Below are 72,089 nucleotides of genomic sequence, written 5' to 3'. Positions count from 1 at the left end.
GAACATAAAACTTTCCGCTTTTATCTCATTTAATTTTTATATTATATTTCATGTTCTGTTATTAATACAACGGTGACATTTATTTGAATTTTCCCCTTAAGGTCTTATTTAAAATTTCTTATTAATATAATGGTGATCTGTTCTCTATAAAGTTTCTCGTGATTCTTCAGTCTTAACTCTTCAAGAATTGTTTACATATTCATTATATTTGAGATTAGTTGGGGTAAGAGAAGTCTAGCCATGCTTAGAAATACTTCTAAAATTTTCCCCTTGAGATGGTCTCCATAAACTTTGATTATTGATTCCTGAGTTTAGCTCTTTGGACTTCTTCTCTCTATTTTATTTTGTATTTTCCTGACGTTTTTGTGTTCATATATAGGAGTTATTTTCGGAGGTTGGTGACCTGAAAAGATATGGGATCCATTATGATAGAAGCGGGAGATCGAAGGTATCTAATCGAGTTTGGCATTAGCTGGTCCTTCCGATGAAATTCTTTGTATCCTGCTGTAGTTTAGAACCAAAAACTCTTTTTCTTAGGGAACGGCAGAAGTTGTCTTCTCGAGGCGAACAGATGCTATGGCTGCGGTCAAGAGATACAACAATGTTCAGCTTGATGGGAAGCCGATTAAAATCGAAATTGTGGGAACAAACATTGCTACTCCTACTGCACCTTCAGCAGCTAATGGCACCTTTGGAAGTTCAAATGGAGCCCCTAGAGGGTATGTTCTGTAATATATTGGGTTGATCCTTGTGCTTTTTCTGCTCAAAAGTTTAGATTCTATTATTCGTTACAATATCTTTTGAGATGTAATATTGCACCTAAAAGTTAGGCTGCTGAAATTATCAAACACTGCTTTAAGTCTCCATATGAAATTTCAATTGGATCAATTCATGGTAGAAACTTCCCTTTGTTTTAGCCAGAAACAGAAATTTCTCCTTAATTATCAATTTATTTGAAGTTCTTAGGTTTGGTTTTCAAGTATAACCGGAGTAAATGACCAAATTTTGTTGCTTTGAGGGTCTTTTTTAAGGATTCATATACCACTCACTATGACTTATGTTCTGGTGAGCTTCTTGCCCGAAATATGTACACTGAGATATTAGCAGTCACATCAAATTACCTTGTATATCTCTGATGTGTGTTTAATGGTGATTGTTACTTCTAGTTTGCTCTTGCAATGGTACTGTTCTTTAAATAATGTAGATGTATCATATCACGTTGCCACTTGCACTGGGTGTTTCTTTGTATAATGAATGCTTCTAATTAAAGGGTTGTGCAATTATATTTATTTTTTAAGTGCCTCCTAACTTCCCTTACAGAAGAAATTGGTACCACACCAACCTTTTAATTAGTGACCTCTGAAATATTTGTGAAATATCGTTTGTTTCTCTTATTAATAAATCACCCTACAAACTAATCCAATTATGTTATGGTTTGAAGTGGCCAAGGCAGGGGTGGAGGATTTGGTAGGCAACGTGGTGGTGCTGGAGGTCGTGGCTTTGGAAGAGGCCGTGGACAGGGAAAGGGCCGTGGAGAAAAGGTTTCTGCTGAAGATCTTGACGCTGATCTAGAGAAGTATCATTCTGAAGCAATGCAGACAAACTGAAGCATTTCCCATGTTCTATTGGTTGGTTTTAAGTATTTTCTACTATGGACATATTGTGCTTGGTCCTCGACTATTTTGTGTATCTCTACCAAAATCTTACTATTTAGAAGAACTAGTCTTGGAGAGAACTATTAGAGTCTTGATTTATGGAGTTTGGGCTTTTACTGGTGATTGTTCCTTTGACTTGGGTATAAAGAATGTGGGTTAGTGGAAAGCTATCATTCTGTAATATGCAATGCTTTTGGTTCCATTGAAAATGATTCATCGCTCAAAATTGGTACAAAAGCGGAAACTTTTTCTCTCGGTTTTCCATATGCAAAGGAAACTTTGGCTGCATGCTGTGGGAGGAATCTTGCTGTTGCCCAGAGCTGCATTGCCTTTTTAGTTGCTCCTGCATTGTGAAACCAGGGAGACTACTAGTGAGGTAGATTTCTTTTAAGTTCTTTCTCTTATGAATTCATTTTTTGCTGTTCTGAATTTTATCCTTTGTGTTATTGGTGATGCAAATGATTTTCCTACATAGTCTGTTATGGTGGTTAGGTTATTTCACTCTGTTATATTATTGCGAAGGGGATATTCTTTCCCCAATATCTGTCATGGCTGTTGATGTGTCTTATTGTAGTCAGTTATTGTAGAATCCCTCTGCTTCAGTTCATCCTATTGATTTCTTGGTGGAGAAAAACTGTTGGAAGGCTTAGTACAATTGGCGTATAGGAGCTTGTTGTGAAGCCTGTTTTCAATTTGAAACGGTTATAGGGATTGGTTGACATACAGTAAGATTCTGAGGTTTGCACTTTCTTCAGATTTGGTAGAAAGTAATTTGAGGTCTCACCGTCTCAGCATATGCCTGCTTATCCTTTTGTGGCGTCAGCTGGTATTTGCATCACTGCTCTTATGCTCTTTGGTTGCTAAGGTGTTGGCTCAGGGCAATATGCTGCCCAACCTCCCAAAAGTGGTTTTTGAAGAAAATCTCTTGCTACTGGGTGTGGTTTGAACAAATCTTGAACAGTGTTATAATCCATTAGTGTTAGGGCCTGAATATATAGTTTGGTCAAGAGCTAAGATTGAAGTGGTGGTAACTTGCTTGGTGTTTTATGTCATTGTATGAGCTTCTATGCTATTGCTTGCAGCAAATGGTATATAAATTCAACAACAAAGCATCCACTACTTCCCCTGATTCAAGTTTGGGAAAATTAATATCAGGTAAGAGCAACCGCAGTATGCTATGATGTTTATTTTCTATAGTAGCGGACTATTGGTTCTGCTTATGGTTGCTGTCTCCATACGAGTAAATAACCTTTGAAGTTAGCTCTGATACTTTGGATCATGAGGTCGGTAACACTGATGTTTCTCTTATTTCCTATTTGTCTAGTTTTTCACGTATTATTAGTGACTGCTAACCATTTCAGTCTATATGGATCATGAGTTCCGACATCAATTTGAAAAAGCAGTTATTCCTATTTTATTTCTTTTTAAAGTTTTAGATTTCGGTTAATGAAAGTGGATGTTTGATATCCATGCAAAGCAGCAGGTTCTTTCGATCTTGCTGGTCATCTGGCCCTAATAGTAGATTCATCCATGCCAACCTCCGCCACGACTGGTTTGACACAGAGGCCACACCAAGATATGCATACTTAATATGATTAAATTAGAAATAATGGGTGATAGCAATATATATTCATTGGTAAAAAACATCTAATGATCGTTTTATAGAACATAAAAGCAAGGTCAAGAGTTATGTTTGTTCATTTATGTGCTTCTGCAGCAGTGTTTATGGGTTGCTTCCTTGTGCACCTGAAGATCATATCATTAGTGGAAGTCATGGAAACCTTAATCCTGTTCATACACTCTTCCTCTTCCAGATAAACACTATTTCTGAATATCAAAACCGACGATTTCTTTTTCTTTTACAAAGTATTTATCGGAAATACCCTGGAGGACCCTAGTTTGAGAAAGACCTTTTTGAAGTTGACAAATGAAAATTTTCCCAAATGTGAGTATGCCAATTGCTGCAAAGGTATGGTAAGAAATGCGTACTAGCTGATCATGAACCAATAAATTTACCTGGTCAGCTAGTTCAATAAGAAGTATATCTGCTGGATCAACATTGCTTTAAGAAGCTTTCGAGTTTTTGAACTGCATGGAATAACACATCATAAAAAGAATATGCATGTATATGGATTGTTTTCCAAAATCAAAGAACTAACCCGAGTCATACAAAAATATGAACCTAGAAAGTAATAGGTAAATATCTTGCTGTGCCTTAATATATTTAAGTTATACCGTGGGAGCAAGATTCGACTTGGTAGATAAAGTGCCCCCATGCAAACTCAATACAAGGTCAAAATGTCTGACCTGTATAAGGATTTTATTTAACCACGTCGGCTCCAATGCACCCTCATCAATGATTCTCCGAAAACGAATAATAATAATAATAATAATAATAATAATAATAATAATAATAATAATAATTACAAAGATGAATTAGGAAGGGTGATATTTTTCTCACAAGTTTTACTTGAAAACGAGACTGGAAGCGCCTTGTATTTGATTGGATATCAATCCTGCATTGCATATAAGTACAAAATTAACTGAACATATGCGACTTTATCACAGCATCAGTAATGCCACTTTCTACAACATGCATGACCAGCACAACGGCAATACTCTCATTCAACTTCAAAAGCAAATGGTATTTGGCATATAACATGGTTCCCACTCACGAACGCTACGCAGTATCCAGAGTTATCTACCGTGATTACAGATAATTCATACGAAAATTATATCAAATTTGAACTAAATGTTCTTATCTAGAGAAGAACACTATCATGATGATATTAGTGCTGTTCCAAGCCTAAAATACTTGAAAGTGGTAGCTTATCAACAGCAAACTTACCTTTCATGTAATAAAGGGGCAATAATATGAGATGCAGGCTCCACAGTTGGACAATCAAATCAAGGATAGGTTTTCCACTCTCATGCAGCCTAACATGACAAGCAGCATGAACATCATAAAAGCAGAATCGACAAGTAATATTATGCTCTAAAGGAGCTATTATATCTTCTTCTCTGATCAGAATTATATTTGTTTTCAGTTCCAATACAGAACAATATAATAAATACTTAAATTCTTACATAACTCGCAATTAAAAAGCAGCTGCGACTAAACTACAGTCAAATGGAAAAAAAGAAAATGAAGAAGCTTAATCATTAACTAGTTTAAAGTAATTTTAACTCGATAAATGAAGATCTCTTAGTGAGGGGAGCTCCTTTGACATCTTTTCTAACAAGGGGAGAAGAAGTGGTAGTAAATGTCTCAAACTGAGATGACTAATGTTGATGGCTGTTGCATTATGTTTTGCCAAAGGAGGAGACTTAGTGCAACAAATGGAAACATATGGTCGATGGTTTTGCTCTGATTTAACAGGAGTTTTTGTTGTTTTGATGATATTGATCTAATGGTTTATAATGGTTATAATGTTTGTTTTTTTCAGTTTGTTTATCAGGTTCTATATCTCCTTGAATGTATGTTTGAGATCTTGATTGAAAATGTGATGAACAAAGCATGAATGTCGATAGGGGAAGTGTGTGTTGGAACATGATTCTACTTCTTAGAGAGACATATTCTAATTCAGTTATTAGAAATGATTAGATTGAAAGCTAATAATTTGTTATAGGTTTTTTTTTTTTGTGTCAAAATACCAAATAGAGGAATTATTGGAAACGCTGAGTACTTGTCCAATTTCCTGTTCGAACATTAATTAGACTAATAGGCTTAAAGCAGTCAAAGATTGTGATGACATATTTAACCTTTAAATATTGCGTGTTTTAATCTTGTTATGCATCAAATGAAGAAGCATCTCATGCATAATCATCTCTGCTTGTGGAACTTAGAAAAAGAAGTAGAGAGTTAAATAGTGTTGAAGATGTCATCCCTATCTTTTAAGTGTATTTGAAACTCATAGAAAACTTAACTTATGAATAAATGTATAAGATTATCATTAAAAATAATTGAAGAGATAAATTTAGATATTATATGAATATTTCAAGCTTATCTAAATGTTGCTAAAGAGCTCTTGTTTCAATCTATAAATGTTACTTTATTGAGTTTTTTTTTTTTTTTTAAATTTTTGTTATTGTTTTTGTTCAACACTCCTACTCCTATATAAGTATTATTTGATTTAATTCACGATTTTTAGTAAACTTAAGGAAACGTGATCCGGTACCTATACAGTTTTGTTTCCCCCTTTTTAATTGTATGTTTAATGACATCGATGCCATTATGCTTAATAAGCAAAAGAGTAATAAATCCCCAAAAAGTACCTACTACCTTTACCTTAGGGTATTAAATTAAAGGCTAAATGTTAAATAAGTTGTAGTAAAATAATTAAAAAAAAAAAAAAAAGTTGTTCATACAAACAACACCCATTTGAGTCATTTGAGTTATAATTTGCATTTGAATTCATTTCTCTGTCAATGCCTTTGATGGTGCTACCTTCCTTTCATCAACTTGTACCAATAAAAAACTGTAATATCAGCTTTTTTAATTGACTTAGAATTAAGTAAGTTGAAGTTTTGAAGGAAAAATATAAAAATTCTATTAAGAAAGAAATAAAATTACTCTTATAACAAAATCTCCTTAAAGTATTTTATTAATAAAAGAAATCAAGTAAAATACATTTTTATGATGGCCATTCAGTAAAATTGAATAATTAAAACATTTAAATTCTTTTGACTTGAAATTTTTTTTAAGAATAACGAATTGTATATTTCGATATAAACAACCATGTTATTCATCACATCATAAGTATTAGAGTACAATTATGAATTTAAAAATTTAATTGACAAGGAAAATATTTTAAGCTATTAAATATGAGCTCTATATGAATATAAAAAAATGAACTCTATATTTAACAAAACATGAATAGTTGTAATTAAAATAAAAACTACGCACATACCAAAGAATCAAAACAAATTAAATCTTTCAAATTTGAAGAATCAAAACATTGAAATTGTTTTAACTAGAAAAAAAGTATAACCTATTTATAAGTGTATGTATTACAAAAGGCAGTTCCAAATATATGTTAAAGTATCCTATTTATACGTGTTTAAGTGACCTAGTTAAGGTTTCAACTCGTGCTTGGACGTCAAGAATGGAAAGGGATCAAAACGACATAAATTGGGGCTTGGTGTGCATTCCATGTAGGGCGAGGAGCCGCGGCCTCTCCTTTCGTTTTGCTCATGTTTTGCTTTCTTCCTCACACTCTCATTTGCTCTCGATCTCACGCCTCAAGCTCAAATTAATTTAATTAAAACCATAAAACACTAATTAATTACTAATTACTAAAATTATATAAAATCTAAGTTAAAACAACATGTAAACTAGCTTAATATAATACATTTTACTTAAAAGAATTAATCAAAATTTAAGCAAGTAACATAAATCTCTTTAGACCTAATCAAACTCTTATTATTTCTAAAATAGTAAAAGAAATTGGAATAAATAAATCCAAAAAAAAATACTTGATAAATATATTATTAGGTCCATACATAATCAAAATTAAATCTTAAAATTAAACTCAATACAATTTAAAAACTAAGCCAAAGTCTAAAACTTGTCATTCACATTGAAATATCATGTCCAAAACATTTTGCTCATGTAGTCTTTATTAAAATAATCATATCTTAAAATTTTAAAAATAAAATAAGGTAACTCAAAGTGTATTTCAAAGTTAAAAAAACAAACTCTTTAATTTGTCTGAAGATATTAGTGTTTTGCATAATGATATCCATTTTTATCTAATGCACACGCAATTGCTTAAAGGGTAGTTGCGGAGATGGTGCCAACTCTGGTGAAGAAGTTGGTTAAATGATTTAGGCTGGAGAAAAAACCAATAGAGGTCAAATAGATAAAAATATAAAAATTAAGGGTTAATTTTGTAATTATACTTAATTTTTAAATAGAGTTAACAGAAAAGGTTAATTTTTTTTTTAAAAAACGAATTTTAAGTAAATAAAAATAAATTTTATTCTGCCCAAATCAATTAGTTGATGAACTCATCCTCAAAATTTAACTTAATATTTTTAAGGTAAATTACTAAAATAGTTTTTATTTATTTTTAAGTTACATTTTAGTCATTATATTTGAAATGTTACGTTTTAATCACTCATGTTAATGTGTTGTAATATTTTAATCACTGAGCCGTTAATTGTTGTTAACGGTGTAACAATAAGTTGACGTAGCTCGTTAAATCATCATTTCAAACAAAAAATTTAGTTAAATTATACAATTAGTCCCCATATTTTTTCGTTTTGAGCAATTTAATTTTTTTCCTTTTATGTTCTTTTAACTTTCTTTCTTTTTTCTTTCTTTTCCTTTCTCTTCTGCTTCCTCCTCTATTTTCCTCCCTTCTCCATCTCTTGTAATGCAGTTTTTCTATTTTTCCATTTGTTAATTTTTTTTTTTTATGTTTATGAAAAAAGAAAAGGCAAAAGTTGAAACCAAAATAAAACTTCATTTTCATATTCTCACCCCAAAATTACAAGCCTTCATCGTCCATCATTGCTTTAACGAATCAATTTGGATTTCTCAATGACCTAGCCTACAAGCTCGCCTCACTCGAAGACCTTGCCAGTCGTGACTTATGGCAATCTACCCTCAACAAAGTTTCCTGAGCTTGTTCTCTTAACCTCCTAACCAACCCCCACGACAACCTTATCCATCTTACCTACAATATTTTTGCTCTCTCAAAACTACATTGTTTCATGGATTTTTCAAACGAGCCCTACATTCTCAATTTTAGCCAAATCAGTTTGGTTCCATGCTCCCTTTCTCTCTTCGGTTCATCCATGCTCGGCTTCCAATCAAGCTTGTTTGGGAATAACCAAGAATGTTTAGATCAATTTTATTGTTTGGTTAATTTTATTCGTCAGGAAATAAAAGAAAAAGAAAGGAATGATCTACACGATTCTGTAAAAGTTTGGAAACAAAAAAGACTTGTTTTGAATATAAAGAATTCAATTTATGTTTAGATTTGATTAATGATATGATTTTTTATATTGATTAGTTAGATCCAATTTTTGTAACGTCCCCTAACCCTATATCGTCGCTGGAACAGGGTTACAAGACATTACCAGTCAGTACAGCCCAATTCCGGTTATTAATTAAAATAAATATTACACTCACCCTAGTTTTAAGATGTCGTCCCATTAATGGGCCCTCGCGATCCGATATGAACAGTAAATTCAATTTGGAACTAATTTAGAATCATTACGATTTTTTTAATAAATTTCAAAATTCATACTATATACCGTTGCCAACCATAATTCACCTATTTCATCAATACTTTTACAACCTAAATGACTCTCATTAAACATCCTAGGTACATGCCATTATCAATACTCAACATACTTTACCTCATTGAATTCGGGATCGGCCTGGGATGCTGATTCAACAATCTAGCCTTAACTTAACCTGCGCACGGAAACAAACCGTACGCTGAGTATACACTCAATGGCATTTATATAATCCGAACACTTAAACAATTATAAAACTTATTAATTTATATATATTGAACTATTCAAACTCAATGAGTATTCAAACATTCACTTTCCAACCATTGTTTTGGTTTACTTTAAATTTCAAATCATTTATTAATTTCAATAGCAATTAATCAATCAGTAATGTTTATTAACAATTAGAACAATTATTTATTCAGTAACAGTCAGTTATTCGGTAACAATCAATTATTCAATAATAACCAGTTATTCAGTATCGATCAATTGATCGGTTATCCAAGAATGATCAATTATTCAAGAAAATCGATATTCATAACAATTAAGTTATTCCGTAACAGTCATTCATTCAGTGACAATCAGTTATTCAGTAATGATCAATTATTCAGTAATATTCAGTTATTCAGTAACAATCTAATATCCAAGAATGATCAAGTATCCGTAACATCAATTATTCATAATAATCGTTATTTTATACCTTTATTTACCCTATTAACATGACTCGGACCTAAAGCGGATACACGGATCCAACCAACACACCAAGATGGCACATAGTGCCTCATCGGCGGCCGACGATAAAGATAACGATGAGCGATGCGAAGACACGAGTACCTCATCGGAACAAATTAAACAAGAATCAGTAACATTACGGTACACGAGTACTTCATCGGAACAAATCAAAAAAGAATAGTAATAAGAATGATAACAATATTCGACACACAAAGTGCCGAATCGGTAACAGTAACGGTAACAGTAATAGTAGTCGGCACATAAGTGCCTGATCAGTAAGCCGACAAAACCCGTACACTTTCATATCCTATGGCATGCCAACTATATCCGACTAGTCCGACTAGTTAATAGGGTATTTAATTCATTTTTCAGTTTTCAATTTATTCATATTTTAATTAATTAACTATATTTTTTTCAATTCAATATAATTCCATTCACTTTTCACTAATCAATATTCAATTTCACAATAATCACAATTTTCTATCAATTTCATCACACTTCCAACTACATATATTTTCCAATATAACAAATATTCACATCAATATTCATTTCAATTCAAACATTCACATATATTCATAAATTAATTCAATATAATCAATATTCAATCCAATTCAAATGATAATCTCAAAACACCTACTACATATATATATTAAATAATAAATCCAACAATTTAAGTATTAAGTTCAGATTATAGAAATACAAACCGTAGTTTTTAAGCTAACTTCCGTTGCCTTTGTCTTGTCTTTTCTTAGCCGAGATTTTCGGTACCACATTGACTACGAAATTAATACAATTCATAACCATTAATACATTACTAATTTATATCTTGAGTTACAGAATTCTAAATTAAGATTTGCTAATTTTTCCTGAAACTAGACTCACAAATCTTCTTACCATAAAATTTTCAGAATTTTTCGTTTAGCCATTAAGTACAGTTTATTCTTTAAATTCACCCCTATTCTGCTGTCTGACAGTTTCGACCCTTCTTCACTAAAAATTAATTATCTCATAGTATAGAACTCGGATACTATTCCCGTTGATTTCTCCTGAAAATAGACTCATTAGGGATTCTAAACATATAAATTTAAGCCTCTAATTATTTTTCTCTAATTTTTTATGATTTTCCAAAGTCAGAATAGGGGAACCTGGATTCATTCTGACCTTATCTCACAAAATTCATTATATCTCATAATTTACAATTCAATTGCTTACACCGTTTCTTCTATAAGAAACTAAACTCAATAAGCTTTAATTCCATATTTTATTCATCCTCTAATTCAATTTCTAAAATTTTTGGTGATTTTTCAAACTTAGACTACTCCTGCTGTCCAAAATAGTCTTAGTGCAAAATGTTGATTTCTACTTTTAATTTCAATTTAATCCTAACTAAATTCACTTACTTTTCTATTTTAATTCATACTTTATTTCTACTCAATTTTTAACCAAACTCATACTTAACTATTAAATTTCCAGCATATTTTCCTAATTTTTAAATTTCATCAATTTAGTCCCTACAACATAAAACTTATGAATTACTTTACAATTCAATCCTTATTTCATTTCTAACTTGAATTCCTATCAATCTAACCCCTAATTCATCTTTTTATTCAACATGAACAATATTTAGAAATCTAATAACTTTCAAAATATTCACTTAATTTCATCAAAACCTTGTCCCAAAGCTTCCAAAACATCAAAATTAAGTAAAAAGGGCTAAATTGACTTACCTATTTAACTTTCAAGCCTTGAAATCCCAATTTTTCCCTTTTTCCTTCTTTCTTTCCCCTGCTCTCTGTTTCGTTTCATCCTTTCTTTCTTTTCTTTTCTTTTCTTTTCTATTCTTTTCTTTTTATTCCTTTTAATATATATATATATATATATATATATATTATAATAACTTAATAATAGCTATAATAAAATATCTATTTAATATCCAATATCTATTTTACATTTGTATACACATATATTATTACATTTGTCATTCTTTAATCTATTTATTATATAAATATCTTTTACTTAATAATAATATATAATTTAATAATATACTTATATAATAAGTAAATATACATGTATTTTACAAATGTATGTACATTAGTATCACACATGTCACTATACATATCATACATTTGTCAACTTTTATTTATTTATCATATAATATTAATTTAATAATAATAAATATATTAATATTTACTTAAATAATAAGCAAATAAATATATGTATTACAAATGTGTGTATTATATTTAAAATACTTGTATTTTATTTTTGCCATACACTTGGCACTCTTTTGGTTTATTTACTTATTTAGTCCTTTTAATTTTCTTTATTCTATAATTAAACTTTCACACTTCATTCAATTTAATCCTTTTATCCAATTATTCTTAATTAAATTAAATTCACTTAATTAAACTCTAATTAACCCCTCATTTTACTTGTAAATATTTTTAAATAAATATTTATGAATCCACTTTTAGAATAAAGACCCAAAAATACACTTTTCCTATAATAATGAAAATTTAGGTCGTTACAATTTTAGTTTCAAAATTAGGTATTCAAATCAAGATTTGATTAAGAATGATTGATATTTGGTTTTAATGAAATTCAATTTAGGAATTATATGAAAGAAACAAAGACTTGGTTTATTTGGCGGCAAAGATTATGTTTACGCAATGAAGAATTCGAGAAGAGAGAAAATAAAGGGAAGAAGAAAAGGATCATAAAGAAATAAAAAGAAAAAATTAAATTGTTAAAAAATAAAAGTATAAGGACTAATTTTAACAAATGAAAAACATTAAAAAAACCTATGTTAAAAGAAATGAAGAAGAAAAGAGAATGAAAAAAAAAAAAAAAAAAAGGAAAGTTCAAATAACATAAAAAAATGCTCAAAACGAAAAAAATATAGGGATTAATTATATAATTTAATCTAAAATTTTTATTTAAAATAATGATTTAACGTGTCACGTCAACTTAATGTTACACTATTAACGATAATTAACGCTCAATAACTAAAACGCAACGTTTTAAACATAAATGATTAAAATATAACATGGGACAAACAAAAATAACAATTTTAATAGCTTATCCTATTTTCTATCTTTTAATACTCGAAAATTTGAAATCACAATTTAGGTTGAAACTTCAAAGTTGATAGGCTGGCCTTTTAAACATAGGCAGGCAAAGCATGCGGATATCAATATAGCTTCAACCTTTACAGTTTGCTTTTTGCCTGCAAAAACCATGGTGGAATGAATGCTTTAATAAATGTGTAAAACCAAACAAACATTCGGCAATGACTAATTTATTCGAGCATTGCAAAAAGAAAAAGAGTTAAAAAAATATTAATAAAAACAGTCGTCAATTGGCTAACTAAATATAAAAATATCGAGAAACTTAATCAATATTGAGTTTAGTGGTAAGAATTCCAGAGTCACGAAATTTTCCCTAAAGCCATATTACAATGGGTTTAGGGGTTTTGACCCACTGGGGAAGGCTGGTCAATCTTGCAATATTTTTATTGGGTGCAAGTACATATTCGAAGAGAAAGCTTTTTCTTAGTGTTTTGGATTATGCCCATTGTTCACTGCATCATTATTTCACCCACCTCATTTTCCACTACCATCATCAACAATGAGATCCTTCAATCTTCCAAAAGCTGTTAAAATGATTTCTTTATATTTGTGTACTTCATTCTAATATGTTTATTTAGAGTTTAGCCTATGTGACCCTTTAATCACTCCCCGGCCATTTTACTTTATGTTACATAAGACCTATTTAAACTAAACTTTGAAAATTTTGATTTATTAAAGAGAAATTTTCTTATTCGTTATGAATGGAAAGTGCCTTTAGTCTTTCTATATACATTTAGTATAAAATAAATCTCGTGACTTTCTTTTATTTCATTCGTGAAATCAGGGTATCAGTGACAAATCCTTTTATCTTTACTAGGATGCATCTACCTTTTATTTTTAACTACTTTATTCTATAAACTATTGATAATGCTTGTCACACAAATATTCACTTTATAATTCACATTACATCTAACCTTCAAACCTTAAATATCTTTTCTTGCAAAAAAAAAAAATGTTGATAACGATGGGAAAATATTAAAAAATTGTATTAATTTCAAAGATGTTAAATCAACATACAATAAATCAAGGTTAAAAACAGTTAAACATGATGCCTAGCTATGAATCATGGGTTAAATTAATAAAATGCGAGCTATGTTTCAATGTAGTGAAATAATGTTTCGAGACTTGATCCTTATGTCTCGAGATAATATACTATATCTCAAGATTTGATATCTTATCTCTTGAGACATGTATCTAGAATGCATGAATTACATGAAAATGTATTCTTAAGGTCTCAAGACATGTTCTTTTTATCTCGGGACACATGCTTAGAAATGTAGAAAATAATCATTACTAGTCATGCAGTGGAGTCTCTAAATGTCCCTAAGCAAAGGCAAAATTGTTGAGATCTAATGCTTTTAGTGTAAAGATATTGTCAAATGTACTTGTAATTTTTTGAACAACTTGGTTTAATAAAATTCCTTTACTTTCATTAATATCTTTTGTAAAATGTCCTTAACAGTATGTAAGCTAATATTAACTTATTGATTATCTAATGTTTAACTAATATTAGGTTGTATTCTATAGTTGGAACATAATGTGAGAAGACAACTTATATTAGTAAATAATCTAAATGATCCATAGTCTAATCGAGATTGATGAGCAAGTTGATTAAAAGATATTATGCCGTCTATCAAGTCCAATTAGGGGAATACCTTATCTCAGGTATCAAAACATTTAACTCCCAGATGATAGAGACATAGATGTCATTGTTTGGATTGACAACACATCGGACATGGCCTAAGTAGAATGAATTTTAGATCTGTTTATGGATTTATTCACTCGTGATGTTCATAGTGTGGCTAACCTCAATCCTAAGTAAGTGACAGACTATATGTGCGTGGCTTGTATACTTTAATGTATTAAAAGTTTGAGTTCAATTGGTAATAGAGCCGAAAGCTGGTATGTTGGGTATATGGCTTCTATATGACATAGCTTCACTTACAATAGTAGAATTCATAACCTAATAAAGGGTAAACGATATCCTCTCATCAACAGTACATGATAGATGGAAAACTAACGAGGCTACAAGTCATTAGTTGTTATAGCTGGTATGTGTGTGGGTTGTCTTATGATCTCTGTTTTGAATTCTCTTCCATGTTTATTGTTCCAGTGGACTTTCACTTCTTCTCTCTCCATACTGTCATAGCCGAGCTATTGTCTTCGCAAGTATCCCATGTTTAATGTCCTGACGAACTCTATTAGTTGCTATAGCCAAACTATAGTCTTACCTCCTGACCGTCTCCAGACGTACTAACTTCTAGAGTTTAAATCCTGCAACCAAATATAATCATTAGGCGGTTTCGCAAGTATACGAGTCAGATTGTAATACAAATTTATACAACGAAAGTGACGAAAAAATCATATTCTATTAACAGGTTGTAATTCTAACTTCTACGTTAATAGGTCTAATTAGTAATTTAATTAAACTATATTACGATGAATCCTAAGGTGATGAAAAGTCATATTTTATAAAAATAATTAAAATGCATAAAAAAATATGGGAAAATAATTTGCAGATTTTATTAATTCAAGGACAGAAGACTAACTCGCTCTGGTGGTCATAACTAAATCCTATTTCTAGTTCTATCCAATCAACTAGTCATTAACCTAACAGGATCTCTCGATTTTCCACTAACCTAATGAGTCGGCAAGAACTACTTTTCTCTCGACCTCACAGTCAAGACCGAATTGGGTAAGGTGTTCACGAATAGACAATATCAATTTTGGGTTCATTCCCACATATATGACTTCTTAGGGTCGTCAAGCCTAGGGTTTTAAGTTCTTCTTGTTTCAACCAACTGATTCTCTAAGAAACCCTACATAGAAGTTAATCACTCTCACGTCCACTCATTAATCTCCCGTTAATGGATTAGTTCCCTATGAATCTAATATACATCACAAAATTAATTAAAACGATAAACATAAAAAATATATCAAGAAAAGAGTTTAAGAAGAATCCTGATATATTGATAATAACACGAACAATAATTCACGAAGAGCTGTTTGTTCTACAAATTGAGTTTCGTAAAGAACGAAATAAAAACTAATATAAAATTACAATATGAAAAGAAACCTAAGTAAAAAATAAACTAAAAAGAACTAAAAATAAAACTAACTGAAAGCCATAAACTAAAACTTGAAAAAAAACCGTCTATCAAGTGTTTAATGCTATCAATTTATAGGCCTAGGGTTGGCCGTCTTCTATTTACCTAATTCGATTGACTTTTTTGCATTAAAGTTTGTTGTGCAAACCAAAATTCCCTTGGTTCATTAATTCACCTCGTCACGCCGGTGTCACGACACCCTCTGATCACGACACTGATGGCAGTTTTCAAGCAAATGCTTGATTACAGGGTTGTGTCACGACATCCTCTGGCTATGTCACGACATTGAAGGCAGTTTGCTCCTTTTGAGTGCTTTGTTTACTATGTTGTAACATTGTGGCCAGTCTTGTGTTCCTATGCCTCCAAATGATGTCTTGTACACTCACCGAATAATGTAAAAATGATATCTTGTACATTCACAGTCTTGTGTTCCTATGCCTTCCACATTTCGGGCGGGCCTTCGGACTAGGCCGGGTAGCCTGGCCCATGAACACCTCTAGAATCCACCCATTCATAATCATTTTGTCCCCTACTAAGGAATCAGTTGGTTCTAATCTAAACTAATCGAACCAAATTTGGTTTTCAACCATGTCCTATTTTGTTCATAATTTTCTTGATTTTTTAGTAGAGACCGCCAGTTTGCAGTATCTCTCAATTTAACCTTTAAATGTTCTAAAATTTTGGGTTTAAAGAAATCTAGGTGTGACATGGGGAGTCAAAGCATACGATTTTGGCAGCTCCAATCTTATCGACTGTAAATACTTGGGTAGTTTTGATTATTTAGGTTGTAATGACACTAAGACTCCTTTAAGTAGGCAGGGAAGGGGATTTGATGGGATATATGTTATAAAAATAAACAAGTATCTCTTTTCTTTCTTTTATTCTCTGTTTCTTCTCTTGCTTGCTTCTATCTCCTGCTTCTTTTTATTCATTCTTTTCTTTTTTTACTATTTATGTGTTGAACTACTCACGAAAATTCGAACTAGACCTTCTCCCATCAATAGAGAATAAGTTAGAAGCTTTACATATTGAAAGGCCTGATTGGTGTTTCGATAATGATACCTTACGAAGACATGCAGTTGATTATTTCTTTACTTTATATATAGTGGATGATTAATTGATGGGGAATTTCCCTGAGCAAGGGTGTTTTCCAAAGCTAGAGGCCCATGTGTTTAGTGAATTCCTAGCCAAAGCTAGTATGAAGGAGGTTCGCCACTTTGTTTTCAGTATGAGCCTTCTTAAGGCACCTGGGTAGATGGTTTCCATGCTAAATTTTACCAAGCTAATTGAGAGTTAGTGGGGGATAATGTTTTTAAACTAGTCAACCACATATTCTCAGAAGGGTGTTTGGATCTTATAATTAACATGACTCCTCTAGTTCTCATCCCCAATATTACTAATGCAGAGACTATCAGTCAGTTTAGACCCATTAGTCTATGCAATGTCTTGTACAAATTATTACTAAAACTATTGTCATTTGACTTCAGTAAGTTTTGCGTTGGTTAAACAAAATCAATCTAGTTTCATCGCTTTTCGAAATATTTTGAATAACATAATCATTGTCTAGGAAGCAATTCACACCATGAAGAACACAAAAGGTAGAAAATGGTGGATGGTTATCAAGGTATACCTTGAAAATGCATATGTTCAGATTCATTGGGATTTCCTCATGATACTTTGAAAGATGTTGGTTTGCTTGGAATACTTGTGAGTACTATCATGAAGTGTGTCTCCTCATCTTTGATGCAACTGTTTTGGAACGGCTCTTTCTCGGAAGGTTTCATCTCATTAAGAGGAGTGAGGCGAGGAAATCCTTTTTCTCCCTATCTGTTCGTTCTTGGAATGGAAAGAATAAGACATATAATAGAGGCAACAATTGAATAAGGGTCTTGGGAACCAATTAAGCTCTCACATCGAAGTCCGGGTATTTCCCACCTCTTTTTTACAGATGATCTTTTGTTATTTGGTAGGACGACTGAGCAAGGTGTGGAATACCTTAAGCAGGTTTTGGACAGGTTTTGTTTTTTCTCTGGCCACAAAGTTAATAGACAGAAAACCTAACTATTTTTCCCTAACAATGTGACAGAAGAGGTAGCTGCATTCTTTATGCCAATTTGGGTTTCTCTAGACTCAATGACTTCGGGAAATATCTTGGTATGCCTTTCTTTCATCGTAAGGTTGGTATTAACACCTTCCAAATTATTCTGGATAAGGTGTGGAACCGTCTAAATAGATGGTAGGCTCGTTAAGTTATCATTTGCTAGAAGGCTCACCTTAGTGAAGTATGTTTTACTTTCAATTCCCAATTACTTCATGGCTACAACCTAAATTCCAATTACGATATGCAAGGAAATCGAGAAGATTGCTCAAGGCTTTCTATGAGGTTCCTCTAATAAAGGTAAAAAAGTTTCTATAATAAGTTGGGAAGATTACTGTAAACTAATAATTAAGGGAGGTTTAGGAATTCGACAGTTACAAGACTAGAATAAGTTATTTCTTTTAAAACTGGGTTCAATCTGATGACCACTACGGATGCATTGTGGGTAAAGGTACTTAGGAACAAATACAATATCCATGGGATTATTTTAGATACTTTACACCATAACAATTGTTCTTATGTATGACGATCTATTGATAATTTTAGAGTGAGGTGAAGTAGGGTCTCATCTAGACCATTCAGGATGAAAGGATGATTAATTTCTAGAATGATGTCTGGTTGAGTGATTCAGGTCCATTAAAACTCCAGTACATTGAAAGTGGTCCTCTCGATGAAACCATCAATGTTTGAGGCTTAGTGGATGCGAAAGGAGAATGGAATTCCAATTGGCTTCTAATAGTTCTCCCTAGTAATGTAGTGGATCGAATAAAAGCTTGCATGTAACACCCCTAACCCCTATCCGCCGCTGGAACAGGGTTTCAGAGCGTTACTAGAACATTCGAAACATTTTACAATTAATTCATACAAGTCACTATTCATTAACCAAGATTATTCATAACATCCCTTAATTGGACCCTCGAGGTCCAATACGAGCATTAGAGTCGAGTCACAGGACCTCTAATAATTTTTCGCGAATTTTGGAAATTTTTTTCTGAGGTGCAGGGCTCATACGTCCATGTGGTCTAAGGGACACGCCCGTGTGACCCTAGGACACGCCCATGCTAGAGGCTGTGTTCGACCTTGTGTAACTCTCTGACTTGTATACATGGTCATGCCACACGCCCGTATGCTAGGCCGTGTAGTACACACGGCTGAGATACACGCCGGTGTCTCTACCCGTGTGCTCAATTCTAAAAGCATTCTGTTTCCCAAAATTAAGGTGCAGGGGATACACGACCTAACCACATGCCCGTGTTACCAGGCCGTATGTCATGTGTCTACCCATGTGGACAAAAGAAAGTCCTTCCTAGCTTTATTTCTCACCCCAAACTTTTCCATAATCCTACACCACATCTTGCATTCATAACCCAACAAATCTAAGCATTTTATTCAAGTTAATTCTATCATTTAACGTGATATATCATCATATACAATTACTAATCATTTCAAGCATTCTATCAAGCATATTCTATCCATCATCATGGCATATCATTTCATGCATACATGTTTACAATCTTACCCTGGTTATGTCCTCATGTTAGACATAATTTGATCAACTATTTAACATATATGTGGCTAACATAATATGACATTACAAGTATATCAAAACAATCATTAATAGCCATTCCAATGGCTAAATTACAAGCATCACTTACGTTTACATGCCAATATGGCCAACATCTCTTATACATGCCATTACAACCTCAATTGAATTACCATACTATACCGACATGGGTCGATGGATAGTGTGAGTGATCTCTGTCAAGCTTCCAATCCAACGAGCTTTCGATTACTCTAAAACAGGGGAAAATAAAACAGAGTAAGCATAAAATGCTCAGTAAGTTTGTATAAAACGGTACTTAACTTACCATTCATCCTATTTGAGGTAATTAAGTAAGGTATAATCAACCACTTTTATCTTAAGCCCTATATATATCCTCATTGCCCTTGTTAGTCATATATTTCATAGTAATATCAAGACATGTATGGGCGTAATAATAATCAAGTTACCAAGCACATATGCTTTCTACATCATGTATTTATTCAACATACATAATTCATCTTATTATTTAGAGTATAATTTCACAATAGTTCATTTCGAGTTCAGATCTTTTCGCATCAGAACTTTACACATATTACTCAAAATATCAAAGTCACGATTTGTACACTCTAGGTGTACAAGTCTATAATCAATAATGAACATTCTCATCAAATAATTTCCATGTGCAAATATCATCATCTCATATTTCGTATATTACTTGTCATGTATCATCATTTTTTTGCATTTCATGTAATATTCTTTTATGTCATATTTCTATATCATATAAACCATTCCATGTCAATTTTGTCTTAAATTTATATTTGCCTCTGTTAGAACCTTACCCATTGAATTTATTTGAATTATCGATGGATACATAAGTAGTACACTTGAGGAGTACGAATCAGGATCTGTCAATTCATATTCATTGGTACCTATAAGGTACTATTTCAGAGAGTACACTCTCGAGCCACATATATATACTACAGGATTACCAGTCCAGGCTAAATCCTTTTTGTGACATATGCTCTAAAGAACTTGATTTGGATTACTCGTTTGGGCTAAATCCAATCCATAATATATGCTCGAGAGGACTTATATTAGGATTTCCCGTTCGGGCTAAATCCTATCAGAATTGAGGTTGAAAGATTACTCATCCAAGCTAAATCCTATCTGCAACAAATGTAGGACCTCTTTCGTTTTTGGAAATCACATATCCATCGATTTTCCATTTAATCAACTGGGATTTAAACACTTTTCAAGCATTATCATACATTTTATTATTTCATACCTCCGTGACATTTATGTAATTCGAGTAAAACAAATTTCACATTCATGTCAAGTATACAAGTAACATTTTATTCATTTACTATTTTATTGGGCATTTTCATTTATCGGGCTATATCGAGTAGGTGATCATTTCATATATTTATGACATTGATAAAATTCACAAACACAACATTTAAATCAAGCAAAAAAACAAGTTACATGAACTTACCTCGACAAAGGTTTGTGTATGTAAAATTTACCAATCCAACATTTTCCTTATTCCTCGTTCTAACTCTGAATTTAGTCTATCCGGATCTATACGAGTAATTTAATATCAAGTTATCATTTTTTGCATTCACGTGGACTAAATTTTCATCCAAGAAAAATTTACCATTTTGCCCCAAACTTTTTCATAAATTACCATTTTGCCCCTAGGCTCGGAAAATGAAATTCATGAAATCTGACCATCTACCCAAGCCTAGCCGAATTATACACACAACTTTTACAACACATAAATTTCCAAAATTTCAGCATTTTCCATGGATTTTCACCAATTTTCATTTTAGTCCCTAAATCAAATTTTCATGAAAAATCACTGTAAAAGTTGTTTATCTATCATTAATCTTTCACTTTCTACCATAAATTTTAAATTTCCAGCATATACATCCTTGAGCCAATTTTTATATATACCTTGATAACTTTTCAAATTGATCCCCCAAATAGATAGTTTAGGCTATCCTGGTTTCAAAAATATCAAAATTATTAAAAACGGGATAAGGAAACTTACCCAATTTGGCCATGAAAGTTTCTTCTCTCTCCTAGGGTTTTTATGTTTATTTTGAGGAAGAAGATGAGAAAATATGATTTTTATTTTCTTTTCATATTTTTAATTAATTAATATTTTCACTTCCAATTTAGTCCCTAGCCTTTTTCTCATTTTTCGTGGATAAATCATCCAAAAATATCTACATACTTTTTATTAATGGTCTAATTACCATATAAGGACCTTAAGTTTTGAATTCCATAGCTATTTGATCCTTCTAGCTATTATAATTCAACTTTTGCATTTTATGCGATTTGGTCCTTCTCGTAATTAAGCACATAATCGGTAAAATTTTATTTTCAAAATTTTCACACGACATTTCTAGTATAATATGGATCATATAATAAAATAAAAATAAATTTATTTTTTGGCTCGGATTTATGGTCCCGAGACCACTGTTCCAATTCCACTGAAATTTGGCTGTTACATTACAATCCTTTATCAAGTGGTTCAGGGACAAATCATATTTCTTGGAAATGGATGGTTACTAGAAAGTTCTCCATCGAAGAGACTTATAAGCATCTTTGTTGTACCACCAGTCCGAATTAGTTCAGGAATAATAAAGTTATTTGGAAGATGAAGACTCCCCAAAGACTATGAACCTTTTTGTGGTTGCTTGTTTGGAATAAACTGTTGACAAATGAGGAGCGTACAAGGAGAGGTATGACTTTTTTCCTTTTTTGTGAACCATGTGGAAAGATAGTGGAATCATCAATTCATGCTATGAGAGATTGTGATTTCACTCAGTCTGTGTGGAAGTCTTTATAATACCTATGGCCAGTTGGAATGGTTTCTTTAATTTACATGTTGGGTGTTGGGTACATTAGAATATCATGAATAAAGGGAACCTAAGTATTGATAAGGGCGAATGGCCAACTTTTTTCTCAATTGTGACTTGGTTTCTTTGGAAAAGTTATAATGGATTCATTTTCAATAATGCTAGTAGAATTAGTCATGAACTCATTGCCTCGACTCTATCTTGGGCAAAGTCTTTTGGTTTTAGTGGAAATATGGAATAGTTGGCTTATTTTTCTAAAACGAAACAAGGGTGGCAGTGTACTGATTCAGGCTAGATCAAGATTAATGTTGATGGATCGGTATCAATGAGAAATACCAAAACAGCTATAGGAGGAGCCGTGAGAGATTCAAATGGAAATTGGTTAACGGGTTTTGATATGGTAACAAGGGTGTTCGATGTTTTCAGATTGAGGCATGAGCGGTTGTGGAAGCTTGAAGTTGGCTTGGTCAAAGGGTTTCACTCAGGTAGAGGTTATTTGTGATAATGCAATGTTAATAGATACTATTCGAAATGGATTCACATCAATTAGTAACATTGCAGAAGTCCGATTAATACATGAATGGTGCACTAAGGATTAGAAAGTGATGTTTATACTTGTTTTGAGAGAAAGTAACAAGGTAGTTGAGGCCAGTGCAGCAGTAGGGAAGTTAAATCAATTACTTCTTCTTACAAATCCACCACAGTATGTTACAAGACTGCTAGAGGAAGATGTTCATAATTCACTATATAAGGATGCCTTTATCCCCATACATTCCTAGTTTTTTAGGCATGTATTTTCTATTTATCCCTAAAACCTTAATATATTTTAATTAGGTTAGAATGATATTACTTTACATATAATTAATGAATTTAAAAATAAACACATAAAATCACGTGTAACACATGTGACATTGGTAACTAGTTCCACGTAAAAGATTATATAGATATATAATAATTTGAATAAAAAGCACTTAGGGTGGGTTTGGATTGGCGGTGCATTTACTTGTGATTAGTGTAAAAACAGCGGTGGCGGTGAGATTAGATATTATAGCAATACTGTAGCGTAAGACAAAAAAAATAAGCTAAATGCACCGCACCACCCATCTAAACCCACACTTACAAAATGATATATATATGTAAGGATAAAAGAAAGAAGGAGGAATCCACTTATATTGATGTAAAACTAACATGGATTTATATATTTTTATAACTTATTCTACTATTGATATTCTAACAATTCAACCGTTAAATTTCATAATGTTCCATTAATGTAGATTAAGCATGTTAAGTTTGAAGCAAAGCAATTTTACTATTTATTTTACATAAAAAACTTCCATTTATTAAATATATATTAATAGAGACAGATTTTAGATCGATCGATATAGACATTAGAATAAAAGTATAATTATATTGATAAATTCAATGTAAAAATTATGAAAAAATTATAAAATAGTATTAATTTAGTATATAGAAAGAAAATAACTAAAATACAAAAAGTGTCTAGTTAATAATCATTAATTTTAAGAATCCATATATTTTGTGTTCACACTAACTTCAAATAGAAAACTAAAGATTTGGTTGCCTTTAAAATAGCATGCTTCAATTACAAATTCTGCAATCCCATGAATTGGATATAATCTTTTTTTATAAGGGTATAGATGTATTAGTAATTAGCATATCTTCTAAGAATAAATTATTTACTTGTTCATGGTACAATTACAATTAACTGTATTGAGCACGTATTTTGCATGAGATTTCATGCAAGTTGACAGGGGTCGAAGGATTCTCCCACTGAACAAGTTCCCTTATTCCTTCTTCAATCATTCGGGTTTCTGCAATCAAAACTTTGATGCAATACCCCATGCAACTCAAACTTAACACCATTTGGCTCTTAATCTCCTTCTCACCTTCAATGCCATGGATCATATCCACTGCTTCTTTCGAATGTTGAAGAAATGAACTCAAAGCCTTGTTCAGCTCATCTTCGTCCTCTTCTGAATCGGAAACCCTGAAAAAATTCGGGCATGGGGGTTTTCCCATCTCGATATCATAAGAGATGCCATCCTTTTGAAGTCCCTTGTCAAGCATAGGGATCGATGTGATATTTCCGAGGCATTTTATTAAAGACCCAACTGACCCTTTGAAGAGTTTAAGGTCACCGTCTAGTTTATTTACAGTTTCCTTCCAAGAAGTTTCGAGTTTTTGTGACTCTTGTTGGAGGAACCTTATTGCATGAGTGCCAAAAAGCAGGAGATCCGACATCTTTGACAAAGACCCAAAAAGCTTACCATGGCAAGCACTATGAAATGGCAAAAACCAAAAATCAGGTTCCACCTCAGCTTCTCCAATGAATTTCCCTAGCTGATTCACATGGAATTTCAACTTTTTGTGACTCTCTACATGATTGGCTTGGAGAGAGAGGTTGTCGATGCATTCATGCAATGTCCCCAAACTTTTAGAGAGCTCGATTTTGGCCAAAGTTGAAGCTCTTTTGGGTTGGAAAAGAAGCTCTACCCCAATCGAACAAGACAATCCAATAAATGTTTCAATGATTCTTGCAATGGCGAACTCACTTGGTGGACCAAAGTTTTTCCTTCCCAATATCAGTAGGGCTCCAATGACAGCAGATATTCCACCTGCCTGACCATACATCTTGCTTTGCCTTAGGAAACTTGTGAAGATGAACCAAGGAAGAAGAGACAAAAACCTGATTGGCAAGAGCCTTTCGAAAAGAAAGCACCCTATAACTCCATACACTGTCCCCAGAACTGTCCCTTGTGCTTTAATATTTGCAACCTTAAATGTCGCCTCTCTTGCGGCAGCAAAGCTGATTGCAACCGGGAGTCCCGACCAGAATCCATTGGGCTTACTGTATTTCAGCCCAAATAGAACTGCACATCCTAAAGAAAGTGAGAACTTCAAGGCCGGCTTCACCCTTCGGCTATTAAGACCACAGCTGCTCCAAACCTCCTTGAAGGAGAACCCATTTTGTTTCGACTTCCCATTTTCCAGAACCGGTTTTTTGGTCCTTGGCTCCGGCAACGACTTACTATGGAGAAGTTTCATGCAGAATAAGAAGAAAAAAGTGGGTAAATCTTGGTGGGATTGTGGCATTGTTTGGAGAGATTGGAAGAACTTGGTAACATCTTCAGCATTTGATTCCGGAACAGTACTGGAATCACCCGGGACCAAACACTTGGACTGTCTTATGGTACAGCTAATGTGATCTTCTAGCCTGAGCAAGCCGTCTTTGAGTTCTCCATCATCCACCATTAAACTCCCTGGAAATGAAGGAATACTCTCCAAAGCAATTTCCATTCCTCTTAAAGCCATCTCCATTTCTTGCGGGTTCTCCCCTGAGTTCATGTAATAGGGTCTCAGAAACTTGAACGGGAGTTTCTCCCATTTCATGCTCCCCTATTATCCACAAGACCAACGAAAAAAAAAATAAATCAACTTGGTTTAAACTATTATCAACGTATCGTACGTAGCGTCAAAACTAGATCTTACTTGGAAGCGTTTAATGCTTTGAACAAGTTTATGTGCGGCGGCGTTTAATAGCTTTGCTTGAGAAATAAAACCAGATGCCGCTGCTTTATCTTGTGCGCAAAGTGCCTTAACGAAAAGTTTCAGCCTCTCCGAGCTGTTCTCCGCCAGTTGTTTGCAGCTTTTCTTGGCCTATACAAATATTATTTCTCTCTCAAAAATCAATGTTGCATTTTACTTTTTTGTAATTATAATAAAAAAGATAAGTTTTAGTATGTAAACTAGTGGAGTTCAAACGTCATAATTTCAACACTCCGTTATGATTTTAGGATTTTCTTTGGGTACGGCATTAATGTACTAAATCCCTACTAGATTTATCTTCAATTCTCTTCATTCTTCCAAATTGTATATTAAAATGAGGATTTACATTTGACAGAAATACTTTATATTTTTAATTTTACCAAGTGTCATTATTTTTTTATTTTAAATTTTACTGTATTGAATAATTTTCTTCTTAAAATAAATCTGCCCTTTGTAATGTTAATTAAGATTCTTTTATGACATAATAATAAATCCTCATCAATTTTTTGGTAACAAAATCCCGATAGATTTAAATTTATGTTTTAAGAATAAATCCTGATAATACTTTGTTCACTAACCTCGCAACAAGCCAATCTTGGGTAAGGAAACATTAAGGCTAAAACGCAGGCCAACACCCCGACCGCAGTGCTAGCCGCCACATGCACCGGATGCATGATTGGTTCCGTTTGGCCACCATTAATGAAACCAATAACATAGACTATAACAATTTGGCCCAACGCTATTCGCTTGGCTACCATGTGAGTTGCTTCCGGCAACACCACTATCATCCCCCCTAAAGCCACCGCAAGGGCCGTGGTTCCACTCGTTAGCTTGGTTGGTCGTATCAACCACAGGCTCAACATGGCTGGTCCAAGGCTCTGGACGGAGGCGTAAAGAGCCAGCCAGCAGCCGTGCAACGTGTCACCCAACGTGGCGTCCGTGACCACTAGGATGACTGTCACGTAGGAAAATGCAGGGAATGCCACTTGACTTTGGACGGAAGCTGGACCGTACAAGGTGATGATGCCTACTATGGTGCAGGCTAAGGCGGTGCGGAAGGAGGAGGCTAGGCAGGTGAGCCATAACGCCCTGGCTCGGTTCGATTGCTGTTGTGCGGTTGGCATTGTGGATATGGAAAGGCAATTAAATTATGAAGAAACAAGACAAGGTTTAGCAATGTGTGTGTGTGTCTGTCCTTCGTGGCTTGTTCTACCGAATGATGATTTGGTACGGTGGGGGAAGATTGAGAGCAGGTGTTTGGGTTTTTAACGAAGGGAGAACACAACATGTGGAACTTTGAGCCACGTGGAACATCAGTTGGTCCACTTGTTTAATGCTTGGTTGAGTCATTGACACTGTTGAATGTCTAGATTATGTAATTAATAATGTTGGCTCTGCTTTTAGCCGAAATTAAATCCAAGATAATCTTATTATAAATATACAATACAATACATAATCTTATTATGCATGTAATCAATAATGTTGGCCCACACCATAATGTAAATCTTTTAATTGTTTCAAATTTTCCCTTAATTTTTTTTTTATTCATATTCTTATTTTTCAAAACATTCAATAAATATGTATGATATGGAAAAGATTCACCTTGATAGAAATGCTTTTATTCGTCAAATTTTCTATTTACATTGATTGCTAGTTAAGTTAAAACTCTGCCACTTATCTGTTACTAACAACCTATTAATTATCTTTATCAAAATTTACCCAACTTTTAGCATTGTGCATGTGATTTATATTGGTTAATATTCTCCTACTTCTTGAATTTCATTACTTCTCACCTATCTACCATTTACATTTTGTACTTAGAAACTTATTTATTCTACAATTTTAAACTTAAAATAATAAAGATAAGTAAAAATTATTGTAAAAATAATATCTTTTAAAATAAATCATGGAGCAATTAATTTATTGATAACTCATGCATAAAAATAATATTTTAACAATTTAATTCATGCAAATCATGAATTATTAAATTTAGAGTAGATTAATATAATTATATGTAGAATATGTTAAATAATTAAATGTTTGATTGTGATATGGTTATTAGGATGGGGATGATTTTGAAGCTTAAGCAATTTGAAAATAAAGATGAAGGAGGACTTTAATTAACTTGATGGTGTGTGTTAAAATAAATGATTTTCAAGGCTGCCGCCGACAAGAGAGGAAAACATTAGAGTTTTTTTATTGGTTTGAATTAGAGGGTTGCACACTGATCTATACTTATCTTTTGCCAAATAGGTTTGTCGAGGGAATCATGTGTTTAATGGCAGAATCAAAGGAATGTTAGCACTTAGCAGTCAGCAGCACGGCCTTTAAGAATAAAATTCCTTTGCTTTTTTACTTAATTTAACTTATCATGAAAATATATCCATTTTTCTTTTTCACACATTCACTATAGCATTACCATTAATTATATATTTGTGTACACAAGATTTTCCTCCTGACAATATTATTCATAAAATTCCATATCCATTTTCTTTACAAGGTGATGTTTGATAGGTCGAAATTCTAAGAACGGATGAATTTGATTTATATTATAAAACTATTTGGTATATTTGTTAAAATTAATTACATGACAAATTTATGTTTTTGATAACAGTAAATTTTTATTTTTCAAATTATTTTATTTTTAATTTAATTTAATTATTATTTTGATAATTTTAGATAAATATAAATGACATAATGATTCACTTGGTCCTTTAATTTTACAAAAAAGAGTTTTAATCCTCTATTAAATTTTTCGTCTTTTTAGTTCTTAAATTTGTATTTTTGTCAAATTACTTCAAAATGGATAGAAAAGTTAGTGTTTTTTTAAAATTTACTGATGTGACATATCGTGAATTTTCACATGGATGACACATCAACATTTAATTAATATTTTAAAATTAAAAAATATAATTTTAAAAAAATTAAAATAATTGAAATTATTAAAAGTATAAAATTATTTTAAATTTTAAAAATAATTAAATGTTGACATAAGATACATGTGGATTGATATCAAAGCCACATGGATGACATGTCAACAAAGTTACCAAATGTTAAGTTTCCTGTACAATTTCAAGTGATTTAATAAAAATACAAGTTCAAGGGCTAAAGAAGGTGAATAATTAAATTGAGGGTCAAAAAATTATTATGCCTTAATAAAATATAATAATGTGAATATATAATTTTAAACAAAAATAAAGAGATCATTTATTTCAAATATTATATTTTTAAAAAAATAGAAGCAATTTAACATTTCTAAAATTTTAAATTAAATTAAAAATATTAATAAAATTATCAAACACAAATTAAAATTCCTTCCATTAAATTAAAAAGAGTTTTAATACTTTTTGAAACACACCTAATTTTTAAAAGTATCTTTGCTAATCAAATCCTACCTTTATCTTAGTAATATTTTCAAATCTAGAACAAAATGTCAGAATTCATAATAAATATATTTTGCCCTTTTTCACGTTTTGTTTATCATTAATCACATTTTACCGCATGATATTTACAATAAAATTAAAAAGAAAAAGAGAAGAAAAGAAAGAATACACAATAAGAAGTGATTGATGAGACACAAGAAAAACACTAAAAGGAAAATGATTTGTATTCTAACATTATTTATAATTTATACTTTTATATTATATTTAATGCTATAAACCTATTATATGATGTTACCGATTAAAATTTTAATTACCTATATTTATTTTAAAATTTTTAAATAAAATATCTGTATATAATTATTTTCATCAATTAAAAGTTAATTTATTTCTAAATTATTCATACTCAGTGTTTAACAAACATACAAAATTATCGATTGAGTATTAATTCGATTGGTATTGGTATTGTTGTTAAAGTAGGAGGATGTGGATTCTAGTGTGCTGAAGCACATTATATTAAGGGTTTGGGAAAGACTATTAGTTAGTTTTAGGCATTATATTAAAAAAAATAGATATAATAAGAACGTATAATAAAATTAATATTTGAAAAAAATAAACATACAAAATTAATATGCATCTAGATACGGATCAAAATTTTGGATTATGGTTTTGTATATTTCCTTGGAAGCACGAGTAAATTGCGATTATACTGATTTTGATAACTAAATAAAACAAATTTGTTGATCCTTTGGTTTGAGCAAATCTTAATTGGGCTATATTATATATATATTATTATGTATATCCACATGGGATAAGGAGAATTAAACAAAAAAGGAAAATTAAGGATTAACCTAAATTCCCAATATGCCGAACCACATTCGTCAGCAATATGCATATCATGACTGTTAACTTAAAAAGGGAAAGCTTTTCTTCTCTTGGAAAACCCTTCTTCTTCACGTTTGATTGTTATATTTTATATTTTTCATGTCTAAGAAACAAATAAATACGAATAGAATGTGTCACGTTAATCATATCAAACATATAGATTGTATTTATTTCATTATTTTTTAAAAAATATTAATGAGGATATCTTCATTAAATTCTATGGTCAAGTAGCTAGATGGTAAACCTGATACGCTTACTATTATAGCTTGAGCCAAAGCTGACAAATCTAAATTCTAGGATGTAAAAAAGGAGATAAACTAGATATAGATTAGTTAATTATAAAATAATAAAGTTAAAGTGGGGTTTCTCTAGATTTCCACTGACCTTATTCGACTTGCTGAAGTTTACCATTATGGTGTTCTTTGAAGAGAAGGAAGGGTCAAGTGGGTCATTGCTAGCTGAATCCTCTTATCAAATTGACATTAGTGCTTTAAGTTAGTTAAAGCAAAGCAGAGCTGCTCTTTGTACACTACTATATAATTCCCTCACTAAATTTTCTTTCTTTCTTTTTATTATTATTATAATAATAAGAACGAAAACTAGAATAGATTTGGTTTTTAAATATTAAATTATAAAAGAATAGATCATACTTTTTTCTTGGCAGCTCTGATTTTATTTGCCCTAATAAGCTTACGTAGTTGAGCTCACGAGCTTTGGCTTTCATGGTTTTATATTGGAAGACATTCAATAGTAAACGCATGCCCCCCCCTCAAATGCACTGAGCCACTAACCCTTTTTTTTCTTCCCTCCTTTTGGTGTGGGCTGATGCCATTAAAGTTTCAAAAGGTTTTAATTTCATGGGGATCAGTAGCTGCCACCGTGTATGGTGGGATCCAATGTCAGACTGTTATATTCAATTCTTTCATCTCTTTTTATACCAGAAATATTAGTTCCCAAGGATAGTATAGTATACAGTATCGTATATAAAATGTTTTACTTAACGCACTTACGTTTTATTCATAATTTTATACTGTATTTTCTTATATTGCATTACACAAAATCTGCATATTTTCCTGCAAGAAGACCAATGGAAAGTCATTGTTGTCTTAACTTTCATTGGGTGTGATGATGTGATTATTCAAATGGCAATAGCTTGGTTCTAAGGTCTTGTTATATGAATTATTTTATTGTGTTTAAAGTACCATCTCTTGTGGACATAAAAACAATAGTTAATGTACCAAATGGAATCTGGGTTTGGTATGAAAATTCAATGTGGTACCAATATATATATTTTTTGTTACAATTAGGTACTTAATTTTGTTTCTGGTACCTAAGTGGAAGTTTTAAAATTTTATCCAATCAATAGTTGACAAGTGTTTTTGTTTGAACATTTTTAAATAAGTTAAAATCTTAATATATTTTTCGTTACTTTTATTATACATAATATAATATCGGTGTTAAGCTTAGGTACTACTTTATTTAATAGAAACAAAAAATTAAGTACCTAATTGGAAAAGTACCACATTGAACTTTCATACCAAACTCAGGTGCCTTGTACTAAATTAACTCTAAAAACAATGATGATCAAAATATATAAGAAAGTAACATTGAAGATATAGGGGTAAAAAAGAAAAGAAGAAGAGGGTAGCAACAAACTAGGGACTAAAATGGAAGTGCCCATCTCACATGTATCTTTATCTTGTCTTCCAGGTGATTCAGTTACGAGGAGAAGGTTATATGAAATAATAGTTTGACGTAAGACAAAGGCAAAATGAATATCCAAAAGGGAAAGAATATGAGGAAGACACATGGGAAGGTTTTGTGGTAGAGTCGAGACTGATATGTCTTTATCAAGGCCCCAAAGTCCAAACACCATTTCCATCGAACAGGCAGCACCACTATAAGTGGTGGGATAGTTGCTTAGAAACTGTGAAATTCGATTGGTTACATTGTCCCTCACACCATCCACTAAACCCCAGTATTTTCAAGATAATAAATTACTGACAACGAGAAGACCATTACTGCAACAGAAATTTTATTACTAGGAAAATTTCGAGCTTACCCGTCATCCACATTTATCTAACATATAGGGTTTACTTTGACAGTCACCAACTCCCCACTACCTTCAACATTTACTGTTCGGATATATTTGTTTAAATGCAAAAGATCTTAGGGTTTTGTTAATGAATTTAAAAATTTGTCTATTTATAAACAGTTAAATTAAATTGGTTTAGGTTTCCCTATAACTTAACATATTATATTTTTAATGTTCATGTATTATTTATAGATTTAATCTTAAATGTTGTCTAAAATGAACCCATATTATAAAGGAATTCAATTTTTGTTTTTTGAGAAAAACTCATTTTTTGAATCTTAATCTTAAGCTCCAAAAAGAGGATGAATTTGCATGAGTACGTTAGTATATATGTTAAATGATTCCAATGCATATAATAAATCGATGAGATTCAATGGATTAATATATGTAAAGTTAAACTGTTGGAATGTCAAGGAAAGTCCGGTGTGATGAAGCAGGTGAAAAAGAAAGCAGAAAGGCAAGGAAAATGGGAAAGGTTTGGTGAGCATTTTCATTTTATATGTATATGACGAAAGCAGCAAGGCGATGCGACATTCTTTTTATAAAATAATGATAACCTATCCAATTCCAAAACCCTTCTTTTCTGTCTGCGCACGTCACTTGGTATTAGGAATCCCCAAAGGTCAAAAACACAGTCCGAGGCGTCGCGTGCCCAAAATCACAAAAGTGGGAAAATGCTGTTACTGTCCACAGAAAGTAACGTCTTGGAGTTTGGAATAAAAAATAAAAAATAAAAAATAAGAAGTTAATTTTGAAATTTAATGAGGTAGACGAGGGCGAAGTTGGTAAAATAAATTGTTTTTTAAATAATATTAAGAAATTATTGATCGATAATTATGGTTTTTAATATCATTAAAATTGAGATGGTGTTTTAAAAACAAAGTACGGTAGATGGGGTTTTCTAGGTTGTTGTATTCTTTTTTTTTTAATATCATTAAATTAAGATTTTTATCGTGTTTTAAAAACAAACAAGTGTATTCTAATATTAATATAAGCTGATTTAGTATTGTTGTAACATCTCAAACTCAACCTAAACGTTATGATTGAATTTGAAAATGTCACAGAGAATGGGTTTAGTAAATAGAGTTGTTACGTAAAGTCATCTCAGTTTATTAACTCATATACTTTATAACTATTTTCAAAAACGTTAATTAACTAGTTTATTTGGCAAAACTTATTTTACAGCGAAAGTTTAACAAGCCCGTTTCATTTTAGAAATTCAATTCGTATTTAGAAAACTTCTTTTTGCTTAAAAACCTTCAATTTCATAAAATATTTTATCAAAGCATACAAATTATAAAAAAAAAAACCAAGAATCAACCGTTAAAAACTATAAAGTCTAGAGAGTCCCAGAAATTATAAACTCTCAAATGAAAACCAAAATCATAAGTAAAGCCATTAATTGCCAGGTTTAAACTGTTTACGGTCGAGTGGTCATCGTTGAGTCTCCGCTGTACCGATCTGCTTAAGTTTGAGGATTACTTGAACAGAACAAACAAACAGATGTGAGTTTTCGTAAACTCAGTGTGTAACCCAACAGAATTAGACATGCAAAACATACAGAATCATACACACAATCAGATACAATCTCAAATTCAGATAGCAGAAACAGATATGCAAAATCCTATCCCCATCCTCTACACACCAATTTCGACCATCCCATCACACCATGTGGGGTTAAAAGCCATTGCTACATACCATATCGTGCCATTACGACACATATTAGATAATATGCAGCCAACCTGCCAGAATATAGATGATAACGCCGTATAGAACACTTCATCCATATATACCAATCACACCCCAAAATAGTTACATAAATCAGATACAGAATTTATAGATTAGACATGCTCAACATGCTAATATACAGATATCAAATATATATATAACTGATCAGACAAACATGCTTAATAGAGTCCTACTCAGAGCATATTATCAGATTACCAGTTCACTTAAACTAGGGTTTGGTTAGCCCTTACCGACCCTACGATAGGCCTATAATCGATTGAAATGACCCGTGCAACCCTAGGGAAAATTTCAGAAAAATGAGCCCCCATGCTTGTGTGGTGGGCCCACACTCCCAGATTAGCCTTGCCTATGTGGCCCATACGACTTGGCCCAAAAACCCACACACCCGTGTGGGCCTACACGCCTAACTTGGCCTAGCCTGTGTGGCCCACACAGCCATACTCAAGCCACCACACGGCTGTGTCCTGCGCACTGTCATGCCTTTGTTAATCACACGGCCGTGTCTTGCGCACGGCCAACCACACGGGTGACCACATGTTCGTGTGGAGTCGACAGAACAGTTTTTCGGCTTTTGTCGAAATTCGATTTCCTGTTTTTCGGGTACACACCTGGTACGGTTTCGATGCAAAAATACTCCTGAGTCACTCAGCACTTAAAATTGTCCAACATAACACTAGATTAGTCGTTTAAAACAAGACTAAGCCAAACTACATCGAGATAAACAACCTTTTAAACTACCAAAACCTTTACCTTCGAACGAACAACGATGATTTTGCACAACTAGAGTGCCGATTAGCAGTAACCAGCCCTTGAACTTCTCTTAAACCACAAAACGTGTAACACCCTATATCCGTATCCGACACCGAAATAGGGTCCGAGGCGTTACCAGACTCAAACATAAACATTCATACAAAACCGAGCCATAAAATTTCATTCAACTTAAAACCATTCATAAACATGCATCTTGTCCCTTATAAAGGCCCACGAGGCTCAAAACGTACCTCGGGTGTGGTTCGAGACTAAACCGAGAACTTTCAGAATTTTGTGACACTTAGAAAATTTTCTTATTTTGGAGGGTCACACGTCCGTGTGGATAGGTCGTGTGGTCACACACGCCCATGTGACTTGGGACACGCCCGTGTCCTCAGCCCGTGTAACTCTCTATTTATGACGTCATCAACTAAATAGGGTCACACGGCCAAGTCACACGCCTGTGTGCTTAGGCAGTGTGGCGAATTAAATTCCAAAAATCAGGTGCAGACTTTACACAGCCCAGGGCACACGCCCCTGTCCTGAGGTCGTGTCCTTCACACGACTGAGAACAAAGCCGTGTCTCTGCCTGAGTGTTTACTACTGGGCATTTTGTTTTACCTAATTAGGGTGCAGGGGACACATGGCCGGATCACACGTCCATAGGGCAGACTGTGTGTTACACACGGTCTAGACACATGCCCGTGTGCCTACCTGTGTGGACAACTTTGAGGCTATTTTCCAAGCCTTTTTTTCACCCTTACACTTACACATCTCAATGACATCCTACATAGCATAAATGAGCACTTACACATTCACAAACATAGCTCATGCATATCGACTTCTTATCAATTTATACCTGCTTAAGACTTCATATTTTATTTAGACCAAGCTTACCAAATCACATGCAATATGAAACATCAATTTACTTCCATTTCATACATTCATGCCTTAGTTGTTATTATGCCATTTACTCACATTTCCATCATCAAACATCCATGATCATATCTACAATTCATCCATGCCAAATGAATTTAACCACAACATAAGTGACCATAGCACATGTATACATGTATGAATAAGATTACATCCCTATAATTAATATGGGTCATATCTCATGGTCATATAAAAAATGAATCATTAAATCATTATAAGCCAACACATTTGGCTACACAAATATGACATATAACAAAAAGACTAAGTCCCTATACATGCCATACTTAAAATACTTGAATTTTACTATACCCAAAAGATTAGTTTGATAGTGTGAATTGAGCTCCGATGTCCTTCGATCCCTGAGCTAGCTTGGTAATACTATAATAAAATGGAAAAGAAAGGGGAATAAGCATAAAGCTTAGTAAGTTTGCATGTAAATAATTAACAATATTAACCTTGCATTATTATACACATAACACAATAATATTTATCACAATTTCATCAAGCATCATAGGTACATTTTAAGTCATGCCATTTACATAATGTACAATAAAACTTATGATCATAATTCATTCATTCACTTCTTCCGAGGTCTCATTGATTTATAATCTCAATGTTTATGAGCTTTGTGTACGCACCTGTACCCTTTTACATGATCATACCTTGTCATCTCTTTGACATAATCGTTGGATTACTCGTTGAACCACTTAGAATACTAAAGGATACTTGGGAACTCTCATACACATGGTAGGATGTCTGTAATGCCCTAATTTTTGGGATTTTCAGGATTCCTGTAATTTCCAATGACTTTTAGAAATACTGTGTTTTGACTGTTTGTTGTGGGTCTGAGTATGTTGGCGGGCCTTTAAAAGGCCCAAGAGTAAATTTAATTCGAGGCAATTCCTGAATTTTTAATTTTGGAGAGAGTGGGTTCTGGCGATATGGGCCTTTAAAATTGATGTGGTAAAATAAGACACAAAAAGATTTGTGGTAAAGTGGCATGTGGAGTCACCTAGGTGTTTGGGGAGTGACGTATGGATGTTCAGGGGGAGCCAGAGTTCAAATCACAAGGTAAGCGTGTTGTTACTTTTATTTTTTTGTGTGCATGTGCCGGGCATGTGATAGAGCTTAAGTGGAAATTCAACTAGGGCTTTAGGAAGGTTGGGCCGTGGGTCTGAATGGCCATTAGGGTAAGCTTTATTTTTTTTTTTGTTTTGTTGAATTAGGGTTAGCCACCTAGAGCCTTCCCTTTCATTCTATTCTCTTCTCAGTATCGCAAAAAGCCGAAAACGCAAAGTTAGATCTCCTGAGTGCCGAATCCTTCCTTCTCTTCTCCTCTCTTCTTCTATTTTCTTTTCTCCTTCTTTTCTTCTCTAGCCGAAACATTCCTACCATTATACTCATCTCCTCTTTCATTCCCATTCTTTTCTAAAGCTCTATAACCAATTGCCATAAAAGCCGAAATCCCGAAAGTTGTTTCTTGTACCGATTTCTTCTAGCCAAAATCCTCCTATTTTTTTCATCTCTTTTGGCCGATTTTCACATCCTCTAAACCTCAACCCCTGACGGCAATGCCACTGCAAAACCACAATACCAAATCATCTTCTTCTTCACAGTTCCAAAAGCCGAAAACACCATAGTTTTTAGGGACATATAGCTGAATCTTTAGATCTCTAAGATTCGATTTCTGCTAGTGTTTAAGGGCTGGATTTGCATCAGATCTAAGTAGAAACTGAAGTGGAATCATTTTGGTTGAAAGAACCTGTGGTATTACTCAGATTTATTCTTTATTTCGGGTTTTAGAAAAGCTAAAACCCCTATACGCATAGGGTGGCTATCGACTAAGGCTAAAGGGTTATTGGTTTTGTTTATTATTCTGTTATGTATTTAGTCTGGATTTAAGGTCAAGCAATCAAGGAGCATAGAGGGTTAAAACTGTTGGAGCATCTAGTTCTCGTAGTTGGAGATCGATAAAGGTAAGGGTTAAAGATATGGACTATTGCCGAATATGGTGAGGGTTTGATGTGTTAAGTTGTTATCGAGTTTTAATCTAATGTTATAGTAACTGATTGTAGGTTGCTCGTGTGTGGAACTCGTCAACGTTTCGTCGTAAAACAGGTGTGTAAACGACACCCACTAGTAGACTAGATCGGTAAAAACTGAAATGCCGAAAAGCTGACATTTCGAGAACTTGCGAGCGTGCGAACGCTCGTGGGATTATTTGTATCGATAATTTTGGTAACTTCAACAGTAAGATTGCAAAGTGCGCAATTTGGTGCACCTCGATGAATTTGGGCTTCGATGGGCCAAAATTAGGTAATGGGCTAACGGGCATATTTCGGTAAAAACGTCCGGTAAGTATTCTGAAGACACGTTAATAACTGTAATGAGGATGAAACCCTAAAAAGACTGATAAAATTACTGAAATACCTCTGTAAGGTAGAATTACTGTAATACCTTTAAAGGGGTAAGTTTACGATTACGCCCCTTGAGGGTAAATAACTGTTCTTACGCTATAATCTGACTGTCTTTCTGAAACATGCCTTGTTAATTATATATACTGCATACATGTCATACTGCATGGGGTTGGGTTCTGTTATGGAGGAAGAACCCGTTCTGGTGGCTGTACCACATACTCCGATATAAGCAGCTTTGCTGCGGATTATAGTTAGTGCCGCAACCAGTGCTAACACTGTAAGTGTAGGGATGGCGTGGGTGATTTATTCCCCACAGGAAGTGTAGGGATGGATGGATGCAAGTGCAGGGTTGGATGAGGTTATCATGCATTAATCATATGAGACTGTTTTGTTATGGGCCAACTATATTGAAATGGGCCCAACTATGTTAATATGGGCAAGGCCCAATATATCTCGACTTGTAATAGTGCTACGGCCCAGATTGATACTGACATGGGCTAGGCCCAGTATACTCTGATACTGTAAGGGGCTATGGCCCAGATTAATATTGATATGGGCTAAGGCCCAGTTAACTCTGATATCTAAATAGGGCTTAGGCCCAGTAAAGCTTGAACTGATTTGTGCTCTGGTTGGGATACTTTACACACTGAGTTTTCTAAACTCACCCTCTTTTTCCCATCTTTGCAGGTGAGCCTTAGATCGGTGGACTTGGAGCTGGAGGGATTCAGAGTGGCCATGTGGACTGTTTAAAATAAGTGTTTATACCTTCACTTTTATTTTAGATTATTTCCTTTATGTTTTCGTGTTTTTAATTTGTAATAAGGCCACTTTAATTATTTTTAATTGTTTTTAGTATATTTTGTTAGCTTAGATATGATATTGTTTCAATTGTTTGAAATTGAATAGCTCTAGAGCGCGTTTTTGAAAGAAATTACCTGATTTCAAAATATCGTGAAACAAGACAAAGCTTCCGTAACGAAAACGTTTTCAAAAATTAATAAGTGCTTTCAGAGGCTTAAAACAAAATGGTTTTTCCTGAACAATCACTTAGTTAAAGTGTGGCAATGGTTGTGTGCATGTCTAGGAGTGGATCCGTGGAGAGCTTGGTATTTAAGCAGTCTAATAAACTCACCTCCTCTTTTCCGGCATCCTACCTGGTGCATAGCTTCCATTCACTTTAATCTATAACGAAAAATACTCTTTCAACACTAAGAAAGATTTTAGATAAAACATGACTTTTATAGTAACGCTTCAATGTGACACGTCGGATTCGGTCGTATCGTCTGGGCCGGGTTTGGAGTGTTACAATGTTAATGCCATATCCCAAATATGGTCTTACATGGGACCACATATCAATGCCAATGCCATATCCCAGACATGGTCTTACATAGGATCGTAGATTGATGCCAATGACATGTCCCAAACATGGTCTTACATGGGATCACATATCGATGTCAATAGCCCAGCTATGGTCTTACACGAAATTACATATTGATGCCAAAGCCATGTCCCAGACATGGTCTTACATAGGATCGCACATAACCCTAATGTCATGACATTTGTATCCTAACATTCCTAAGGTTCAACCGGGGTTTCGAGATATCAAACTTCGTCGAATTGTCATTGAGTCATCATTAATTAAATCCACAAAAACAATTACACAATTCATGCAATATTAAAGCATTAAAAACATAATAATTTAATGTTACATTATTTACACATGAACTTACCTCGAAACCAAAATATGGCTAACTATTCAATTTAGTCCACAACCTTGTTCTTTCCTCGGTTTAGGTCTGGACTCCATTTTTCTTAATCTATAATAGAAAATTTCACTTATTTAATTATCAAATTGTTCAAATCAGTCCATAAATCATACTTTGGAAAAATTACAATTTTGTCCCTAAACTTTTACATAATTACAAATTAGCCCCTAAACTCGTAAAATGAAATGTGTTCATTTTCTTTGTTACCCAAGCTTAGCCAAACTTATAACATGCTCATAGCAGCCCACATTTCTCATTAAATCTTACATCTTACTACTCATTTTACAAACTTTACAAATAAGTCATTTTTAGTCATTTTCACTAGAAATCACTTGGTAAAAGATGTTAAACACACCTCAAACTTTCATAATCTACCATGAAACATCAAAATACATGCATTTCATACATGGATCAAATTTCAAACATGAACCCTACTTCAAAATATGGCTAGAAATAGGTAAATCGGGTTACGAGGGTTTCAAAAATGTAAAGAGCATTAAAAACGAGGCTAGGATGCACTTACTATTGAGCTTGAAAGTTGAAGAAACCCTAGTTATGGAAACCTTAGAGTTTTCGGCACACATGAAGAAGATGGACATCAATTTTGACTTATTTTTCCCTTTTTATTCTTTTATTAACCAAATGATAAAAATGCCCTTAATGCGCCTTTCTTTCAATTTTTTTCCTATTCAAGCCTATTTTTATCCATAATTATAGAAATTGAGAAAATTGCTATTTAAAGACCTCTAATTAATAATCCATGGCAATTTCATGCTTAAATCTTCCAGAACTCACATTTTGCAACTTTTGCAATTTAGTCCTAAATGTCAAATTGGACACTTTATCAATAGAATTTCTTCATGAAATTTTCAGACAAGCATGAAATCATATCATAGACCTCATAAGAATCATAAAATAATATTTTTACTTCAAATTTGTGGTCTCAAAACCACTGTTTCGAGTAGTCCTTAATTCGGGATGTTACAAAACAAGCCCCATCAACCAACAATTTACAAACCAAAACAATAACCACACTTACCAAACGCACCAAAAACACCTAAATATCAAGATACGGGATCACAACAGCAGACAAAAAGACAAGAAGCAGAATTGTCGGAAAGGAAAAAAAAAGAAGAAAGTGACAAAGATTAGGCAAAAAATTGATGTCAGAATTCTGTTAGGAATTTTGGAAGAGAGAGAAAATCTAGAAAAAGAAACATAAAATCAGATATGTTATCAGAAATCCCTCAAATTCCTCCCCATTATCCCACTAACAACCACTTCTCAGAATCCCAACTCCATCGAAACTCTATCGGTCAACAGAGCAAAAATATGACACCCACGCTCACACAAGGATTTGAACATGAAACCTCCAACACACTAATTCCTTTACCACTTGAACCAGTAGGCTCATTCTAATATATATTAACAGACAATTTTATAAAAACCCACTCAATAAGGATAAGGCCAGGATTAGAAGAATAACAAAATTGGCAAAGATGAAATTTGAACCCAAGATCTCACACACACTCTCAAAATACTTAGCCACTAAAGCAGATACATATTTATGTCAAATATTTATAAAAACAGAAATAAATTATTCAGTGCGTTACAATTGTAGTATAAATAGATGAATTTAATTTGAATTAAGAATTAATATCTGCATCAGTTGAACGGTGGATACTAGACTTACCACGTGAGGAATGAGGAATGCATGATAACTCCACAAGATGTTGTAGTCCAACTTAGACCTTCCGTAAATGGCTTTCCAGTGTCCGGTTCAAGCTAAATACCTGTGGAGAGGCACTATCGAGAGTTGCTTGGCAGGATACCGGAAAAGGGTAATGTAAACAATTTCGAAGTTAAAATGAAATGGTAAGAGCATAATTTCGAAAGTATCCCTCAACATGCAACATTGCATGAGATTATGTATGCTGCTGAAGCATACATACTACATCTGATTGATGGAACATTGATGCCTGACAAATTTGATAGTAGGGTACATCTTATGTATCTAAAATTACTGCGAGATTTTGAAATGGTTGGGCGGTACTGTTTTAGCATTCTTGTATCAGAAAATGTGTAGGTAGACTAATCACATTACGCTAAATATTGGAGTTTGTCTAATTTTGCTTCAATCGTGAGTCTGGTACAAAATGTCATTTTTTGCTCCCGCTAGTTAGACAAATGTTGTTAATAGGTAAAAAAAAGTTGGTTTGTCATATGCAATGCTCGACTTATTATTTATTTGCCATTGATTGTATTACATTATTTTGAACAGATAGAACAGTCCTACAACTGGTTCAATTCTAGGGACAATTCTATTTGTATTTAGGCAACAGATAGAGGGTCATGATTAAACTGACCATAATTACATTTTAATAATTTCATCACTTTGAATTAGAAAAATGCATGTGAAATCTAAGTTTTTGTATGTCATATTTTTCATAGTTTCGATCGATTTCATACGCTGACCCACAATCTCTAGTGTAATCCTGGCATGTTTCTATATTTGATCGAGCCTATGATAGATTAATTTGATAATTATAAATCTTGCAATTGTTGAGTGACATCACATTAATCGGGTGTTGTAACAATTCAACTTTCTACAGTGCACCAGCTCCACCAGTTGAGCTCAGTAAGGTTCACAATATTGACCTGCATGGTAAAAAAAGATAAATTTTGGCCAGCTGAACATGCTTCTTGGATTCAAATTTGGGACGAGGTACAAACGAGATTTCTAATGGTGGCAATTTTTTGATGTTGGAATAATCTCATCAGTGGTTTCTGTATAATGCGCAACCCTTTTTATATACAGGAGTAGATATTTTGGTCCTTGAAGCTCGACCAAGACGTCGCACTCTTAGGCTTGCACCTCGTCGATCAGCAGCTGGTGCAACCAAGCCTGCGCATACACCCACTCCAGTGTATGCACCTTCACTTGCTCTTGTCCATTCACATTCTTCTGTGCGCCCATCACCACTTTGCGTGGGTAAATACCAGGTGGACTCGATGTCATTTGTTGAAACGGAGCACCACTGTGCAGAGGTAACATCATCGTCGCAACATTTTCCAGAGCAGAATATGCTTTATCATCATAAGATGCAAGATGAACAAAATATTTGACAACAACCCCAACAACGAATGTATGGGCAAAATTCGAATTTATGGAGAGGTTGTTTGGTCGTATGAGTCCCTTTTCCGTCAACTTCTTGAGGCTTATGTTTAGTGTCCCCTCCATTCTAGCATCATTTGGTCGAGTACCAAGTTATGATGACTTGACGTATAGTGAGTCACCTTATTTTCATTATTCAACAATTTTTTTTAAAATATATCCAAAATTAAAACAATATTAATATCAAAATTTATTGAATTATAAATTCTAAAATTAAACGAAAATAAAATTATATTTTCATTATTTTGCACGAAGTGCTTCAAAATTAAAGTGATAGAATTTCAATATCCAATTCATGTCATTGTTTATTGCGTTGTGGGCTTGTTTCCCATGATAGGGCAATGAAAGCTGAAGGGTTTGATAGGACAATCCAAGTTTGAGCCATGGGGTGGCCACGTTTTCAAAATTAGGTCCTGGGGAAGTCTATTCTTTACCAAATAAAATGAGTAGTACTTAGCTTAGCTAGGCCTATCCTTATGTATATAGGCAATATATACAGCAGACACTAAGAAAATTGAGGTAGCACAACAATATATAACTGGCCGGCAGTGACACTCTACTCAACCATAAAGGAAAATATGCAAGTACCAAAACATTTCAAAAGGGCCTGAGAGTTTTGGAGGTCTTGTCATAGCAACCTTCTCAGCAATCACTATAAAACTATAATAAACAAAGTCCTGAGTTGCTGCAAAATGGCAAACAATATCAGCCAACTATATACGCAACATAATCTCTTAAACAAGATTCAAAAGCAAACAAGTACGAGCAGTACTTGATGGAATTAGGTTTGGATTGCAAAGCATTAGGAATTAGGAATATTGTAGATTGGTCATCCACGATAATGTCTCAAATATCATTTCCAATTGACGCGTGACGCGTCCAACATAATGATCACCTACTACTACTATGGCTTTTACATGCACCACAGCAAAAATTGGCATTAGTAACTTAAATTTTGCAATGGTATTTTTGTGTCACTCAAACATTTGCAATAACTTTTGTTGAATATAATTTTTAAGGTATGTAATGATAAAATAAATTGTTAGTTAATGTTATATTATTAGAAGCAATTATAAAATAACGTTAATTTTTATTTATCATAATAACGTGAAATTAATTTCATAAGCGGAAACATTTGCAACTCATTTAAATCTCGTTGTTGATTTTAATTTTATAATTACTAATCTTGACCAATGATAAAATTCTAGTTGCAACTTTTTATCTTTAAATGTATTTGATTATTTTTTTTAAAAAAGGAAAAGAAAAATAAAGAGAGAGAATAAATAAAAGAAAAACTTGTCAATGTGTCATGCTAGACGAAGGTTTGTTCAATTTATGAAAAATTATATTTAAGAAATTAACTTGGAAAAAAATGAGACTCGTAGTTCAAAAGGAGAACAAATATTGATTTTGATATTTAAAGTAGGTCCAACTGGGCTTTATAATTTTTTTATAAACTTATATTGGATTTATAAGTATAAAATAATACAATAACTAAAAATATTTTTATAAAAATGATAAAAAATATTAAAAATTCTATTAAATTCTTTATGTTTTTAAATAAACATAAATTTAAATAAAAGAAACTTAAAATATTGAAAAATAAATAGAATAAAGTTATAATTTGTTGTAAAGTAAATAAAATAATGATTTTTAATAGATAAAATTAAAAATGAAAAGGCATATTTTAAAATATTGAAAAATAAATAGATATAAAGTTATAATTTGTTGTAAAGTAAATATTAGGCTTGTAAATAATAATTTTTTATATCTTGTAATTGTTTTGATAACAAGAAACTAACTTTAATCTAATTATAGATTTTTATTATATTGGCTACTTTTGATATAATGTATCAAACTAAACATAATCCTTCCTCAACCCTTAAATAATATATAGGAGGATAATGCGTTTTTGCGTATTCGAACTCACGTCCTCCTGCACTAGTAATAATACTGATACCAATCGAGCTAAGACTCAATCGACCATATTAATACACGCTTATAGAAAACACAAGCTGTAATTCAATTCGAATTTTACATTAACCAAATTTAAAAATGTTTATTGAAAAGTAAGGTCTTATCGATAATGTTTTTAATGGTTTATTGAAGTTATAAATATATATGTAAATCAAGGTTTAAGAAATTTATCCCACATTGATAATACAGTAGCATAATGAGTTTTAGAACATGTATAAATATCCTTTATTCATAAGATAAAGAAATACCAAACTTTTAGAAGGTTGTTTGGTTGGAAAGCACCTTAAAGTTAAGTTTGAAGAGAAAATAAAAATGAACTTAATTAAAAATTTCCTAAACTTTGGTTAAAAATTAATTAAATTTCTTTACGAAAAACATTTAAATAAGTTTTAAACTTTTTATCCTTAAACTTAAAAATAATAATTTCTTAAATAGTAGAAAAAATAAAATTTTAGTAGTAAAGAGACCAGTTAAAATGTTGGACTTCTAAACTTTATCTCGTAACTAATGCATTATTGTTACGTAATATTTTTATAACCAAAACCCTATAGATGTTTAAAAGGTATTAACCAATTTTGTAGTTATTGAAACATATTTTAATAATTTAATTAAGTTTTGCCCAAAACCATTATATATGGTAATGAAACAAAAGGGTTGAAATATATATAATTAAAACAATTTTTTTAGAAATGATATTGTTGGGAGGATAATCATGAATCTCGAAAGAGTCTTCATAGACTATAAAATAAATATGAATAATACAAAAAATGGTATAATCACTTATTTGACTCTTTAACTTTACAAAAAAAAAAACTTATTTTGTAACATATTTAACCTTAAAGGCTAAATACTAAGTTTCTTGTAGTGATAAGAAGTTTATCCACCAGCCATCGCCATACATCACTTTGTTGAATATGAGATTTGTCACTTCATTTGTTTCTTTATGTTAGATTAAATTGTGAAAAAGGGGAAAATAGTAAGAGAGAAATTTTAAATCTTTTTCACAATAATAAGCTGAAATTCTAACAAGAAAACAGCTTCATGGTATGTAAAACAAAAGGCACCGCTTTCATCTTCCTTAGAAATATAGAAAGAGAGCTTTCAGGTACAATCGTGCTAACAGGAGCAGGCCTATTATGTTTGCTCTCAGCATACACGTGGCCACATCTCCCATTAGACCTGATACACTGTTGTAATTTTAGGATAAAAATGTATAGTTAGTTAGAGTTAGACCTGGTGAATGAATATAAGTGATTGCCAGGTGCTAGCACTTGCATCCTGTCCACCTCAAAAACAAACGAAAGCCTTACCCCAGAAAAGGGAATAGAAAAATTCTCTAACATCAAGAGTTTTAGAACAAAAACAATGGCGTTTAAGTTTAAACCCGTGTTTGGCTACACAGTTGTTTATGTTGAGAACGTGGCTAAATCAGTAGATTTCTACGCAAAAGCCTCTGGTTACAATGTTCGTCGCTTGGACGAGTCTCACAGCTACTATAAATGCATATATTCCCTTAAAAATATAATGGGATGTGAAGGGTTTAATTTTGGTTACAGATGCGGAGAGCTGGAGAGTGGGCAGACCACTATAGCCTTCACTCCAAAATATCAACATGAGACGGATAAGCTAACTGGTGCAGTCCAAGTCCCAAGATCTGATAGCGAGCGAACCCCGATGGAACTCTGCTTCGTTTACTCACACGTCGATACTGCTTACAAGGTTTGTACGACAATCATATTTTGCTTTTGAAATGGGCGTTCTTAATTTTATCATGTTTGCTTTTGAGTTTTAATTGGTATGGGTGGTGGAGGGACAGCGAGCGGTGGCGGTGAGACAGCCTGAGAAAAAGGAATGGGGACAAAGGGTCGATTACGTACGTGACATCGATGGCATAACTGTGAGGATGGGCAGCCATGTTCACCCACCAAAACAAGCTTGATTTGAAGCCAAATAAATTATTACTGCTTTTAAAACTGAACAGTTAAATCTCTTAGTTTATCTATCAAAGTTGTCACTCCTTGTCCCCAGAGTACATGAATTATTTTTATATTTACGGCTCAAATTATAGTAATATCATTAACAGATGACTATATTTGTCTAAACTTTTAAGCATATTCAATTGTCAACTATTATATTATATATTAGCTTTCCCAGTAATAAGATAAATAAATAGCATGTAATAAAAAGACAATTTGTTCATCAAAATAAAGAGTTAAAAGTCACGAATGAGACGTTATGATGATATGAGACTGCTACTCAAAACACTACTAAACAAAACCAGAACCAAAACGCTTTCGAATACAAAAGAACACTACCACTTAAAAGCACAATAAATAAAAATAGAAAGAGATAGGGAAGGGGAAGGGGGGCTTTAAGTTTTAAGGCACTCCCTAGATTCACAAGGACTCTGCGGTGTAATCAGCCGCAACTCATCTCCCTACATGATAAAAATTAAGGCATTCCACGGGTTCATATATTCTAGAGAAGGAACAGCAGCAACAGCCATCATTGATCACAACATTTCTTGCGACCGTCGGACACAGCGACCAACCTTTCTCTTAAATTCATCTTTCCTCTCTCTCCACTCCTTCTGCCAATATAAACAAGTATTGATCATATACAAGGCACACAAAGAGAAAATTAGCATAGTGCATTGTGCCGCATGATACTACAACAGAATGAGATGCTGATGACAATGGTTGTGTGACGAGATCATACAGATAGATGATTGATAGCAAAGGGAAAGAAAACCAAGAGAATGTTAAAAGCACAAATCTGAGAGTCATTTTAATTAATGATAAAATGAGATCGATCAAATAAGCATATTTTAAAGAAAGTTTTGTTACACTAGAAGCCTTAATACAAGGATAGACACCACGTTAGAACATCAACGGAATGCCAAACCGCAACAAAAGAGAGGAATAAATGAATCAAGAAAGTCACTTACAGCAGCTTCAACATTCGCAGGAGATTCATCATTAGGGCTTGAAAGCATTGATATGATACTCAATACAATACTTTCAACCTGCCAAATTGTAAGAATATGCATTTGTTAATCTATCATGGTGTCAAGAAAAGGAGGAAGGACGCCATAAATTAAAGTAGTTGAACTTTCAGGAATGGAACTTGAACAGGCAGGAAAAAAAGATAAAAGAATTGACACTTCACAAACATACTGTATGGACTGGCATCCAGCGCTCACTAGCAAGCTCATAGCCATTTGGATCATCGCCTGGAGGATGAAGAATTGATATGCAAACGCGCCCATCAGGATAAACTGCAAAAAACATTAAAGATTAATTAGTTCTTGCATTACACAAAGGCAAAAGAATTCGAACAGGCAAAGGTATACCATTAGGATGCCAAATCTCTGATGTAAATTTCACTGTTGGAGGGCTGTTTGGATAATTGGGTGGAAAGCTCATGATGGCATTGAAAAATCCCCCTTCACTGAAGTCCGAATATTTACGTTAAAGAACATTAATAAGAAAAAACATAAAGGTAAAAGATATATCCCAAAACGAGAGATTAACCCACAGCCACAACCACTAGAAGCAGTTCCTACAGAACTCAATTCAATTTCAAGATTACTTGAGGATAACAAGCAACAGTAAGGTAAGACACGTAACAAGAAACATAAGCTACAAGCAAAGACAACTGTTGACAAGCTTTTGTGACTAAACAAATTCCAAAAGCACAAGAACAACAATTTTTGCTCGTTAGAACCAACAACCTCCTTGCAGAAGCTAAGAAACTACCACATATCATTCTCAAGAGAACCAATACTACAAGAACCAGGTCTTGATGGTAAAACTTAATGATGTATATATATAATGAAAAGAAGCATTCAGCAACCCTTATCCATGGTTATCATGTATAGTTGTCGAAAACAAACAATTTGTTTTGTTAAGATTGCTGCCTGCAATCAATTCGAGAAACCTAAACAATTGGCAATTGGCAACACAATCAATAGGTAAAACTCAAAATCATACGTTAACCTTAGAATCACCTAAAACTCAATCAAGATAATCCAATTTAGAACCCCCAAAATCCCATTCGAATTTAATAGAACACCTTAAAACCAACTATGGCATAAATCAAAGTTCAGCTAAATCAATCTAATTTAAAAAACCCTAAACCCTATTAAGCATTAATCTCCTAATCAAATGTAAACACACAAAATCCACATCAAAGAATCCATAAGAAACAACTAATTTCAATGATAATAACAAAAGAAAGAACGAAACTTTACCAAAAAAAAAGGCGGGGGGACTTACTAAAGAGTATCAGGTGGTCCGATAATTGTAACACTCCATTCAAAGATATTGTTTTCATCAACCAATCCGGCCGAGAACCCATCAACCGGATGCTTACAAAGATCTGACGAAAATACAACAAATCAAAACCCCCCAAAAAAAAAGCAAAAAGTAATGGGAATCATCAAAAATGAAATCGATGAGAGAAAAGGAGTACCTTTGAGCTGTTTTTGAAGGAGGAGGCTGGCTTGAGATGCCATATAAACAAACAAAAGAAAAGAATAGTGAGGGTTCTAGAGAGAGAGGGAGAACTTAAAAAAGCCCTGCGATTTGAAGAGAGAAGAAAAAATTGGAGGAAACTAAAAGCCGACACTTCGTTTCCATTTATAGATATGTTAAATATTTATTTTCTGTCAAATAAATATTTAATAAAATGATTATCTAATTTCTATTTTCAGTCCATTATTTCGATTTTAGGATCCATTAACTCAAATACTGCTTTTTGTACTTTAAATTTTATTATATTGACTATTAATATATAATTAATGATTCACAACTTTAATAGATATATGTTTTAAATATTTACAATAATTTATGAATAAGTTAAAAGAAATATTTAAAATTTGATTATGTATATAATTATAAGAATTTGCTTTTATTATATATGTAATTATATAGAAGAATAAAATAAAATAATTTGTAAATAAATTTTAATTATATAGAAGTTTTTTTATTATTGTGTAAACAATGTGTTTCTATTGTATAACCATAATTTTTAATAATTATTGTAATTTTATGTGAAGATTAAATAATTAATTATATATTAAACTTATTTATAGTTGAATTATTTGTTCAAATTTAAAGATTTGTTTAAAATTTGAGATAAATTAAGTAAAAATATCTAAATTATTTTTAAAATAAAAATTGAAAAAATGAAATTAAAATTGAAATGAATGGGAACAAGTTTACAAAACATAATCGTGCATCTATTTAAAATTATCAAAAAAAAAATCAATGTAATATTTGAAACTCAGAAAAAAAAAAGTTATTGAATGAGAATAAAAGTTGTATAATGAAATTGAGCAATCCAAATTGATATAAAAAAATCCATTTTAAGATTGGCTGGTTGAATGTCAAAAGAAGTTTATGGTAGTCAAATATTTTGTTCCTTGACATCGGGAGACCAATTGCCAATTCTTCCTTCCCAAGCAAAAATCAAAAATCAAAATCATTGAAAGAGAACAAATTTAGGTTGGAAGATATTCCTACTCATAATAAAAGATTTAATATTAAAGAAAGATTGGACAATCTTGAAATGTATAAGATTTAGCACAATCAACATTCGTCCATGGGTCAACAATCCATCACATTGCTAGTAAGAAAGAATATTTTTACATGTTCATCAATAATATAGAATAATATATATAAAAAATTATATAAATAACAAATGAAGTTTTGGTTGAATAAGAAAGTAAAATGTTAAAAATTATATAGACTTGAATTCAAATTTTATTATGTATATTTATATTTCTACTTTTAAAAAACTCTCAAATAATATAATTACTTTATAAAGTAAAATATTTTCATCTTTACTCAATTGAATTAGTACTCAATTCACTCATGACACTAATATTAGTAAAAATACATATTTATTTTATCTATACATAAGCAACTATTAGTTTATATATTCCCCGCTCTCTACCAATTAGAGTGATGGTCCAATAGAAGTTTTCAATATAACTGAATGAATGCATGAAACGTAGCTGCTTGGATTAAACAAAACTAAGCTCTAATCCACAAGCATTTACAGTTGTGTTGCATATCAACTATTAGATGTACTAACGTCTAGAATGTAAATACTGCAATAAAATGGAGAATTACGAGGCGGTATCCATAAGTATACGAGTCGGGTTGTAATATAGATTTTACAACGAAGTAAGTGAGTACTCTGAGGATCGTACCCAAGGGAGGCGAATATTAAATCAATCTTAACCTAAACACTTAAAGATCTAATTAATACTTTTAAATTAGTTCTAGTACGATAGTAAAATAAGAAATATTTTTTAGGGTTTTTAAATTAATAAAATAAAATAACATAAAAGAATTAAAATTGCAAGAGAGAGAAAAATAAAGTGAATCAAATCTAAAGATGGGTGATTAGCTCACTTCAACAATTCAATCAACTATCGTCTCGGGTTCTTCGTCAATCAACTAGTCGCTATCCTAGCAGGATCATCTGGTCTTCCACTAACATAACGAGCTAGCAAGAATTGTTTATCTTCCAACCTTATAGTCCAAACTGGTTTGAGGTCAAGGTGTTCACGAATGAGCAATACCAATTTGGGGTTAATTCCCACCTTGATGACTTCCCAGGGTTGTTAGGCCTAGGGTTTGTTTCACATTCTTCCTTTCCCAAACAATTGATCCGTTGAATAACCCTACAAAACAGTTAAAAGATCATGCTTCCACTCATTAATATAATAGCCCGTTTTTACTCAAATCGAAACAGTGGTTTCGAGACCAAAAATTTGAGGTCAAAAAATTTATTTTATTATTATTTTAATGTCTATAGCATGATATTATGATTGTGTGAAAATTTCGTTAAGAAATTTTGTCGTTTAAATGCTTAATTTGATAAAAAGGACTAAATTGCGTAAAGTGTAAAACTTGTGATTAGCTAAAGGTGTTTAATAGCTATAGAACTTTAGAGTAGAGGTCCTTATGTGATAAATAGCCCATTAATTAGATATGGATGTTAATGGCTTGATATTATTGAAATTTTGAGTTAATAATAAGGTTAATTTTGGTATTTAGTAAATATAGTTAATTAAATTAAAACAAAACCATTTTTATCATCTATTGTCATCTCTTTCACCGATTTTTAAAGGAGAAAACCATGGGAGCATGCTAGGGCATTCGGCCAAGCTATTTATCTTGCATTGGTATGATTTTTCATCCCGTTTTTAAATATTTCTATGTTTTTGAGATCATTACAGCTTAATCTAGCTAGCCCAAGGACTAATTTGCAAAACTGTTAAAGGTTTAGGATGAGATTTAATGGTTGATAATAGTTATACAAGTTTTGTTAAGTGTTTTTTAGTGAAAATGCAAATTAGGGATTAAATTGTGAAATGTGGAAACTTTGTGGTTAAAATGTTGAAATATTAGGGGCAAAAGTGTAAATGTGCCTTAAAGTGTATTTTGGACTAAATTGAATAGAGAGATTATTGAATAAGCTAAATTTGATATTATATAGATCAAGAAAAGCGAAATACGGGCTTAAATTGGGAAAAGAATAAGGTTTTGGATTAATCAATTCGTTTCACCGTTTTTACATCCAAGGTAAGTTTGTATGTAATAAGCATTATCTTTATTATGTTTTAAATGCTTTAATATTGAATAAATTGTGAACTACGACATTGCGGATATATTTGACTGCGATTCAGCATTGGAAATCTCGGTTAAACTTCAAGAATAGATTAGGATACGAATGACATGTCATTAGGGGTAATTATTGAGATTAATTCGGCTATGTATTGGCACTTCGTGTGTATTATCGAGATAGCTTCGGCTATATATATATTGGCACTTCGGGTGCAAGATTATTGAGATAGCTTTGGCTATATTTTTATTGGCACTTATTGTGCGAGATTCTCAGGTATCCAATATTATTCTAAATGGTTCAACAGGTATATCGAAGATATGAAAGGGTGAAGATAAATACGTACCAATATAGGTATGTATGGAACTGTATATACATCGAACATATGAAAGATTTGAGCTTATGGTTATATAAATGATTGAATACATATTAACATTGTGGTTACTTAATTATGGTATGTTGTATACATGTTTTGAATGGTAAATCTTATTATTTTCATACGAGCTTACTAAGATATATAGCTTACTTTGTTTATTTTTCATGTTTTATAGTGAAATCAAAGCTAGCTCAGATTTGGGATTGTCAGAGACTTCATTGCACTATCTTATTATCACTTTGGTACCTTTGAACTTAAGTATTTTGAGTATATGGCATGTATAGGAGTTTGGTTATTTTGGTACATATGTGTTAGCTATGAATTTAGTCATTTGAATTGGCTTGTAAATGTCTAAAGTTTGGTTTTGTATATAGCCATGGAAGTTGGCTTAATTTGGTTAGATTTAGTTGTTTATATAATCATGCATATGGCTTGTGTGTGAACTTGATGATGGATATATGTAACGCTTGTTGATAATAGGTAATATGGATAGCAAATGGATGAGTTATAATATTGGTATGATAGTGAATCTAAACAACTGATGCATATTTGGAATTTATAATTTTGATGTTTTGGTAAAAATAAGTTTTGCTATGAAATTGATTGGTGTATTGTGGTATTAATATGTTTTGTTTTGGTTGGTGTTGAATTGGAATGAATTGTGCTTGAGTGAGGTTAATAGAATGCCTATTTTTATGCCATGAATTGTGCCTTTTGGTTTGATGTAGGTATATGCAAATTGGGTGGCAAAATAGCTTGGTAAATAGCCTATTTTTGTCCACACGGGAAGAGACACGGGCGTGTGTCTCAGCCGTGTGTGACACACTTTTATGTTGCACGGTCGTGTGTCCCCTGGTGTTGAAATTAAAATCAAGTCTGTATGCTCCACATAGCCCAGCATATGGGCGTGTGGCATAAGTTAGTATACCCTACAAGTTTGGCACGACCTAGCATACGGCCTGGCACACGAGTGTGTGTGGCCATTTCTAGGGCACACGGGCGTGTGTGTTGGCCATATGACTCAAGTCAGAGAGTTACACAGGGTAGGACACAGGCTGGAACACAGCCATGTGCTTCCATTTTGAATGTCCACACGGCCTGTGACACAAGCGTGTCTTTGGCCATGTGAGACACACGGTCGGGCCACACGGGCGTGTGTCCCCTGTATTTTGAAAAAATTTTCTAAGTGTTCCAAAAGTTTCCTGAGTTATCAGTTTAGTCCTAAACCTTCTCGAATGCATGTTTCAGGCCTCGTAGGCTTATATTAGGGATGATATGCATGTGGATGAATGATGATTATTTGAAATTTGAAAATGAATATGAAATGTATGCGTCATTGTATTATATGTTCGATAATGCTCCGTAACCCTATTCTTGCATTGAATACGGGTGAGGGGTATTACAATTAATCCCTTATAAAAGGATTAGTTCCTCATGGATTTCATAAACAACATAGAGTAATTAATCATAATGAATGAATAGTAAAGAGTTTAAAAAAAGCCTAATCGACATTGATAATAAATGTAAATCCACAAGAGTTAATCTTTTTTTACAACTCAGATCTCTTGAAAGAAAATAAAGAAAAAAATAAACGAAACTCTGAAAACATTAGAAAATGAAATAAAATCTAAAAAGAGAAATCTCAGGTAATCGAATGGTGTCTATAATGTGTGCCAAAGGTGCCTATTTATAGCCTTCAGGTAGCCATCGTCCTTAACCCTAGATTAGCTGACGTTCTCGAGCTTTAAGTTCGATTATGCAGACCAAAACACCCCTACTTTATACTTTATTCTTGTCATAGAGTCTATGTAGCCACACACCAGGACTTGTGCCGCGACATAGCAATCAACCTACTCTTCTGCAGCTGTCTTCAGGGGTATGTCGCGACACCCTTAACTTGTGTCGTGACATTGAAGGCAGTTTCTTACTTTCTTCATTCTGCTCTCTATGTTGCAACAAGTGATCTCTCATGTTGCGACACAACTTCCATGATTGGCCCAAAATGCATTCTAATGGTCTCTTGCACACTCATAAAGTCTGTTAACTCTCTCTTAGGCCTCATTCGGCCCTTAAGGTTAATAAAAGATGCGATTTGCACATTTTATTAAATGTAAGGAAAACTAAAGAAACTTAATTAAAACATAAAGAAAATGCTTGTATTCAAGCTCCTTAAATGTGAGAACTAGTTTAATCTGCTACACCGAATTCGATAGACCAAGTACAACCATAAAGGCCCAAAAGCTCAAAAAGTTAGAACAATAAGTATAAAGGTAATCAAAGCCCAACCTAGCAAAGAGCAAACAATTAACACCCCTAACTCGTATCCGTCGCTGGAATAAGGTTATAGAGCATTACCAAAGTTACTGTTCAATTATAGTTAATTCATGTCATTTACTATTCATTTCCAAAAATCAAAAATAATGTCCCTCATATGGGTCCTTGAGGCCCAAAATACATATTAGAATTAAGTCGGGACTAAACCGGGATTATAAAAAAATTTTCGCGAAATCTTAAATTTTTTCTTAAATGCAAGGGACACTCGCCTATATGGCCGGCCGTGTGGCTCACTCAGCCATTAACACGTCCGTGTCTCAGGCCGTGTGGGCATTCGATGTGAGATATACGGCCGTGTTCCAACTTGTGTCTTTACCCGTGTAACTCTCTGACTTGGGTCACACGGCCAGCCACACGCCTGTGTGCTAGACTGTATGGATAATTTAATTTTTGAAAATTAGGTGTAGGGGTTACACAGCCAAGACACATGCCTATGTGCTGGGCCATGTGTCTCACACGGCTGAGACACATGCCCGTTTGTCTGCCAGTGTGGACAGAATATGGCCATTTTTCAAGCTTATTTCTCACCCATTTTATCTTGCACCTACATCAACATTTCAATATATTCACCAACCAATTCAAGGCATATAAATCAATCTAATGATCAAGTTTTATGCATGACACATTTACTCATACTTTCAAGTATCGTCTTTACATTAAAATTATATAATTACCCAAACTTAATAGCATCTAATATATTAAACCAAACACATTCATATACTAAATATAATAAACCTCATGCTTAAGTATGCGTTAAATTTACTATCATTAGCCATTCCAATGGCTAGTTACAACCAAAACATTTACATACCCTCATTTATTATCATTAGCCTATACATGCCATTACACCAAGGTAAGATTCCTATTTATACCAAAACGAGCTGGAGGATAGTGTGATGTTGCTCCGACCAATCTCCAACCTTTACGAGCTTCCGAATACTATAAAATAGAGAAAAGAAAACCTAGTAAGCATTTTATGCTTAGTAAGTTCGTATAACAAGAATTTAACTTACTAATCATGCTCATTTAATTAAACATGTATAACATGCATCCAAACATTTTTGATCAGTTGCCTAAACACAAGCTCTCATTAAACAAGTTAGTCATATGACTCATATGTATATCAAGATAACAGAGATGAGCTCATCGTATAACAATTTTCGAGTATTTCAGGATATTTAAGAAATAAATCATGTTAATCTCATGTTTTCATTTAGCAAAAGTTTTATCCATTGAATCATTGAAATATCGAAGGATACCCAAATAGTATACTCGAGGTATACAAATCAATGATCCATTAAATCATGTTTAGGGATACCCATAAGGGCACATAATCAGGAAGCACATTCTCGAGCCATATGACAGGGTGCTCAGATGAGCCATGTAACAGGATGCTTATCCAGGCTAAACTAAAAACTCCTAAGAGTTTAGAACATGAAGCTCATTAAGCTTAACAGATAACTCCGAAGAGTTATTAACAGGAAGCTCCAAATAGCGTAACAGGGAGTTTAAGTGAACCATGTCAGGAAGGTCATAAGAGCTTATATCAGGATGCTCACAAAGAGATATGTTTGTGTCCGCAATAAATGTTGGATCACAATCGATCGAATCGTGTAACAGGACGCTCACAAAGAGCTGCGGTAGTGCGCAACACATGCAAAACCACTACCGATCAAGATGATTGCAAGAACTATATAACAGGACGCTTAAGAGGGCTTATAGCAGGATGCTCATCCTAGTTATATTCTATCTGCAACATATACAAGACTACATCCAATACGGGAAATCCAATATCCATCGAATTCCATTATTCAAACGGGATTTAATATTTATCAGGCTTTGTCAGATATGTAATCAATTTCATGTATATGGAAATTTATATAATTCACATACACAACATTCAATTCAAGCATATAAATATACACAATTTAGTTACTCGAACTTACCTCGACACTTGTTCAGGTATGAAAATCTACTAATCCATCACCTTTTCTTTTCCTCGATCTAACTTATTATTTGATCTGTCCGAATCTATATAAATGAATTTAACATCAATTTAATTCACTTTATACTCAATTGAATTCAATTCACATCTTAGGCAAAATTATCATTTTGCCCCTATACTTTTCATAAATGACAATTTCGTCCTTAAACTTGGAAAATAAAATTCATGCAATTTAATCCTTATTTCAAGCCTAACCAAATTTTACATGTTACAATAACAACACATGAATTTCACAAAAATCAGAATTTTTCCATGGGTTTTACCATTTTTTAATTTGGTCCCTAAATCATAATTTCATCAAAATTCTCTTTGTAAAAGTTGTTTATCTATCAACAACCTTTCATTTTCTATCATAAATTTCAAAATTTCAACATTTACATCCATGAAAAAATTTCTATACTTTGATATCTTTACAAATTAATCCCCAAAATAGATAGATTAAACTATTTTGATCTCGAAAATATAAAAATTATTAAAAAAGGGACAAGATTACTTTCCAAATTAAGCCAAGAGAGCTTGCTTTCTTTTTCCTAGGGTTTCCATGTATTTTTGGGGAAGAAGATGATAATAATAATATGATATTTCTATTTAATTTATTATCATCCATTAATTTTTCAACATTCCAATTTAGTCATTTTCTTTTTCTATTTTTTCATGGATGATTCATCAAAAATATCTACTAACTTTTCTTAATGGTATAATTGCCATATAAGGACCTCAATTTTTGAATTCCATAACTAATTAATGCTTATAGCTACTAGAAATCAACTTTTATATTCTATGCAATTTGGTCCTTTCATCAAATTAGACATATAACCTGTAAAATTTCTTAACGAAATTTTCACACGATATTTCTGTAATTCTGTAGATCATAAAATAATATTAAAATAAATTTCTCTTCCTGGATCAGATTTGTGGTCCCGAAACCACTGTTCCGATTACACTGAAAATGGGCTATTACAAAACCTTAGCTATCATTTTCCTCGATCTAACTCATTATTTGATCTGTCCGGATCTATATAAATAAATTTAACATCAATTTAATTCACTTTATACTCAATTGAATTCAATTCACATCTTAGGCAAAATTATCATTTTGCCCCTATACTTTTCATAAATGACAATTTCGTCCCTAAACTTGGAAAATGAAATTCATGCAATTTAATCCTTATTTCAAGCCTAACCAAATTTTATATGTTACAATAACAACACATGAATTTCACAAAAATCAGAATTTTTCCATGGGTTTTACCATTTTTTAATTTGGTCCCTAAATCATAATTTCATCAAAATTCTCTTTGTAAAAGTTGTTTATCTATCAACAACCTTTCATTTTCTATCATAAATTTCAAAATTTCAACATTTACATCCATGAAAAAATTTCTATACTTTGATATCTTTACAAATTAATCCCCAAAATAGATAGATTAAACTATTTTGATCTCGAAAATATAAAAATTATTAAAAAAGGGACAAGATTACTTTCCAAATTAAGCCAAGAGATCTTGTTTTCTCTTTCCGAGGGTTTCCATGTATTTTGGAGGAAGAAGATGATAATAACAATATGATATTTCTATTTAATTTATTATCATCCATTAATTTTTCAACATTCCAATTTAGTCATTTTCTTTTTCTATTTTTTCATGGATGATTCATCAAAAATATCTACTAACTTTTCTTAATGGTATAATTGTCATATAAGGACCTCAATTTTTGAATTCCATAGCTAATTAATGCTTATAGCTACTAGAAATCAACTTTTACATTCTATGCAATTTGGTCCTTTCATCAAATTAGACATATAACCTGTAAAATTTTTTAACGAAATTTTCACACGATATTTCTGTAATTCTGTAGATCATAAAATAATATTAAAATAAATTTCTCTTCCTGGATCAGATTTGTGGTCCCGAAACCACTGTTCCGATTACACTGAAAATGGGCTGTTACAAAACCTTAGCTATCATTGTTCTTGGCCACCGTCGCTTGCAACAAGGGAGGATAGATAGTGATTAGAGAAATTAACACCATCAGGGTTGTTATACCCACATCCAATAGATCTATCACTAGTGTTGACACAATTTATGAGGACTGTTGAGGAGTGGTGCCCTAGCATTGCTCAAAATTTTAACTTGACTTACTTGTTAGCATGCTTGACCAAAATATCTTAGTTATTTACTTGCATCTTTTTGAGGATTTTGTGTAGACAATATTGCATTTATTATTGAAGAAGAGTTGAATCAAGCAAGATTATTTTTCAAGTATTCTTATATGATCTACTTACCTTATATATAGGATAAGCGCTGACTTTATTATCCTTTGTATCCCTATATAAATGGTAATTGTTTTGTTGAGATTCAGGAAGATCATGATGGTTTGAAGTTTGCTTAGTGGGGTTAGATTAGTGCTATAAATTTGGAAGGTTTGTTCAACCTTGATAAATGTTTTATGGTTGAAATAGTTATGGTGAGTGCCTTGAGTAGTGCCAAAGGAGTGCCTACTACTATCTAGAACTGCTCAGCTTCATAATTTACCTTATATGAAGTTGGAAGTTTTCGTCTACAAAATCTTTAGGTTGTAATCTTTTTTGATTATATGGATATGTGTAAGCCTATTAATGATGTCTAAACTTGTTATAGGAACATATCTTGAAGATTAGTTTGGATTGAATCAAGGAAATCGACTTCCCTATTTTAAAGAGATTAGATTAGATTAGGTAGCTTGGTAACATATCCTAAAGATTTGAAAACTTGCCCTAATCATATTGAAGATATTATACATGTTGATTTTCTTTTTATTTTGATGGTAATTAATCTTTTTCTTTTACATTCCTTAAAATCTTATATATTGAAAGGTTTATGTAGATAAAATGTATGGAGCATTTGAACACTTATTTTTTTATTTAGAACTTGTTTTTCAGAGTGTTTTTATAAGTAATCAAGTGAGTCACTTGGCTTACAAATTAAGTTTTCAAAGGAAAAACTTAGAGGAGAGTGATCAGATCTCAAGTAAAAAAGTTAGGTTGTTAATGTGATGAATGTTAGTGCTTGTAATCACTTGTTGTATGAGGTGTTAAGATAGTGGATTATCTCTTTACGCAACGCTCTATAGAGTATGGCAACTGAATTACGTAAACATATTATTGTGTTCATCTTTGTTCTTCACTAGTGCCTGAAGCAATTGGCACTACTTGTAGCAATGCTACTGGCACTGCTCAAGTTTACTTACATTTATTGTTTTTTGTTCTTTTAGCTAAGTAGGAGCTAATGCCAAAGGTGAGTCCAAAAAGACCATCGTCTCCCTCATAGAGCTTGTTAGGGACATTGGCAACTATATATCCAAAGCCGTTAAGAGGGCAATAGCATGCCCCCGAAAGGTAAAAGCAAAACATGCTCTTTAAAAAAATAGCAAAACATGCGACACTGAATACTACCTACTTAAGATGGGATGGCAAATTATAGTTTACTTTCTACAAATGGGTTCTTACTTGCAATTTTTTAGTTCTAAGGCTCACAAGTTATTCAATACATTAAATTTGACTATCTTCTCTATCTTTCTTACAAATAATCACATTGCATATTGAAAATTAAAATTTTGGTAGTGAGATGTACCGAGAGATTGAGTATAATGTTTATTACATCTACAAATAAACATAAAAAATAAAAGATTGGATAGATGAAGTTGTTAATACAGTTCAACTTAACCTACGTCAGCGGTAACTTTTCCAAAGAATAACCTAGTGTCCATACTTGTTTAAGATGGAATATTCTTCATTAGTGCAACCCTTTATGTTGGATCGAGCAAATTGTGCTTATTGGAAAGCAAGAATGAAAACCTTTTTAAATTCTATGGATAAGAAGTCGTAGAGATCAATTCCTAGTAGCTAGGAGCCCCCTACTATTGTTGATGTTGTTAGTGTTAAAACTTCCAAAGTTGAAACTAATTGGATTGTCACACGCGAATATGTTAAAGGTTAAGTGTCATGACAATTATGGTACTAAATTAGAAAAATATTTTGTTTAAGAGGGTTTTAGTATGGTTATGAGAATCTTGTGGACTGATTGGTAAATAATTAAAATTCAAGCTTAGTGTTGTTACATTAGAACCATGAGTTTTCTTTTAGTGGGAAACATTATGATTAAGGGTATTAGTAGTACTGATTGACTTGGATTAATGGAAATGGTAGTGGAAAGATTATATATGGAAGGATTCTTTCATTATGGTATTAATTTTTCTTTCATTCTGGTATTAATTTTTCTTTCTTCCATCTTCTACTCTGGTTTGTTCTGTAAGAGAGAAAAGTTAAGAAACAATCTACATTGAGGGAGAAAATAATGTATCAACTTAAGTGATTGAGGATTTAGTGAACTAGAAATTTTTCTAAGCTTTTCTATATATTTTTTTTAAAGAAAATGGAGGGAAATTGAAGATTTTAGTTTAATTCATCGAGCTTCTAATGAGATGTTTAGGGTTGCAACTAACCTTTAAATTTTTTTCTGCATGCAAATGAATTATGATTTTATTATGTCTAAATGTCTTCGTTTTGATCTTGATATGATTATTATGTTTAGCTAGTTGAGAAGAAGAAGGCTCGGGTGATAAGGAAAAGCTAAGCAGGTGAAATTGGTACCAACTTTCAAGTATTTTGCTGGTGAAAATCTAAACTCCAACTCTCTGTTGTTGTTATATATATTATTATTGTGTTATTTTGTTTTATTTGACTTCATGTTCTACTAATGGTGAGTTGAATTATTGTGGGTTGTTTGTTGTACGAATAAAGTATGCAAAGTGATGATTTACAAATGCATGTTTGATTTTACGTTTCAGTTCATTGTTTAATAAACTTTTACTGGTAAAATAATTACTGAAGAAGTTACCATTGAAATGGTCTGATAGATGATATGTTTGGTATGATCTTTGTTTTCTTATTAACACTATGATCAGTTTAATGCTTGTTATATGACTGTAACACCCTATACTCAACCCGATGTCTAATTCAGGTACTAGATGGTACAAAGACCCGACCAACTTAGCTATTACTCCTGAATCAAATCTTGTTACATTATCAAGTGTTTAGATTACACCCTAGACTATTTATTATTCATATCTTTTAAAAATTATTATCTTACAATCTTATTTAAAATTTTGAAGTAAACCTTTAAAATTTCATGACTCGATTAAACCCCTGAGGTGTAGTCTCTAGGTGTGCCCCTCTATATGCATGTTATGACTATCGCTCATTTTTTCCTCAAATTGGCGAAGTCTGGCTTGACCCTCCACTCGATTCTCGAGTGAAAAATTTATCCGGCAATTAAGTAGACCATTTGTAAGTTTAATAGAACTTAGTCAGATCATGCCTAATGACCATATAACATAATTTTGAACTTCAAGGAACGAATTTAAAAAAAAAAATTCAACTTGGTTATTCTTGGCCATTAACAGATTTTACCGATGAGTTTTGTGTCTCCTTTTTGTTGCACCTCACCATTGACTAATTTATTCTCTATTTGAAGTACACACATGTTTCTTCAAGGTAAAGGTCTTCCAGATATATATATATATCTAATTACACCTCAACCTAACTTTTTGTTCTCTCGCAACCTTAGAAGTGAAGCCCAATGTCTGCTATTAGTTATCTATATTTACTTCCTTAGGTTTCCAATTCATATAATCCATTGTTCTAAGAGGTCTACCCATCCAAGGTTAGTCCTTAGTAGACTACTTCAATTAGTCCGAATGACTTAACCTTAGTATGGGTCTCAATGAACTATATCGCCTCTAGTTGTCCCTTCTTCATGGACCTTTTGGTTCAGTTCAATCATCTAGTATAGCCTCCGTTACAGGATCATTCGCCAAAGATCTGTAGCCTTGTACCTGTGAGTTCTTCATAACTTGACATGGTAAATCCTTATAATGAGGTTTACCTTATTCTATCAGCTTTAGAGTTGATTCCATTTGGCGATCTTTACCTATCACCATCACCAAGCTATGATCTTACTCAATGTAGTCCTTTATTGAATGTCTTCATGGACTTTAACGGTTGCTAAAGCTAAGCTAGGGTTTTACACCTTATAATTCTTATGTTCACCATACTGACGGATTCTTTATGATGCCATAGTCGAGTTATGATCTTACACTTGTTCACCCCATATTAAATGTCCCAGCGGACGTTCTCGTGTTTTTTGTACCGATGGATTACCTCATGTTTACTATCCCGATGGACTATATTGGTTGTCATAGTTGAGCTACGGTTTTACACATTAGACCTTTTTTGAGGTGTCGCCTCGTAAGACCTTATTGTCGTCGTGGTGCGCCTCATAGAGCATGTTGAATGCCATCACGATTTTATCTTGAAGGACCTATTTCACATTTCACCTTAATGTTCAAACACCAAAATGTTTCCTCTGCAAGGCCCGGAGTTTACACATCGCAATGTACTCCCAGCAATCTCGTATGGTGGAGTCTTAACAAAATTCTAATTTCCTGATTCCTCCACCCATTTCTCCATTACGCCTTTCCTAACATTAATGCTCGAACACCGTAGTGTCCCTTCTGCAAAGCTAGAGCTTCGTACATCATGGTTTGCACTCAGTAATACCTTATGACAGTATTTAACAGAGTCACTGTTTTCCCATCTTAACTTCATCTAACTCGTTAATAATTTCCTCGTTGCTACGTGCATACAATAATCAAGCATGTCGCATGATTTATCATTTAGAAAACATTAAGCCAAATTATCTATCATTACCTACCATTCAACAATCAGTAGTCAATTCGTGAAAACTCATACAGTATCAAACACACGCACAAATTTCTCTTTCTTCAGGTTTAATACACCATATCTTGTTAATGTTTTACATGCAAGTCATACAATATCGCCTATCATCCAAAGGTAAGGTATAGAAACTCATCTGAATTCCCTTATCTTTATCAGTTTAGCTTGTCCAAACGCTAGGACTTTCTTTGTCTTGGCAGCTAAGCATGACAACCATTTATTGGTTAAACTAAAGGTGTTCAACCCTTTTAAAACCCATTCAAAAGCTTTGAGAGTTCTTACTCTACTTCTTTTCTTCAATCCACAAGTTCAGGGGAGGATACGAAAACTTACCAGTTCCTAATTTCTCTGCTTCCAGATTCCAAATCACACAACGACTACAACATACAGAGCTTCCTTCAGCTATGTCATCTTTTTCTTTGGAGCGACTAAAGAAGACGATGCTTAGAAAGAGATTTAGAAATAGAAGTGAGAAGAATTCTATTTCCACCCACACCCATATATATATATATACTACATTGGCACGGTCTCCACAGACCATTGCCACCATTCAATCTTAATTATTTTGTCTCTAACTATGGTAGCAGTCGATTCCTGTCTAACTAAATCATAATTGAATTCTAACCTTTCCCAACCAACCACTTAAGTTTTTAAATATCTCATTAGAGCTCCCGAATTTCCATTTCTGTACAGTCAGCTCCCTGACTCTTCTTTGAGAGAGGGTGTGTTTGGTATTGCTTCTAAAAAGCACTTTTGGGAAAAAAAAAACACTTTTGAAACAAAAGCATTCCTAAACAAGCTACTTTTTGAGAGAAAAAGTGCTTCTCCCAAGCCAAAAATTGGCCCCAAAGCATTTTTTTTATAAGCTTAAAATTTTAGCTTCTCCCCAAAAGATTTTTTTTTCCCAAAAGCACTTTTGAGAAGCATTCCTAAACTAAGCCAGAGTCCAATTTGCTCATTTTCAAAATTGACAGAAATCAAATGGATATTTACATCAATCTGTTATTTGAATTATTCTAATTATAAAATTCAACTCGATTCGAACTTGAAATTCGAAGTACTTATTCGAGTTGACGCGAATAACTCAATTCGATTAACTTAAAATTCAAATTTTCTTTTATTTTTCATATCTAATTTTGCTTACCACTAATTATCATCGTAACTAAATTTTTACTTAATTTTTATATAAACTTTTAATAAATGTTAATTATACAAATTTTTACCTTCACATGTGCTGCAACATAATCAAATATTTTGTAAATAAAATCTTAAATATGCAATTGATAAATGACAGACATGTTAAAAGTATTTTTTTATTTGAAAGCTTTCAAAATTAAATTCGTAGTCAAATAATTTAGACCATCAATTTTAAACTCAATTCAATAGGATAAATTGTCAAAAGATCATATAAATATATACAAATATTTAGCGCTAAATTAGTTCACAATCAATTTAAACAAACCAATTCTCCATTTAACTGAATCAATAAAGTATTTTATAAAAATATGTAATGAGAAAAGCAAAATGACATAATATTGAATCAGATATATCTCTCGGAGAAGAAGCTTTAAAAAAAAAAAAAAAAACCTTCCTAATCACTAATTACGAGGGGGGGGGGATAGAAAAGGCAACAGAACAGAGAATTACTGCCAAATGCTCAACATTGTTCTTAGCCTCATCAATTATTTAATCTCTTGCGGAAGAACCTTGGCAAGTGAAGAAATCAAAGAATTGCTGTTCACCAGTACCAGAGCCTTCTTGGTCGATACCGGCAGTAGTCTCACAAGAGATGGATGGAGTAATAATCGAAATTCCAGCAGAATTGGTTGAACCAAGTGGAGACATTAATGTTTCCTTTGTTTCTAAAAGTCCAGTTGGGTGCAAAGGGAACAGTTCCAAAGTCTCATGATTATTAATGTTGAGGAGGCCTTCAAAGTTTTCAGCATCTGGCAGCATCGTGTTGTAGTCCCGTTGCAGAGGCTTCCCCATTTTGGCAGGCCTTTCTCTCCTCTTATCTCCGCCAGGGAGAAGAACCTTGGGGCACTGAATCTGAGGGTAAATTCCTAACTGAACTTGTGGTAGAAAATGTGGTCCACAAACAACTGTAATAAGGAAAAACAATATTCCAAGTTAAATGTTTAACAGTATAAGAGTGATGAACCCACTAAAATAAGCCAAAAAGATGAATATTTCTGAAAGAACCATTGATGCCATGAGGAGGAGGAGAATAAACAGGTTGAGTCGTCCTATAAAGATAGCGATTGATATAAGCCAAATTTTGTTGCTTCTGTTTCTGCCTTTGCCTTGCTTTATGATTTTGAAACCAATAGAAGACGTTTTTCCCTTCAATGCTGCCATAAGCTTTAAGCCTGCTTGTTATCTGCTGTATCTGATCAGCGCTTGGCGTCCTTAACCCTTGCAAATAAAAACTTTCAAGGATGCTTATTTGCTCCTTTGTTGGGTTCCACCTTGAATCCCCTGTAGTTCCGCCATCACCAGACGTGTCCATATTACCACCTTCCATTGTTTTGATTTTTTTTTGGCTTGTTTGAGGTTTTGAGATTTTATAGGTTCTTCTAGATTTCACGATATATAAAGGAAAACAAAACAAAGAAAACATGGGGGAGAGAGAGAGAGAAGCATGCGTATTGTTTTTTGTGCTGAAAAAATCTCTGAAAACATGGCGAGTAGCGGCTGAAAGGAGGATTTGGCCTTTGGTGTCTCGTCGTCTTCTTCTTCTTCGTTAGAAGAGGAAAGACGAAATCACCCCCAAGATGGATGCTTTGTAGTTGACCAAGTAGATGCTTTATATTAGTTGTATCTCGGGAATGTAAGGATGAGATCATCGTGGGAGGGAAAAAAGCAAAACGCAAGATACGACATTGAAGAAGAAAAAACAGAAGCGAAGGTAGAAATGTCAATGAAATTTCAAGGAAAAAGACAACCCCTTTGATTTGTAAGGTGAAGGTAAAGGCTTGGCTTTGGGAATTGAAAAGCTGAGGAGATGAATGCATGCAGATTCAGATGAAGTTGAATAGTTATTTGTTGATTTCAATCCATCAAAATGAAAATATTAATTTATATATAAATACCATTGATTCACTCCTTAGTAAAAAAAAGAAAAAAAAAAGAGTATATTACTTATTCTAAACATGAAAGTGATTCCGTACATTCAACGAAACAAGTAGCATTAGAAATTAATTGATTTATTATATAATAACATGTTTGCTCCCTTGTCAACTAGGGAGGATTGGTAGATAGTGAATTTATTTCTCAATTTAATTACAGAAATAGTCTACTCTACAAATAAATACAATATTTTGCCATCAAAGCACAAATAATATTATTTGTAAATATTAACCTTCTAATTGTATAATACTAAAAAAAAAAAAGAGTTTAATTTATTGATTATAAATTGAGTAAAGGAGTGTTGGTGAGAAAGAAAATTGAGAAGAGGAGGATCTTGTCAAGGCGCCATTAATGGGCGCAGTCACTTGGTCAATCTATCAGGGAGCAAAAAAGCCGATACTAGGTTAGTGTAGCTCGTACACCAGTTATTAAGGGTCATTTAAATTTGCTGACTCTCATGTATGCTTTGTTACCGTGCGCTGCCGCCTCGTGAAACTCAACCACCACCATCCTCCGCCACTACCTCCGCCCTATTCTCGGGTTCTTTTTTTTGTTGTCTTGGAAATCGATACAGATGGTTAAATAATCATCTCTTTCTCTTTTGATGGGGAAGCTTCCTTAACCAACCGGTGCCAGCGTTGTAAAATATACCCAAACTCGAACATGCATGGAGGTTGAAACAAAGATTATGAAACAATATTTGGGTGTTTAGACCATTCTTCGTCATAACATATTAGTGTTGCTATTAGTGTTGCTTCAGACAATTAGATTTATGTTCCCTAAATCAAAATATAGATTGCATGAATAGTTCGCAAATCTTTTCCTTTCTCTTAGAAACATGCAAAATACTGTCAGTAAAATTAAGCAAAAATGTTCACAAAAATCTAAATTTACTATCAGTAAGGAAAACAAAAGGTTAATAGTAACATTATTACTATTTTAATTTTAATTTTGTTTTGGGTTATTGAGTAAAATTATTATTATTCTATAGGTCTACTTTGTTTTCATTGATGTTTTAGTTATATTTTGAAAATATAAATAAATTTATGTGATTAAATTTTACTAACTTTGATTTTTATTAAATTTTTAATTAAATTTAATTTTAATTAAATTTTACCACTCAATATTAATTTTAATGCTTTCAAAACAAATTTTTATTTTAAAAGTTAACAATAACTTAACTTATAAATATTAAAATTAATAAATTAAATTAGAATTTCTATTTAATGAAATAAAATTTGAAAAAAATAAAAATACATATATCATAAAAGAATTTTTATTATAAAATAACCATTTTTCTTCAAAGTATTTTAAATTTAAATTGAATAGAAAATTTTAATAAAAATAATTTTAATGACAAAATTTAATCAAATAAAAGTAAAATAATAAAATTCAAAATAGAATTTATAGTAATAAATTTATCATTAGTTCACAAGTGGAATGGCAAATATGAATTAAAGTAATGATAAAATCCATCAATTGTCCCTTAAATTTGGTTAATATTATATTTCGACCATCTAACCTTTTTACTTACATAATAACTATTAATGTTATTGAATTTTTTATATTTTGTCACTCATTCGTTATTTCCAGTTAAAATGATTACGTGACACGTTAATTTAAAAGGCTAATAATCAATTTGATCCTGAAATATAAATAAAATATTAATTTGATATTTTAATTACTTTTTAATAATTATTCTATTTTTAAAAAATATTAAAAATTAAAATTACTAAAATATAAAAATTATAAATAATGATTACAAAATTTTTTAAAAATATATTAATATTAATATTAAATAAAATAAAATAAAATAAAAACTCTCCCCACCGCGGGTCCCCCCTCCTCTCACTGTCTCTCCCACCTGCCCCTTTCAATTTCCACTTATAGTGGTAAATTTGCATATTAACCATTTAGTTTCTGTTTTTCCCCTCAATTTTTACTGTAATAATATAGGCCTCCATCCCGATTCTTCCTTCATAGTCGAACACCCAAAGACAACTCCACCTTACCTCAATCTTTGATCACAAAAAAGCCCAAAAGTTTCATTCTTCAAACACTTGAAAAATCGAAGCATTACAACTTTTAAAAGAATTCAAATATTTTTGGGTACATACAAATAATTACTCACCTTTTAAATTTTTTATTTTAGATACTAAAATTAAAAATTTATAATTTAAACAGTTACGTTTTTAAGTTATTTTATTACTCTCTCTAAATTATAAATAGCAAACTGACATAGTACTAAAATAATTAGTCTAATAACAAATCTAACTCTCAATTTTTACATATTATATTAATTTAGTATAATTTTAAAAAATAAACCCTCAAAATATGAAAATATGCTTGATGCTAATTCTAAAATATTTAAAAATATATATTAAAAAACCCCTCCCCCACCACCGTTCATATCAAGGTTTCTAACATCAACTGATCTCTATATTCCACCTTGTTGCCAATGATTTCATGATCCACAAAAGACTACATGATGCTTGTCCTCAGCCGATCATATGTGGGTAGCCTCTCGATAGCAGCCCATTTTAGAGCTTCTTCATCATCTTCCACACGGCTACTTCTTTTGGAACCTGGAACCTAAAAATACATCTTCCATATTCCAACTACTCTTGCTTAAGCTCCTCCCTATGCTGCTATGCCTTGTTCTTCTACTAGGATTTCAACTTCGAGGTCTTTCTAAACCATCCATATTTTTGGATGCTTCTTCTTCGTTTTTTCTTTTTTTTTTCCCTCCCAATAATTCTTGAATGTGAAAGAAAAATGTTCTCACGCTCTATGTCAATGTAGAGAAGTGTTGAATCTTTTCTTTTAGGGAGGCACATAGAGAAGTGTAAATTCAATGGAGATAGAAGGAGAATATATATACAAGCAAGTCAGTGCGAGTATATAGGGCGTGGGGGAGAGGAAGAGGAACGGTGGTGGGGAGGGGGAAGGGGACAAGAACAGTGGTGGGAAGGTCCGGTCGGGGAGGGGAGAGAGAAGGGGTGGGGAGATTTTATTTTACTTAATATAAATATAATTATATTTATGTAATATTAACATTAATATAAAATTTATTAAAAATTTTATTTTATATATTTTAAAATATTATATATATTTTAAAATATTTATGTATTTATGTATCTTTATTTTTAAAATTAAGATCAAATTGAGATCATTTGTAAATTTTGAGAGTTTTTAAAATTATGACTAAATTGATATAATATATAAAAATTGAGGTTAAATATTTATTATACCATTTTAAAATGCCACATTAGCTTGCCGTTTGTAATTTAATGATAGTGACCAAAATGACCAAACTATGTAAATAGATATTTAAATTACAATTTTCTATTTTGAGCACCTAAAATATTAATTTTAATTGAATGAATATTTATATAATTTACCCAATATTTTTATTATGTCTTATTGGATTACAACAATAAAAGTAGACTGAATTGCATGTCTGTGTTTCAAGTTATTACCCAATAAAAAGCTCCTAGTATTTCTAAGTTGTTACCCAATAAAAAGCTCCTACTTGAACTTATTATCTACTCTAAACTAATAATTTCTTTTAGGGGCTCCTGGAAAAGATTTTGAAGTATAGTTGGTCCAGAATCGATTAATTTTTCAATCCATCAATATTGTGTTTGAGTTGCTGGGGATTTTTTCTTTTTGACTTCACAAAGAGCTTCAACTAGAAGTGAAGCTGGGATCAAGTAATGTGTAACGCGCAATCACCTATTGAAAGAAAGTAAGCGGTACTTGCTTGGTAGGATTTGATCCTTTTCCCTTTACATGGCATCTAAGGGCATATATGCTTTTTCTTTTTCTTTTTTTTCCAATATAAGGGCATATATGCTACCACTTAGATCAAAATATTAAGTAGATCAAAATCTATGACAAATTATTTCTAATCAATAAAATTTTCAAATTATTTAAGTGGGATTAATAACATAATACATAATTATATTCTTAAAAATAAACTATATATCCTAAAATTAAATAATATTATTATTATATAAAAGTAATTTCTTAAACTTAAGGATGTGATTGGAAATGCATTGTCAATTAGATTTGAGAGTGATAGTTTGTAATTAACCTAATTCTCATCCTTCTTAAGAGTTGGAAACTGTAATTGGGATGTTCCAATTGATTTACACTCAAGTCGGTGATATCCACTAATTATAATAATTACCAAACATATCACAGATAATTAAACTCAAATTTAATTATTAAAATAGCCACTCAAATATTAACAATGAACTTATCCTCTAATATTCTCTACTAAAAACTAGATTTTTAATTCCGAGTATAATCATTAACCATATAAACTAACAACCTAATTGTTAACTTCTCAACTACATTAATAATGATGGAAAATGAGAAAGCAAAACAACATAAGTTATTTTTACAACTAAATTAATTAGAGACAGCCAAGATTATTAATGGATTGACCAAATAGCATGGTTTCTTTTGGCAACTTAATGGATAGAAATTGAGATGTAAACTGAACACCGTACCTGTCATTTTACCTTACCCGGGGGGAATATGTTGGCACTCATTATTACTTGCAAGTAACTTTAAATGAGACATTTTTAGAGTGGACATTGGGATGTAAGGAACCCTAGGTCCATCAATGTCAATTTCATCCACCCCGTGAATGATGTTAGCCAATTCTTTAAATGTCTCTTTACTCACTCTACCAACTTGGGAGGACCTTGTTGGATATTAAAAAGCTTAACTTTACAAATTTATTTTAGACAGTGTTG

The 72,089-nt window shown here is 32.5% G+C and overlaps 5 protein-coding genes and 1 long non-coding RNA gene across 6 annotated transcripts in view; 2 read left to right on the top strand and 4 right to left on the bottom strand.

The window, feature by feature from the left end:
* The window catches only part of LOC108455372 (THO complex subunit 4A-like), a 2,459-nt gene extending 567 nt beyond the window's left edge, over positions 1-1,892 (top strand). The window contains exons 3-5 of the mRNA XM_017753941.2: positions 380-448; positions 538-719; positions 1,442-1,892. Coding sequence (XP_017609430.1) covers positions 380-448; positions 538-719; positions 1,442-1,607 — 417 coding nt within the window. The 3' untranslated portion in view covers positions 1,608-1,892. The remainder of the gene's footprint in view (positions 1-379; positions 449-537; positions 720-1,441) is intronic.
* Positions 1,893-8,867: 6,975 nt separating this feature from the next.
* LOC128295130 (uncharacterized) lies at positions 8,868-11,468 on the bottom strand. Its single transcript, XR_008285449.1, has 2 exons — positions 11,360-11,468; positions 8,868-9,081 (listed from the first exon to the last, which is right to left on the bottom strand). It is a non-coding gene; the product is annotated as an uncharacterized LOC128295130 (long non-coding RNA).
* Positions 11,469-23,996: 12,528 nt separating this feature from the next.
* LOC108487760 (uncharacterized) lies at positions 23,997-27,208 on the bottom strand. Its single transcript, XM_017792124.2, has 3 exons — positions 26,515-27,208; positions 25,880-26,047; positions 23,997-25,786 (listed from the first exon to the last, which is right to left on the bottom strand). Exons 1-3 carry the CDS (start codon positions 27,058-27,060, stop codon positions 24,092-24,094), a joined length of 2,409 nt encoding a protein of 802 aa, XP_017647613.1. The 5' UTR covers positions 27,061-27,208; the 3' UTR covers positions 23,997-24,091.
* Positions 27,209-46,333: 19,125 nt separating this feature from the next.
* Positions 46,334-47,636, top strand: LOC108459707 (uncharacterized). Its single transcript, XM_017759144.2, has 2 exons — positions 46,334-46,785; positions 46,883-47,636. The coding sequence occupies exons 1-2, from the start codon at positions 46,432-46,434 to the stop codon at positions 47,003-47,005; spliced, it is 477 nt and encodes a 158-aa protein (XP_017614633.1). The 5' UTR covers positions 46,334-46,431; the 3' UTR covers positions 47,006-47,636.
* Positions 47,213-49,719, bottom strand: LOC108459600 (ubiquitin-conjugating enzyme E2 7-like). The gene is made up of 6 exons (XM_017759038.2): positions 49,540-49,719; positions 49,344-49,446; positions 48,419-48,516; positions 48,243-48,343; positions 48,014-48,091; positions 47,213-47,656 (listed from the first exon to the last, which is right to left on the bottom strand). Exons 1-6 carry the CDS (start codon positions 49,580-49,582, stop codon positions 47,579-47,581), a joined length of 501 nt encoding a protein of 166 aa, XP_017614527.1. The 5' UTR covers positions 49,583-49,719; the 3' UTR covers positions 47,213-47,578.
* Positions 49,720-65,645: 15,926 nt separating this feature from the next.
* LOC108475632 (WUSCHEL-related homeobox 2-like) lies at positions 65,646-66,968 on the bottom strand. Its single transcript, XM_017777619.2, has 2 exons — positions 66,397-66,968; positions 65,646-66,296 (listed from the first exon to the last, which is right to left on the bottom strand). Exons 1-2 carry the CDS (start codon positions 66,812-66,814, stop codon positions 65,881-65,883), a joined length of 834 nt encoding a protein of 277 aa, XP_017633108.2. The 5' UTR covers positions 66,815-66,968; the 3' UTR covers positions 65,646-65,880.
* Between the last annotated feature and the right edge of the window lie 5,121 nt (positions 66,969-72,089).

This window comes from Gossypium arboreum, chromosome 7 (assembly GCF_025698485.1).
Source record: "Gossypium arboreum isolate Shixiya-1 chromosome 7, ASM2569848v2, whole genome shotgun sequence".
NCBI classification, from domain to species: Eukaryota; Viridiplantae; Streptophyta; class Magnoliopsida; order Malvales; family Malvaceae; genus Gossypium; species Gossypium arboreum.
The sequence above is the reverse complement of the archived record's forward strand: the minus strand, read 5'-3'. Positions and strand labels throughout refer to the sequence as shown.

What these genes read in the sequence shown, in the direction of transcription:
- LOC108487760 (XM_017792124.2), bottom strand. Translation starts at nt 27,060, where the DNA reads ATGCCAACCGCACAACAGCAATCGAACCGAGCCAGGGCGTTATGGCTC. An exon ending in CAAGATTGGCTTGTTGCGAG is followed by an intron (nt 26,048 to 26,514) that starts GTTAGTGAACAA and finishes ATATTTGTATAG; the next exon opens with GCCAAGAAAAGCTGCAAACA. An exon ending in AAAGCATTAAACGCTTCCAA is followed by an intron (nt 25,787 to 25,879) that starts GTAAGATCTAGT and finishes TGTGGATAATAG; the next exon opens with GGGAGCATGAAATGGGAGAA.
- LOC108459707 (XM_017759144.2), top strand. Translation starts at nt 46,432, where the DNA reads ATGGCGTTTAAGTTTAAACCCGTGTTTGGCTACACAGTTGTTTATGTT. An exon ending in ACGTCGATACTGCTTACAAG is followed by an intron (nt 46,786 to 46,882) that starts GTTTGTACGACA and finishes GTGGAGGGACAG; the next exon opens with CGAGCGGTGGCGGTGAGACA.
- LOC108459600 (XM_017759038.2), bottom strand. Translation starts at nt 49,582, where the DNA reads ATGGCATCTCAAGCCAGCCTCCTCCTTCAAAAACAGCTCAAAG. An exon ending in AGAGATTTGGCATCCTAATG is followed by an intron (nt 48,344 to 48,418) that starts GTATACCTTTGC and finishes TGTTTTTTGCAG; the next exon opens with TTTATCCTGATGGGCGCGTT. An exon ending in GCTGGATGCCAGTCCATACA is followed by an intron (nt 48,092 to 48,242) that starts GTATGTTTGTGA and finishes ACAATTTGGCAG; the next exon opens with GTTGAAAGTATTGTATTGAG.
- LOC108475632 (XM_017777619.2), bottom strand. Translation starts at nt 66,814, where the DNA reads ATGTTTTCTTTGTTTTGTTTTCCTTTATATATCGTGAAATCTAGAAGA. An exon ending in TCCTCCTCATGGCATCAATG is followed by an intron (nt 66,297 to 66,396) that starts GTTCTTTCAGAA and finishes TCCTTATTACAG; the next exon opens with TTGTTTGTGGACCACATTTT.